The sequence below is a fragment of the Silene latifolia genome, chromosome 2 (genome assembly GCF_048544455.1).
Source record: "Silene latifolia isolate original U9 population chromosome 2, ASM4854445v1, whole genome shotgun sequence".
In the NCBI taxonomy this organism is placed as follows: Eukaryota; Viridiplantae; Streptophyta; class Magnoliopsida; order Caryophyllales; family Caryophyllaceae; genus Silene; species Silene latifolia.
In genome coordinates this window covers 13,983,345-14,055,433 of record NC_133527.1, presented here as the reverse complement: position 1 = coordinate 14,055,433, position 72,089 = coordinate 13,983,345, and the positions used below count along the sequence as shown (strand labels likewise).

Genomic DNA, 72,089 nt, shown 5'->3' with positions numbered 1-72,089 from the left:
GGCTTAGAAAGGATAAAAACGTGAAAACAGATGATTAGGACGGAGGGAGTAGTACTGATTTGTTAGGGTTAGGGTTTTTGTAAAGGAGTTGGTGGATTGATTGATTGTTGTTTGATTTATAGGGTTCAATTTACGGAATATGTTCAGAAGAATGTGGCATTGTATCAATTCAAGAATGGTATTCCTTTGACTACTGCTGCTACTGCTAATTTTACTCGTGGCGAATTAGCCACTGCTCTTCGGAAGGTGATTTTCGATTTCTTTGATTGTATTCAGGTGTTTTGCTTTTGGTTATTTTCTGGAGTAATGCTGAATGTCTGTGAGTGATTCATGTGTAATTTTGTTAATGATTGATTATTCAGAAAGTTCTGAGTTTTATAAGTTACCTTCTTCGTTAGGCCAATTCGCTACATTTCCGAGGATGTGTGAGGGAAAAAATTAATTATGTAGTGATTGGCTTGGTCGGAGGGAGTAGTGATTTGTGTGCTTCCGTTTGTGTGATGCATACATACATGGATTGAAGCTTCAAAGGGTTTTGAGATCACAAGTCCTATTTTTTGTTCTTTCTTAAGGATAGTAGGAAGTATAGGGTAGATAATTATGCAGTCGTATTTTGTTTTCAGTATTTGATGGCGATAGTAGGAATCCTTCAAATTAAATAGAAGATATTGTATTTGTGGATTCTATTGCGAAATTTGAAGCTTAGGTTCTCTAGTTTGAAGGCGTAATTTGTTTTGTATGATGAGATACACTGAGTGTTTGAAGGATATGAGAGAGCAACATGATGCTAGGTTGCCATTGTTTCAAGTTTTTCAGTGTATGTAGTGATGTAGTCAGCGAAATCCTTAGCTCCAAAATTTACATATTGTTTTTAGGTGGAAATGTGAATATATTGATAATCAAATAAGGGATTATGTCACCATACGACCAAGCTAATTCATCAAAACCTCAAACTTAGCAAACTAGTGTTATTCCTAGAATCCTAGCTGCCAAACCCTGTTCTCATCAGCCCTATGCTTCACTTTCCATACCCTATGCTCCATCCGAACTAATAAGCATTCCTTGATCTGCTTTAGCACCCCCTTAGGATGGATAAGAATCCCTTCCATTCTACATTTGTTCCTTGATACCCATATAGAGTAAATTAAGGCAGTGATTCCAGCAAGCACACACTGTTTTGTATGACACCAAACCAGTTTTGCACAAGTCCCAGGCAATTTCTACTGAAACTGCAATCAAAGAAGATATGAGCTGAAGTTTCAGTGGCACATCCACAAATTTGCAATTTTGCATATTTTTGATTTTTTCTCACATGTGTTCCTGCACTCTTTTCTATCTCGAGAAATTAGATGACGATTGACGTGTATAAATATCGATTAAGTTGGTGCTCTTGATTACATGTAGTGATAAGTCAAAAAACTTAAAAACCTATCAATAATTGCCCTTACAGAGCTCTTTGCCGCTCTTATGTATTAGTTGATGTAGCTGCAAAATTGTTTTTGGATAGATGGTTCTTTTAGTTGTTATGATTTTGATGTAACTATGAGGTGTCAATTCTTAATCTTTCACATAGATTCCCTCATGCAGTCTTCTATGTTATCATGTTAGTATGCCTGTTAAGTTGTTAGTAGATTTGGATTGACCTGCTGAAACTTTCTCTTTCATTAGTGATTCCTTCTTTCTAGCCCAATAATCATTATTGGTCTAACCATTGGGTTTTTCTTACTGTCTAAGGAGCTGGGTTTGTGGATATGCACTCTTAGTTCGTGTGATGTTCATGCTTTTTATTGTAGTGTTGCTTTAGCGGCTATATCATCACTACGCCATCAGTCACAAACTCACAATTGGTTGCATCATGTAAAAGAAACTTTGTACTTATCAGTTATCATTGTTTTACTTGTCGTCTAGTGCTCTTACTTGTGGTTTCAAATGTCAGTTTCAGTCTTGATCCCAGAACTAGTACACACATTCTAATCTCTATGATTTTACAAGTCTCAAGTAACATAGATTGCAGGGGCTTCCCATCATCCAAGTGTCAGGCTTGGGTATTTTATGAAAAGTTTACATCTTGGCTTAATACAATTTGTGTGTCATTCCTGTGTCCAAATGTCATGCACGAGGTAGTGTAAAGAGTTGAAGTACCATGCCCTGCAGTTGCTGCCATTAATGAAGCTTTTTAATGTATTCTCGATGCTTAAGCACCAGCCCATTCACATGACACACTATTTTGTCAAAATCCTTCTTTTTAGATGTACATGTTTTGACACCATGGTGTCTTGGGGTGAAACCAACTTCATGGACTACTTGTAGCTAAAACGTGTGACTATTTTACAAATGCTATGGCAAATATCGTATTTTATAAAATTTATGCTACGGTAACTACACTACAGAGAACAAATTTTATACCTCAATCAAAGTATAGAGAAAATAATTGATTATGAACAATTATATCAATATCCAATTCAAAATATTCAAAATATGGTGTCTTGGGGTGAAACCAACTCCACACGAACACGACACGAAATTAACGGGTTTGGGCTGAAGCTTAATGACCCATTTATGTAAGTGAGTTGACACAAACACGACACGAGATTTAATTGGGTCGGGTTTGGGTTGACCTCTCTAAACAAGAACTTGACACGAATGACCTGTTTACTAAATTAATCATATTTTTTTAGATCTTTTATTACATAAAAATATATATAAACTTTCCATGTATGGACATGACACGAAAACACAACACGAACTCGCCACGAAATTAACGGGTTTGGGTTGAGGCTTGAGGCCCCATTTATATAAGTGGGTCAACACGAACACGACACGAAATTTAACTGGGTCGGATTTGGGTTGAAGGGTTCGTGACCGGTTTACATGTGACACGAACACGAACCCGACACGACCTGATGTGTTTGCTAGGTCTACTTGAGTGAGGTGGAAGTCGGCCATCAGAGCAGTTGGAGTTGTGTATGTCTTGAGCTCGTGACTATTGTGCATTACTGGGTTTAGGAACTGAACAGAAAAAAAAGAAAGGGGAAGGAGAAGAGGCTTTACGAAGGTGAAAATTTTTTCTAAAAAAGGGTTCTATAGAGCCTCGAACCGGTGCCTTCCCATCTAGTCATTAATTTTATCCGCTAGACCATGCCTGTTTTGTTTACTCTTACTGTACAAATAATATACATATCTGCTTTTCGACTTTTTTCTATAAAACAAATTTCAGCAGCTGAAAGTGCGCGCACTTGGGGGGCTGTGTGCACCCCAAGGTCTGCCTCTGGTTAAACAGCCGTACCCGAGTCTTGGACTCTGAGTAGCATAGTTCATATTTCATTGCTTTGACATCTCCATCTTTGAAGAATTTTGTGGTTTCTCTACTTCTCTTTCACTTCCTTCTCTTACGCATGAGCACACCTACACACGCTAGAGTACTTTTCATTTCTGAAAAATTAGAATGTCCCATGCCTGTTTGTACATACCCATGTCTGTTTTGTTCGACGTACCTCATACCTATTTCAGCACGTGTTTCTGTTGTGGATGAGAAGAGTGTCCACATCTGGATGATCAATTTTTCTTCTTTTCTGGATGCGGGTTCTTACTCGCATTTTGCGGGAGCCATTGTGGCATTGGGGGGTGATGTTGTTGGTGACTTGGTGTTGGAGGTGGTTTTTATCCACACTTCGTGTTGATCTTTCCCGATAAAATCACTCTTTTTTTGTGTTATCTATTTGCTATATCTTCTGTTACACATGTCCGGTACCTCTTATTTTGGTGGTCGGTTTTTCACCATTTGATTATGGGAAAAAAAGAGAGAAATCTGAGTAAATAGACGACGGGGATCTTATTGCGGATTATGAGGAAGTATAATTTTGGCTTGTTTGGTTGGTGAAAACTGAGAGCTGATCTTATTTTCAGACTAGTCTTTAAAAATTTTTAGAGAAGTTCTTGAAATTTTTCAAAAAGCTCCTACAAAATTATTCTCGACATATAAGGTAAATCAGGAAAACAATTCAGCACAATGGTGGGAAACGATTCATATGGATGATGGTGTTTGATTTTTACTTGCATAATAGTATTTGTGGTTTTTTTTAGTATCTAGTATCTACTGTTATTTAAACTACTTATCCTTTCATTTAATTTTTGTAAAAATTGTGTACTTTTGAGATTTATCAAACGTTTTACCCAAAAACTTCTTGTACAATCTGCTTTGTTTACTTTTTAAGATTTTTTAAACATTAATTTTCACCTCTATTTTCAAAAAATATTGTTGTTAATCTGTATTTTATATCTAAAATCAAAATTTTATAAAAGAAAACTGAGTTTTTGGTTAAGCTTGGCTTTTGTATAATGTTCTTCCACTTCTGATTTGCTTTTCACTTTTCTCTTTCTATCTCTTTGCTTTTTGAGGTGTGCGATCACTCAGGGACAGTTCTAAAGAATGATTCATGTGAGCCGACCCCAAATCATTTTGGGATTAAGGCTCTGATGATGTTGTTGTTGTTGTTGTTGTTGTTGTTGTTGTTGTTGTTGTTGTTGAAGTCTTTAAAAACCTCTGACCACAGGACCTAGCTCTTTGCGGAATAATTGTTGGTAAAACTTATCAATACTTTAGCATTTTGTTTCCCAGTTAGACTGAGTCTACTTGATGTAAAATTTCATGATTGTGAAGTTGCCAACTTGCCATGTCCAAGTTTCTTATTCTCATTGTGTTTCCCTTTTTGTGCCTGATTTGCTAGTATTATTATTGAGTATAGACTATAGAGTAACATTTACTTCTCTAGTCAATCTGACTTTTTATCCCATCGATTTGCCTTTTAGTTTTAATTCAACTTTTTGCTTTTTTTTCTTGTAATTCTCATCCTGTCTAATTTTCGCTGGTGTTCAGTTTAAATGTATGATGAGAGCATTATATCATGATGTTTTTATTCATTTTATGCAGAACCCGTACTCAGTGAACATACTTCTGGCCGGCTTTGACAAAGAAACAGGGCCATCTCTGTATTTTATAGACTACATCGCAACACTCCACAAGGTAGACAAAGCAGCATTTGGGTATGGTGCCTACTTCTCCCTCGCCATGATGGATAGGCACTACCACAGCGGCATGTCAGTGGAAGAAGCTGCCGATTTGGTCAACAAGTGCATCCTGGAGATCAGGTCTCGGCTTGTTGTGGCCCCACCAAATTTCGTCATCAAAATTGTTGACAAGGACGGAGCAAGGGAATATGCTTGGTGCGAGTCAATTAAAGATCAAAGTGCCGTCTCTGCATCAGACTCGTAAATTCGTTGGCAAAGGACTAGTATGCTCCCTGATTCTAGCATTGCCATGTTTTTTTTCCTGTATTATTACTTTGGTGGATTCCCTCTGTGGTGGAATGTTGTGTTAAATCTTTCAAGGGATTATGTTGCTTTTAAATTATACTTGAATGGTGGTTAGTTTTCGGTTTATTGATGTAGCAAGTGTATGGTATTTGGTATGGAAACACCTTGTCTGAGAAATGCGACTGCTGCTGTGCGGATGCACCCTTTAGCCTGCATCATATACAATTTTATTTAAGTACGATATAAGAACGTATTATTATCACACTAGTAATTCGCTAGACTAATCAAGGAAGCGCCTAAGGAAGATACAGAGTACAGTAGTACTCTGCGATCCTTTATTTTGAATGCTTTTCCATGATCTTCCATCAGGAAGCTAGATGCTTTATTGATCATTAGGTTGTATACTCTTCAATGCAGTACATTTTTTTTTTTTTTTTTTTTTTTTTTTTTTTTTTTTTTTAATCTGTTCCATGTTACTTGCCATATGGGAGTTAAACTCACATGAATTCACCTAATTTTGGGTAACTAAACGGAATCGATTTTCTCAATTTATGGGAATTTACAACTCCGTGTGTTTAAAGAGCCAACCAAACGAGCACTTAGTTGAAAATTGATTGAAACTTCAATATTGCCCACTTCTTACATACAATAACATTGTTCTATTCCCTAAAAAAATAACATTGTTCCCGTTTTCTTTATTGACATCGTGCTGGGTCAATATCACTTCAAGTTAGTTTTGAGTCATAATTTTCTTGGGTTAGGGGAAATGGGTGTAATGTTCCTTTTTCTTTTTTAATTTGAGTGTAATAATTTAATGTACAATTAATAAAATCAATGACATAACTCCTAAAGTGGAAGTATTTTTATGAGAACATAGAGTATTAATTTAGGTAAATCGATTAGTTATACTGGTTCAGAAGTATTCGGGTTCGGATATTATTATATAGAATTCATTTCAAATTCTGAATCGGGTTTCGGGTACTATTTAGGAAATTTATTTCGATTTCTCTATCTATTTTTGATCGGTTTTTCGGATTTGGGTTTATTTTATCAGGTCAGGAGGGACAAGGCCAGTAGGGCTGAGCAAAAAATCCGATTACCCAAACCGATCCATATCTGATCCGAATTTTTTGGATATCCAAAAGTTAAGTTCGGATCGGATATCCGATCCGAAATCTTTGGTTTTTGTTTGGATATGGATATTACAATTAAAATATTTGGATTTCCGATCCGAAAGTTAAATTTGGATCGGAAATCCGTTCCGAAATCTTTGGTTTGGATATGGATATTAGAATTAAAATATTTGGATATCCGATCCGATCCGAAACAATAATTTTCTAGTATAATTTCGTGAAAATACAATTTTATCTCATACAACAACTTAATTAAAGTTTAAAATATTAGAGAAATATATAAGTGATACTTAAATTTTATGTCTATAACATTGGAGTGACAATACTAAAGAAAATCATAATGTGAGACGATGAATATGATCGTGTTTCAAACTTAATTTTAAAGTAAATTCCAAAATATGGATATCCGAAACATTTGATTTGAATATGGATATCTAACTTTAGGAATTTCTAATATAGATATCCGATCCAAACTCATACTTTAAATCAGATATGTGATTCGTGCTCTGCCCTAGACAAGGGGGAATGACTTTAGGATAAAGTTGCAGAGGTGGACTTGGCCACTTTGTTAGCCTCACCAAACTTTACTCATTAAAAACAAACATAATAAATAAGCAATAAAAAAAATGGATTAGTACAAATGCACAATGATACAAAATGATGAAGTCCATATTTTCGTGCCAAAATCTGTAAGGTTGTCCATTGCTTTTCAAGACTGTTGGGACACCCTGCGCCAAAAGTTAAAGGCAAAGCAAACACACAACACAAGCAGTAGACTTTGTTTTGGATAATCAAAATGTTTTTAAGAAATGATTAGCAAGCAAAGGGGACATAATAAATCAAACCCTTCAAATCACTAATAATAAATCAACAACATGCCTAATCAAATCTCTAACTATAAAGGGTACACTCTAAATCATGTCTTGGATCTCAAAATTGACCATTCAATATAAATTCGGCTCATACCGGCTCAAAACGGGGTCGCAACGGCCGCTCATATTCGGAATCATGACCCGGCCTCCAAAAAAAATCTACTCTAATACAAAATTATGAATATGCAAGTCACCAAAATTTGTACTTGTAAAAAATCTTCTGATTGTCAGCATTGTCCAGTTGAATATTGATCGGATTGCTGATGTACAGTTTGAGTCGAGTTAAGATCGTTGCGTTAGAGGGTCAGCGACTAAATTACATAATTTACACCTGATAAGAAAGATGGGCATTAGGAAAAGTTAAAGGGATGGACATATCTGATGTTAACAGGTACTAAAGCAAAATAAGAGAAGTATAGGACTGACTAACCTTTTTCGATATGCGAGCTATGAAATGTCTGAATCATTCTATGGGAAAAAACTGGGATTGTTTAAAGCTCTTCCCGCCTGTAAATGGGGACCGGAATAAAGTTGTTAACGGAAATGCGGTTAAAACTGTCATATCACTGATCAACGTCCTAATCTCGTTCGCTTAGTCAGATAAATTCAGTCACCGTAGTTTTAAAAATCTATACAAAGCGATTGGAATGCGGTTTTACAGTCAATGCTCTAAGTTGGTTAAAAAAAGGAAAACGGATAAAAAAAAAGAGGTAGAATGGGAATGGCCGAAACATGCTTCAGAAATAATGTGAAATATGAAGTCTACAAAACAAATAGTACTAACATGGAACAAATGATTACAAGGAATCTTACCAGTAGAGCACACTGAACGGTGTCGGAGAAGTGCCTGAGTTGATCATTCTGTGTTAAGAGTAAACTAATCCACAGTTAATAAACTAATGGAAACAAATCAGCATGTATCTTCTTGTATCTTAAGGAATGCACATGCACATGCACATGCACATGCACATGAAAACTTCAAAGAGGAAGAGAGAGTACTTGAAGATGTAATCCCACGATCCGGTTTTCAGAAAAAGCAGAGTTCAGTGTAACCCTGTGAGTAGGGCAAGAGATCAGCGACTTCAATCTTAGCACTAGAGCAGCTCATACTTCTCCTAAACCGGACAGGGATGGACTCCACCTCTGCCCAAAATATACTGTACACCGGCCTGTGATCGGAAAATCTCGACTCAGCTCGGACATACGACAACTGGTGGAGTCCTCTACCGTGCCACAAAATCCTGTCACACCTGCATAAGCATTCAACAAAAAATCAGAATGTTACATCACATCTGAAACATGTTCCTCCATGTATTTATATTGTCCCGATTTGTCTTTGCTTGTCAAACGGAGTCGATTTTGACTGTTATTTTCTCCCATAAAATAGTTGTTTTAATTAATCACACAGTTTTTAACATTGTATCTCCACATATATTTGGAGATTTGGAGAAATTACTTGTCAAAAATGATATTGGTTCACCACCAAAATCATATTAGAAATAGACGAGAATTTCATCTCATTTATGTTGCTTGTCAAGCACTTGCTAGCATTAGATTTTGTTTCTAACATCTTTTTATCTCCATGTTGCATTCAATTGTACACATTGTTCCCTAAATGGCAAAATAGGTAAACAAATATCCCAAACATTTTGTTGACCTGAACTTACCACGCAGGAGTCCTTCGTTTTTCCTTCGGATGCATATCATCCCCGGAATATCTGTCCGAGTTGTGAGAATACTTATAAGTTGGTGGGAAGTATATGTTTCCCTCGTTCCAACCAGAAAATACATGTCCTTTTCTCTGTTCACTCCGAAGCTACAAACGAAAACAAAACAAAACAAAAATTAACATAGGGGAAAAAAACTCAGACTCCAACTGTGATGACAACCTGAAAAACAACAGATTAAGATCAGACTACAGTGTACATAGAAGAGTTCTTTTGGGAAGCTACAAACCTGATCCTTCTCCAACAAAGCCCGCCAATTTTGCATCTCAACGAGTGCTCTAACTGAGCGATAAGGGATAGTCATGCGGTAGTTCAGATCTCCCAGCCAAATGACTCGACTGTGGCAAAATTATAAATGTTTCAAGATTAATACGGAGTATTACTGAATTAGACTCCTTGCTATTAGGAAGGGGTGCATTAAAAATGTCAAAACAATTATCTACGCTTGATAAAAGATCTTACTCATGCTCAACGATTGTTTCAGGGGATTTCTCGTCGCCTGTGTTACTGATACGTGGAAATCTTGTCTTCTTAAGGATCTCCATTACATCAGCATTTCTACGCAGCTCATCACCCTCTTTTTGCCCGGAAGTTAAATGGGTACATACAAAACAAAAGCTGGTCTGATGTAATAACATGCTGACTGCAATAGAACCCTACAGAATAAAGATCAAATCATCACTTCACTTGCCACAATTCTCATGTTTCACAATCAAAAGATACTCATATCTCGGTTTATTGACTGAAATATAGGGCCTACATATTAAAACACAAAGGTAATCAATCACCGTTCGAGCAGGCTGTCACAAGAATTAGTACCTTATTTCCAAGGTATCCCATAAGTCCTCTACCAACACAAGAGACTTTCACATTGCGTACATGCTCCCTCAAATCTTTTCTAACCCATACAGTGAGATATACCCCTACCATTTGCTTACTCACGATTAAGCAGTATCTTGATTGCTTTGGCTGTTTGTGACAAATGTCGCTCTGAGTGGACCCACTACACGACATTGGCGAAAATAGCATTGTACTAGGTGACTCATCTGGATAGAAATCTTCTTCCGATGAACCCCATCTGGAAAAGTCACTCGGTCTATAATCACTCGGCCTATAATCACTCGCCCGACAATCACTGCGCCTGTAGTCACTGGGCCGACAATCACTGCGCCTGTAGTCACTGGGCCGACAATCACTGGGCCTGTAGTCACTGGGCCGACAATCACTGGGCCTGCAGTCACTGGGCCTGTAGTTACTGGGCCTATTACCAAATATAACCCGGTCACACACGCTGTAACGTCTATCAAGTTGTGGGTGTGGGGACAAAGGTTCATTAACCATTTGACCACTACCCGTGACCTGAAAAGACTTTCGATGAAAGAATGATGCATCCTTGTATCGGTTAGACCCTTCAAAATCAGCATTCATTTCCACAATTGGTTTAGGGGCAGATGATGGGGTATGATTGCCACTACTTGCACAAATGCCAGGGCGATTGTTTAATGTCTTTCTTATCAGAGATATCCATTTCTTAGCGGGACCATTATCCTCCGACCCTAATATATTACTTGGATTCAAGGGCACAATTTCCTGAAATCTGAGATAACAACCAGGATTCAGGCTATCTTGCTACAGTTGACATTCAGCTATCATATTAATAAATGTTGCAATCACCCTTAAAAACAAGAAAGCTTACCCAAGCACATAAATATCGGTAGCCGGTGAAGCATGAAGCCAATCATCAAGGTTCATGTTACTTGGTGGACATTTTCCACCCACATTCCATGTTGCTACAAACACACTACATTCAATTGAATAAACATAAGAATTAAAAACAAGATATCATTACAATTCAAGTACAAATCTAACAAAAAGCAGCTAACTTTACCTATGATTTTGGACATCTATAATTCTTGGGTGCTCAAGATATTCTCCGCCTTGCCGTAACCCATCATTGTTGATGTGAAAACTCTCTTTATGATCAAGAACATCAGGAATTTTAAATTTTGTGAGCAAAGAAGCATCTCTTTGATAATTTACTACTCCATACGTCATAATCATTCGTTTAACTTTGATTAAAATACCCCTCATAGGTAATTAAAAATAAATAAATGATTGAGACGGTGTGAGTATCGGAAGATTCAAAAAACTTGTGTAATACGATTAACATTGCACCTGTTTTGCTTTTCTTGATATTACTTGGCTCTCTCTCAGAGAATCTACTCCTCCATTCAACTTCCCCTAATTAAATTAGCATAATACAATTTTTAAACACTTAAATAACACATTTAAGAGTATACCCAACAGAAATAACAACCAAAAACAGCCAAAAAAACAGGATTTGGGCAAATAAGACAAAATTCAAGGAATTTAATTTGCAACAATTAATGATTTTCTTGGTGATTTAGCACTAAATTAGAGGCTAATTTGCAATTAAATGAAATGGGTACATGAAAAAGTTAAATTACAATAAAAGCAAAGGCACACATACCTCCAAAAGCAAGCTCATTAGCATGATAATCCTCAGCTTCACTCTTACTTTTTGCATTAAACCATTTTCTGATCAATGATTTTGACCATGAAAGCTTCACAAACACACAAGTAAAATAAAAATTAAAGAATTGTTAGTCATTTCCTCATTAATCATCAATTCCTACGCGGAGTCAGGATTTGCACTTAGGGAGCGATTGAGCGAACAAATAATAGCATAATGTAAACTCGAAAAATATTCAAAAGTTTTATTGTTATCCGAACAAGCGCCCCTACTAACCCTCTAACTCCACGGAGTATGAATTTGCAAAAATATGAAAGGGGAATAATATTGCTAATAGTAATTCATAAAAAAACATACCTTGTTTTTCTTGGGTTCTTCATATCTCATTGTTGATTGTTTCACCACCCCTTCATACAGTTTAATGTGCAATTGCGACCACCCGACTCTTTCGCAAAATACCCGTTGTCGAAAAAGCGATATTACAAAATTTGGCACGCTCGGTGAGACGTAGTAAATGAAATATGACAAATGTATATAAACTGTGGCACGCTTAGTGGGACGTGAAAGCACTTAAGAATGGGGCATAAATCATGAGATTCTATATTATTCTATCATTCATAAATGTGAAGAAGTCACAATTCACAAGGCAAAAAATCAATGATTCCACTATGGAATAATATTGCACAAATGTTTAGGGTATTTTATTTTGAGCAAAAATGAGAGGGAGATTATTAAGGCTTAAATGAAGAGAAACAAAAAAGGGGAAACAAATGGTATTTGACTATTTGTATTGGAGATATAAAGCAAAAGAAAGAGGGAGAAAAAAAAAGGGATTGTTTTTAACAACAAAGCATTTTGAATAGAATAAAGTGTATTAGAGGAGGACAGATTTGTGTGGGTTTTTTTGTTACAATTAAACATGTTTTTATGGAAATGATTCTTAAACTCGATTTTAGGGAAAAAGCAATTCCCTATCTAGTAAGGGGTCATTTGATTCATTACTTAGGAATGGAATGGATTGGAATGAGAAATCATAAGAGTATGGGGTTCCAATTCCATACCTTCCAAAACATGTTTGGTTCATTAAAAAAATAAACATGAAGGAATGAAGTTTGAATCCATGGGAAGGAGGTGCGTATGAGATTCCAAGGGGTTGGGGTAGAATGAGAATCCATCAAGATTCTAACTCCATTCCAAAATACACCAACCAAACATTAGAATGACTAGAATTCATTCTATTCCATTCCAAACCTCCCAACCAAACACCCCCTAAAAGAAATAAGCATTTTGACTCCTCTACAATAATTGGGTAGCATTACAACTCAAAAGAAATAAGCATTTTGAAAATGGTTTTTTCTAAAATGTGCCCTAAAGGCACGTGATAAGATAATTTAAATGAAAAGCTTGACAATAAATATCATGGGAAATTGAAATATTTACAAACTTTTTTAAATTCCAGTATTTACACAATTGTCAAACTTTCCATTTAAATTATCTTATCATGTGCCCTTAGGGCACATTTTAGAAAAACTCGATTGAAAAAATTCCAGGCAAAGTGTACCGACACAAATATGGGAATAAATGTTTCTTTCATTAAACAAATATTTTCCTTAAAATAATAGTTTTTTTTTATCAAACTATAATAGCTTCAATAAATTCTAAATTATACTCTTTTAATTAAATTAAAATAAAGGGAAATTCTCACTTGTACCCCTTTGGTATGAGCTAATCTCACTTGTACCCTACTTTTCAGAAAAGCTCATTTGTACCAATTCATGGACTATACAACCAATTGTATATGTTGTACGGTGTAGAACCTGAGCTTTGTGTCAAAGTATCCGAGCTTTATATTAAAGAATATGAACTTTCTTAGAAAGCATTGAGTTCATTCATTTCACATTAAAAACATAAAATTTAAATTAGCTCAGAAAGAATACACGTAAGCTCGGATTCTTATACTTGGTTGTACCATGTTTATGGTACAACTGGATGTATAATCCTATTTATGCATTTGTATCCCCCAACTTCCTAGTTATTCTCACATATTCCCTTAAGTATAGTAAATAATGAATATTGAAGATGAAGTGTGGTAACTGGTAAAGGGGTAAAAGATGAATGTTGAAGATAAAGCAAAGTCGTATAAAAATGAATTTGGAGGGAAAAATGATGTTTGTTGGAGAGAAAACAAATATTTCAATTAAAGTATCATATTGTTTACGTAGCCCTTGACATCTTACGTAAGGATATATACTTAACACTTCTTTCCCGCTTCATAATGACAAGCGAGAATTCACTTAACGTCTTAGTTGTTGGTGCTTAGTATTATGATGTTGGAGTGTGGACTTTCCTTAAAAGTAAGGGTACAAGTGAGACTAGTCTATACTTGAGGAGTATAAGTGAGAATAACTAGTAAATTGAAGGATATAAGTGGGGTTTCTTAAAAAGTAGGAGTACAAGTGAGATTAGCTCATAGCAGAGGGGTACAAGTGAAAATTTCCCTAAAATAAAATAGGTATCAAATTATAAACTACAAATACCTAAATCTTTCATTTGTCTATCAACAAAAGAATGATTTGATGCATACATACTTTACAAAACTAAAAACTAAAAACGGTTATTACTAATTTTGCGACAAAAAAGGAATTCGTTATAATAATTTGATATAAAATGAATTCATTCACTTTGAGGTATAAAAGTAACACATTAAAATTTAAAATTTTATATGTACCACGCTTTATTGCAGCGGGATCTAAACTAGTTAATAGATTATACCACGAGTTGTATGATTTAGAATCCGAGCTCTATACTAAGTTTTTTTAGTTTTGTTTTAAAGAATCTGATTCATACTGTAAAGCTTCTGAATTCACACACTTAAACATAAAAAAAAAAAAAAAAAAAAAAAAAAAAAAACTTTTGTAAAGCTCGGAAAAATTATACATAAGCTCGAATAAGTGAGAAAAAGGATTACGCATCTGAGGTAGTACCTCAGACCTTATAGTTTTTGAGCATATACACATTTTTTTTAGCTTATTACCATTTATAAATATAGTTTTTGAGCAATATTATATTTTTTTAGTGTAATGTTTTAGTAAATGTGTTCAAAAATTTTATACTAAAGCAGAACTCAAAAATTTTAAAATAAAACTCAGAAAATAAACAATAAGAGGTACTACCTCAAATATATAGTCTATGAACTGCGAATAAGTGTATAGTAGTTATACGATACTTAGTATACAACTGGAGGTATGGTAATATTTGTGGAAAAGGGCGAGGATGTCACCATAGGCGTAGTCAGAAATGTTTAAGCGTGGGATCAGTTTTAAGTTAATTTTTATTCGTTTCTATTATTATGGGGTCTTGCAGACATAAAATTTTCAAATCACACGAATTTTAACGATGAAAAACGTCAATTGTCGGAAAGTTTTCGGAAAGTATGTGGCTACGCCACTGGGTGTCATCGTCCGGTACTTTTAGCCGGTACATGAAGCGTACTATTGCGTTACCTTTTTTAGGTTTAAATGAGCACCTATATCGCTGATAAGAATCGAACCCTTATGCTTACAATTGGAGTAAAAAACACGCATAGCATTTGAGCCAACTCATATTTTGTACTATTGCGTTATGTGAGTATGTGAGTTTAAGGGTCAAATGTTAGTTATGTCACAACCCCCGCGGTTATACAATCATATAAACACGTAAATGCAGCAAAAAAATGTGTAGATTTACAACTTTTATTGAACCAAAAGCTGCAGAGTTCCATTAAAAAAGAAAACTTGACAAAGAATAGTTTGATGAAATCAAAAAGTTAGAACGAGTTTAAACCAAGTAGCCAAACATAACCAAGAGACGAGTTTTATACACAAGGGATCCCAATCTCTCAAAATACCCCCATAGCAAGTCCAAAATACGAGCTAGAGGTGATTAAATATGAGCTTGAGTCAGATATGGGTCGGGTTCACGTTAAATTTTTGGCCCACAGACAAGTGGGATATCTGGTTTGGGACATGTTAGTGGACGGGATCTTTGTATTTTTTCTAAAGGACCTTGTCCGTATCCGCTTATTTAGCTGGTGGGATGGGTCGGGTTCAATGAACGGGACGACTCATGAACAGCTCTAATACGAGCTAAGCTACATCATGTAAGGCAACACTCGTTAGCTGTAACACCCCCGCCCAAACGTTAGACTGGAAGCGGTTATTCACAGTAGCTTGTCACTAGCTTACAGAACAACAAGAGCCTTTTTCAGCGCCTTTTAGCCTCACTCCTGTGCATTCTAGGAATCTTTCAAGGAGGTCACACATTCTAAGATTACTCTCTAGCAAACAGGCTTAACTGAAAGTTCTTATCATGGCCTTCAAGAAAAGAAAGTGCACTTTTTTTATATGGATAATACGATACTTTCAATCCCTTAAAACATTAGTCATTTAATCTTATCAATAAATCTCTTCAATATGATACCTCACGTGAAGATCCTTTTCAGCTAACATGGGTATTACAAGATATTTGTCGTCTAGAGTCATAGGTATTACGGTATATAAAATAAAGATTATTTGATAAAAGTAAGAAACTCGGAACTCCATTAATGGAGGTTGGAGCTTAGCTCTCAAACACACAACAAAATAAAAGAGATTTTTATTCACTGATAATTAATGTCAGATATTTACATTGCTATTTATATACAAAGTAGTTAGCTATACAAGGTAGTTTGTTAGCTGTACATTAGCTGGACATGAGCTGGCATGAGCTGTCATGTAACTAATTCAGTTATGCTGATGTCATATCCTCAACATCCCCTCCTCAAGTGGGACTTGGGGAAGACTCTATAAGTCCCAACTTGGATACCAAATGGAAATGTTGCTGCTCTCCCAAGGCCTTGGTAAAAATATCAGCAGTTTGTGAATGAGTAGAAATATGTGCAATCTGAATGAGCCCCTCCTATATCCTCTCACGAATGTAATGGCAGTCAAGTTTGAGATGTTTGGTTCTCTCGTGGAAGACAGGGTTAGCTGCTATATGCTGGGCAGCTTTGTTATCACAATGAAGTGTGATAGGCAAGGGGATTGAAACATGTAGTTCCTGAAGTAATTCATTGATCCAGACCAATTCACTTGAAGTTTGGCTCATACTGCGATATTCTGATTCAGCTGATGACTTGCTCACGGTGGCCTGTTTCTTGGTCTTCCAAGAGATGAGAGATGACCCTAAGAAGACACAATAACCTGTCAAAGATCGTCCCGTGAAAGCACAGGTGCCCCAGTCAGCATCACAGTATCCCGTGACTGTGAGATCAGCAGAAGAAGGATAGAACAGGCTCAAATTGATCGTCCCTTTTAGGTATCTGACTAGGTGTAATGCTGCTTGTAGATGGGGTAGTCTGGGTTGAGCTAGAAATTGACTTAATTGCTGTACACTGTATGAAATATCTGGACGTGTAAGATTAAGGTACAGCAAGCAGCCAATAATCCTTCTGTAGACATCAGCATGTTGGAGGGTATCCCCTTCATCAGTAGTTAGCCTTAAGCCTCGTGGTAATGGAAATTTAGCTGGGAGACAGCCCTCCATCTGACTATCCCTGAGAATATCCAATATGTATTTACGTTGGTTAAGTAAAATCCCAGTAGAAGATCTGGCAACCTCAATTCCAAGAAAATATCTCAGCTCCCCTAAATCTTTGATGGTGTAGGCTTTGTGAAGCTGTTGTTTGATAATGGATATGTGTTGCTCATTATTACCTGTCACCAATAAATCATCAACATACACTATAATGACAGTAAAATTCCCAAGATCATCACTCTTTGTGAAGAGAGAATAGTCTGACTTGGCTTGTTGAAATCCACGTTGAATGAGAAACTTGGACAACTCCACATTCCATTGACGTGAAGCTTGCTTGAGGCCATATAATGACCTCTTCAGAAGGCAGACATAATCTTTGTTACCAGCTTCATAACCCTATGGTTTAGTCATATAAACTTCCTCCTCTAAGAATCCATGGAGAAAGGCGTTATTAATGTCCAATTGATGCAGATGTCAACCCCGTATTGCTGCCAATGCAATAAGGACCCTCACAGTGGTCAACTTAGCCACGTGACTGAATGTGTGCTTGTAGTCATTGCCCTCGATTTGATTGTATCCTTTAGCCACAAGCTTGGCTTTGTAACGTTCTACAGTGCCATTTGGATTGAATTTAATCTTAAAGACCCATTTGACCCCAATGGCTTTCTTTCCTGGAGGCAAAGATGTAAGTACCCATGTTTCATTCTGCTCCAGAGCCAACAACTCTTTATGCATAGCTGCTTGCCAGTTAGGATCAGTTTGTGCCTGAGTATAAGTTGATGGTTCATATAAAGACAGTGTGTTCTGGAGAGATTGCTGGAAGTCAGCTGAATAGCCAGCCAAGTCAATGGCTGCAGCAATGAGGTTGCTATTAAGACTGATGTTATCAGTGGCAGCATTTGTCATGTGGGTTTGCAGAATAGAAAGGGGGTATGCCTTTGCAAATGTAACCCTGCAATTTGCTGGATATCTGTCTGGATCTTTGAGATTTTTTGGAGACAACATTGTTAGGGAGAATTTGATGATCCATATTATCATGTGTGACTACATTAGAATTCTGGACAATATTTGTTGTACTATTTGATGTTATAGTAGGAGTAGTATTAGAAATATTGGGAGAAGTCAGTTGTATATGTGAAGTATTATTTGTAGATATAGTAGTAGTTGGAGATGGATCAATATGTGGAGAAAAAATTTCATCATCTGATGATATATCAGTAGTCTGATGCAAGTGCTGCAAAGACTGATGTTTCTTAGTGAATTCAGGTGAAATAGAATGTTTATAACCAGGAGCATATGGGAAAATTGTTTCCTTGAAGACAACATCTCGACTAAGAATAATCTTGTGATGATCTATATCATATAATCTGTATCCTTTTTGTCCAAAAGGATACCCTAATAAAATGCATCTAAAAGCTCGAGGTTCGAATTTATCTGGACCCTTATGAGCTGCATAACACAAACATCCAATAGTCTTTAGATGTGTGTAATCTGGGACCTCGCCAAATAACTTTTCATGTGGGGTCTTCCATTGTAGTACAGCAGTAGGCATGAGATTTATCAGGTGAGTGGCTGCCAAGATTAGTTCTCCCCAAAATCTTTTAGGTAGAGACCCTTGGATCCTTAAAGCCCTCGTTGTTTTTAATAAATGACGATGTTTTGGCTCAACCTTTCCATTATGTTGAGGATTACCAGGGATAGACCTCTGATGCACTATGCCATTGGCAGAGAACAGTTGATTGCATTCATGTTGTAGTATCTCACTACCATTATCACTCCTTATGTGCTTAATGGTTGTGTCAAACTGATTCTTAACATATGCCATGAAATGGACCAAGGTTCAAGAAAGTGCTACCCTGTCCTTAAGTAAAATGGTCCAAGTTATTCTAGTGAAGTCATCAACTATAGTGAAAAAATAAGAATGACCTCTCAAAGATTTCTGCCTATATGGTCCCCATAAGTCCATGTGCAACAACTGAAAAGGAAATTGAGTGACAGAAGTGCTAACAGGGAAGGGAACTTTATGATGCTTGGCAAGTAAACATGTGTCACAATGAAAACTTCCTTTATTTGTGATAGTACTAGGTATTACATGCTGTAAAACATTCAAAGAGGAATGACCTAGTCTACTATGCAACAACAATACATCATCACAGTGCACAACAGCAGACAAAAGTGCATTAGTACATTTATTTGAGACTACACTATGGTGTCTTGTACTTGCATTTAACTGATAGATTCCAGCATTTCTCCAGCCAGTACAGATCACCTCCTCAGTGGAAGGGTCCTGTATATGACAACCAGCAGAAGTGAAATTAGCATGGAATCCATTGTGTGATAAAAGTCTCCCTAATGAGAGGAGATTGTGTCTAAAATCAGGAAGATAGAACACATCATAAATCCGGAGTTTTTCTGTCAGTTGAATTTCTCCTACATATTTGACCATTTTGACCTGACCATCGGGTAAGGTAATAACCACAGGTTTGTTTAGTTGTCTGTGTGTCAAAAATTGACTAAAATCATAAGTCATATGATTAGAAGCACCAGAATCCATAATCTAGATATGCTCATAAATGGGAGGATCATGCAGTACAGTAGATGTTAGGGATATACCTGCGAAATTGGCTACAGGTTGATCATTAGCATTCTGAGTCTGCAGTCTAAAAACTGCTTTAGCGACAGCCTGAACAAACAACGGGTCAGGAGTACCAACAGTGGAATTCTGGTAATCAGTGGGAGTCTCACATGGAGTATCGTCTTCATAAGGAATCTCCTCAACATTTGCAGCATATCCTCTACCAGCAGAAGACATGTGAGAAGGACCAGATGACCTTCCCCTGCCCTTTCCTCTCCCTTGAGTGCCAAACCAACAGTAAGCAAGAGTATGACCATGTTTCTGGCAACGTTCACAAAAGTAGATAATCTTTGGTTTCTTTCCATCTCTCTTCCAAGTATTTGCAGCATCATGACCTCCAATATTCTGAGAACTGCTTGGATGAAAACCGCTTGAAGAAGAAGTATCAACTGGAGACCGAGCTTGTGTAGCAGCCATGGCTACTCCATCCAAATCCACCTTAACATCAATAGCAGTGATCTGCTTCTGCACTTCAGTCTGATGAACCTTTGCAAAGGCCTGATTAACAGTAGGCAGAGGATCTAAAGCAAGGATATGACCTCGAATTTGATCATACTTATTATCAAGGCCCATAAGAAAGTCAATTAAATTGTTCCTATTATCTCTTTCAACAATACGCTTCAACAATTGACAGGAACACGCAGCAATTGCATTACATGTACAATTAGGCAATGGATCAATTAACCTATGCTCTTCCCAAACAGACTTCAATCGAGCATAATATTCAGCAACGGTATCGTTACCTTGAGAGATTTGAGTCATTTCCTTGCGAAGCTTATACAAATGAGGAGCGTTTGATTGATTATACCTTTCGTTCAATTCCTCCCAAAGTTGCTTCGAAGAAGTGACGTAATTGAAAGAACGCGCAATTTTCTCATCTAAAGAGAATTGAATCCACCGCAAAACCGTATAATCAGTCCGAATCCAGTCTCCATGAGTAGCTGCTGTTTCGGCCGGCTAGGACAACCGCCATTAACAAAACCAAGTTTATTTTTGGAAATAAGTGCAATTCGCATGTTTTGGGACCAGTGTAAGAAATTCGACCATCAAAAACATGCGGAATGATCTGTAGGATAGATTGATCTCCATTTGTAAGATGAAGAGGATTCTTGTAAACAGAAGTTGATTCAGACATTTTGTAAAAATGAATCGAAATAGCACAGCGGAAAGAAAAAACGTTTGAATTTGAGGAAAATTTAAGGAAAAAAATTGTAAGAATTTGTGATTTTGATCGGAAACCTAGAAAATTATATGTGTTTCGTTTGAGAATTGAAGGAAGAAATGAAGGATTATATCAATTGAGAAGAAAAAATCGATGAAGAATTAGTAAGAATTCGCAGGATCAAAGAATCGAGCGAGTGATACCATGATAAAAGTAAGAAACTCAGAACTCCATTAATGGAGGTTGGAGCTTAGCTCTCAAACACACAACAAAATAAAAGAGATTTTTATTCACTGATAATTAATGTCAGATATTTACATTGCTATTTATATACAAAGTAGTTAGCTATACAAGGTAGTTTGTTAGCTGTACATAGCTGGCATGAGCTGGCATGTAACTAATTCAGTTATGCTGATGTCATATCCTCAACATTATTAGAGGAAATTAACTCTCCATTACTTCTACGAAATGGAGAGAATCTTTATGCCTCCGATAAATACCCAGAGCCTTCTTTTTTGTGGCCCACAAACAAAGAAGGGCTTAGCAGAATTGGATGCGAATTGGGCTTAAATAAAGGCTCGAGACGGATGCAAATGGGCTCATAATTATATATTTTGTAGCCCACAAACAAAGGGGATAGCAGATCCTGGCTGCTAAAGGTCGTCGACAAATTACTAAATATCGTCGACAATTTTAATGAACTTCCAATTTTGCCCCTCCCTCACACTCCCCCTTATATTTTCCTTTTTATTCAATAACTACCTTTCATATTCCAAATTTTGAAAAAAAAAAACCCGACTCAAATTTCAACAAAAAAACGTATCGACCGCATAATTTCCGTCACGAATTCAAACATTAACCAAGGTATGTGATTAGTATTAAAAAATTTTTGTATTATTTTGCTTAGTTTGTAAATTTGTGACGGAATTAGGATAGATGCCAAAGTTGTGACGGAATTAGGATAGATGCTTTGATTTCAATCGGATTTAGTCGTGTTTCGCGAAAATCAAACGGAATAATCGAAAAAAAAAAAAAAAAATGAAAACACACGAACCGGGCCCAGACGAGGAACTTCTTCGTCCAAGTCCAGGCCCAGACGAAAGAATTCCTCGTCTAATATGGGCTCTGGACGAAGAATTCTTTCGTCTGGGCCTGGAGTTGGACGAAGAAGTTCCTCGTCTGGCCTTTTGTCTTGTTTTTTTTTTTTTTTTTTTTTTTTCTTTTTTCTTTATGTTTTAGAATTTGTCGATACTTTTTTTTTTTTTTTTTTTAAATATTTTTTTTTCCGTCTTGTTTTGTTATCGTTATAAACTAATAAATTATTAATAATAGTTATCGTCCGTGGCGAAGTCGTTGTAAATTTATATTTTTTCCGTCTCGTTTTGTCGACGTAAAGTATTAATTAATTATTACTAATAAACCCCTTTTGGGGATATTTTGTTTTTTTATTTATTTTTTAATTTACTTAAACTTATATTTATAAATTCTTTGTTTTATAAATTTAAGTAATCAAGTTGTTGTAAAATAATTTTTGTTGCGTCTCGTTTAGTTTACGTAAAATATTAATTAATTATTATTAATAAACCCCGTTCCGGGTTATTTTGTTTTTTTTTTAATTTTTAATTTACTTAAACTTATATTTATAAATTCTTTGTTTTATTTTTTGAATAGATGGCCGGTGGAGGAAATGACCGTCAAGTTCGAGCTCGAAAGGGGCTCCAGTTTGAGTCTGAGGTTGGAGATGGTAGTACCGATTCGTGGACTGATGAGCGGGTGGAGGAGGAGCTGGTTCGGTCAGGTGATGTGATAGGTGAGGAGGAGGCGGGTATTGAGCGAGTGCGTAGGGTGCCACGTAGACGGACTGAGGAGGGGCGTTTCCAGCGGAGGTCGGATGGTAGTTCTAGTAGTGTGGTGGCTCCGAAGAAGAAGTCGGGTAAGGATGTCTCTTGGTTGATCGATCATCGTGTTCCTGGTGGTCCTGACTTTCCCCACGTGATTCCTAGCTTCGGGGGCCACATTGCCAACACCATATGGTCGACTCCTAATGAGGTCGGTCGACCGGTTTGACGGTTACCACCGGTTTGGTAAGACGAGGTTGTTGAGTTGTTGGCAACTCCTCCTACCGTTAAGACTATTTATGACTTGTGCTCGGTCTTTCTCACCTATTAGATTCCATGACCGAGTATTATAACATGCCCCTTATTTCTGCCTTTGTTGAGAGATGGCAACCCGACACCAACAGTTTTCACATGCCTTTTGGGGAGATGTCCATACTCCTTCACGATGTTGCGCAGATCTTAGGCGTTCGGGTTCTTGTAATCGTTGTAAGGTGGAGAGTAATGACGGGACGTTGGCGGATCCCCTTATGTATGTATGTGGCTTCTTTGGGATTTCATCGGAGCGATTGAGGTTGCCGTTAAACTCTACTAAGAAGGTCCCTATTTACAAGAGTGGGGGTATATTGGTAGATGCAGTTTGTGAAACGGCGAGAGCTAATTGTGATGTTGTTTTTGCTCGGGGTTTTTGGTCATGGTGTTGGGGTCGACACTTTTTGTCGACAAATCGGGTGATAGGTTACGTCCTCGCTTGTTTCCTTTAGTGTATGATACTGATGAAGTACACCACTACGCTTGGGGAGCCGGTGTACTTGCCTTCATGTACCGACAGTTGGGGGTAGCTTCACGTGCTGGTGTGAAGACTATTGGTGGTTGCTTGACCTTGTTGCAATCGTGGATCTATGAGTATTTTCCTATGTTCGAGACCGGTCCACCTTCGGCAATTGACCCTACTCACCTCGGCTCTGTCGTGTTCTTGGAGATCCGTTGGTCCTTTCGCTCAAAATGCGGAGAAATTGTTGGAGTATCGGAGGTTGTTGGATGGGCTTACTTGTGCTTCCATTAGGTGGGATCCGTACGGGCGCGTCGGGAGGAGTATCATCCTCGTACTTTGTATACCGGTTGTATTCGTTTCATGGACATAGCGGAGCCGTACCAGCCTGATCGGTGTTTACGACAGTTTGGGTATGTGCAGATCATACCCAATCCCATTATGAGATTGACAGCGCGTCGTCCTGCTTCGGGTTTCGGGTACGAGGTTAGTGTTGGGGTTGGGAGACCGATCATCTTTGGGATTGCTTTGGCGGATCACGTGGTTCGACTTTCTCGTAAATCGAGACCGCTTAGCTTCCCAGTGAGACGGAGCTGTATGAGGCTTGGTTTAATGGGAATTCTCACCCGTTCATCATTGATCCCGACCACCATGATGCCCCCGCCACATGAGGATTTTGATATTCCTGCTGAGGTAATAATATTACTTACAGTTGTTGTAATAATCGATATAATTTTCTTACTGTTCCTCGATAATGTTTATAATGTTTTAGTTGTTCTTGTCAATTTGCAGACTGCACGTGCTGTAATGTTTCAGTTTTACGAGGCGAAAAAAATTAAGGATGACAAGAAACAGCTTGCCTTCCTCCGCAAGATGATGAAGAACGTCGACCCATTGATTGAGAGGGCTGGGGATATCATACGTCAACGAGACCTCGTCAAACACCCTATGATGTTGTTCAACAGAGAGCAGATGGTGTTTATACTGATAGCGAGGAAGAGGATAATCAGTAGTGGGAGACTAATTTGTGTTTGTTTTCATTTATTTTGTACGTTTTTGAAGACATTATTTATGTTGGATGATTATGGTAGTTTACTATTATTTCAAAAAAATTGACGGTTTTAAATTCTGAAATTTCTTAAATTTCTTAAATTTCTTGAATACATAGCAACTGATGCAAATTCATACATTTCTGAAAATAGTAACTACTTCATGACAATGGCCAACATAATGAAAACAAACAAATACAAGATACACTTGAAATAAAACTTCATCATCCTTGTCATTTCCGAAATCTCCTTTTTTATACCTATCACTTGCTCTTTCATGACATTTCCACTTGATGCATCATCACCTTCATCTTGACATGCTATATTCAACTTTTTTGTTATTGTTAAATGATCTTCAGTCAACCACGACACAAAACGATTGCAAGGTACGCACTTAAAAAAAACTTTTTTGTTATTGTTAAATGATCTTCAGTCAACCTCTACTTGAATGATTTATTGACTCAATATGTGTCTACCCAACCTGAAGAAATTGAGATTCAAGATCATGAAGAAGATGAGGAATCGTCATCTTCATCATCGGAAGATAATTAAGTTCGGTAGTTATTTAATTATGTTATGTTTTAAGTTGGGGTTTAGGGTTTGGGGTTTGGGGTTTGGGGTTTAGGGTTTAGGGTTTGGGGTTTAGGGTTTAGGGTTTAGGGTTTGGGGTTTGGGGTTTAGGGTTTGGGGTTTAGGGTTTGGGGTTTGGGGTTCAATTATGTTTTAAGGAATGTTTTTATTTAAATATGTCAAATTATGTTTTAAGGATTGTTTTAATTAAATTACGTTTTAAGTCAATTAATCGGATGCAGAGGATAATAAACTACAATAATCGGAAAATTAAATAAAAAAAAAATATAAGGTACAATATTCAGATATATAAAATAGAAGGTACAATAATCGGACAAATAAAAGCTAAGATGAACTCGCAAATTCGCGCCACATACGAAACTGATGTCGATACAGGCTATTATAATGATCTACGCTTGCATCATGTACCCAACAAGGGGCTAATGGAGGCATAGGTGACAAGGGGCGTACCCGGAGCCGCAAATAGTGGTTTCCCGCATGTAATACCCATAAGACACCATATGGGGTACGTACTCCGGGGGGGCTCGTAAAGGCAAATAAGTAAAACAACCATTCCAATGTCGCTGACCTTCTCGATCGTCAAATGCAGAAATACAACATATCACCCAATTGTACATCGTAGCATAACCATATAGATCGAAACCGTCCATCCAATTACCCGAGCCACACGGTGTCTGATCCATAAATGTAATTCTAGCTACCTCCGTATCAAATCTCCCTGGGCCATAGATATGATCACGGTAATCGGGACTACGAATTTCCCTAAGTAAATCTGTTCTAGCCATCGTGAAATGAGATTGGTCACCCCGAACAAAGATGTGAGATAACTCGAAAACCACAATGACCGTCTCCGTAAGGATTAAACCATGCTTCTACATACTCGTGAAAAAATGAAGGCAGGAAGTCACGATAAGGAAAATACCTCAAATCACCAATGGTGTAGTCGACCTCAAGAGGTGCGCAATACGTTGTGCCGAAACTCCTCGTAGTCGTGGTAGCAGTGGTAGACGGTGTACCGGGGCCCGTTTGAGTGGACCGGGGGGTTCGATACGGAGTAAAACGAACCGACGGAGTAGAACGGGGAGTAGACGACGGAGTAACAGGAATCGTCGGAGTAGAACGGGGGGTACTAGACGGAGTACGTTGGGAAGACGGAGTACCTACTCGAACACGAACCCGTGCATGCTCAACGGCGGACGGATCTCTACGAGTTCCCCTACTCGGACGTCCTCTAGGGTTCTCGTTGACCCGAGGCTCGTTTACATCCTCCTGATCCGGATGTATCTGAGAGTAAAGGGCATCGAACATGGATGATCTCATACTCGGATCTGCATTCCGAATTTCATCGAATAACTCCTCCAACCGATCATCATCACAAGTCGGCATTGCCTCCGAACCATCGTACTCCAACTTCCTCCAAAATGCATGTAACACATCAACAGGGACCCGAGATCCGTTTCTAGAAATGCGGTGAAGTGAACAAGCACATAACAAACCAAGTGTAGTAGCCTTTACACAACCGCAATCGATCGTCAAGGCATCTTCCGTCATCTTGGCACCTCTTTCGAATTCTTTACGCAATTCAATGATGGCATTCTTTGATATTTTGCAAGAAAGTCTGGAAAATAATCGCTGAATCCCCGTCAACCGCCTCGATCTAGATAACTCCAACGAGTGTCGGATCTCAACATGTTGCGTTTCCATCAAAGAATGAAACCGACTCCAGATGCTATCAATCGCGATTTCGCTATTCACCATCTCTTCAAATTCGCATGAGCCGACTCAACCCGGGATGTAGAAGTATTGCCAAAATGAGTTATGTTGTTCGTTCTATACTTGGCCCATTTTTCCAAGTGCGGGAACCATTGCCTCTCAATATAAGCCGCCACTCCCGCCCATTCCCTTGCCAATTTGCCCCACGCAACATTAAACTTATCTTCGGTCTCCGCCTCGACAACCGCAGTAAACAAGTTAAAAGTTACATGCTTAGCCCAATTATCTTGACCCGTGATATCAAGTGCTTTCGTCTCCACGTTAGAATATATATGCCAAAGACATAGCAAGTGAGACGAATCCGGAAAAACAATAGGAATCGCGTTCAACAAACCTTTCTCGCAATCGAACAATAGCATTAGGTTGAACGGCATCATTGAAAGCGGGGCCTTCGATTTCCGTAGGACCCACAGATATTTCTCCTCCGACTCATGCGTCACAAGAGCATACGCGATGACAAAGCTCTTCCCGACGGGTGTGACTCCAACCATCTCAACAAGCGGAAGACGGTAGTCATTTGTCTTGTACGTGGAATCGATCTGTACCACATAATAGTATGATCGAAACATCTTAACCGCTTCTGGATGAGCCATGAACACGTGGGTTAGCTCATCGGTCTCTTGATCAGTGACCCAATAATGAACGTACTTATCTTTGAACCGCAAGTGCTAACATCTCATTGTCTTGGGTTTCTCCCATCTCTTTCCTCGACCCTTACTTTCTGAGAACGGTTGTAGATTTGTCGCCGATTAGGTCTTGACTTTTCCGGATTCCGCCGATGTAAACCCGCACTAATAATTGCTTGGTCTAACGTGAGCTCTAACTTGGGCATCGATAAAAGCCAACTCCTCGTCATCAAACTTTGCAAAGTATCTGTCGCCGTCACAATACAACGTTAAACCATGATTATGAAACCCGGATCTCATCACAAGCTGCCACTTATTCTCTTCTAATTCAACAACTTTCATTGAAAATTTGCAATTGCACCACGCGGTAGCGGTGTTACCCCTCATTAAAGAATCGACATCCTTATTTACGGGACCCATCCGACAAACAAAATAACGTTGTCTCAAATTCGTGTTACGACCAACTTTCTTGTTGCTTGATTTTTTTATACCAAACCCGAGTCGGAGCCCGATCTCATATGCCCAATTAAACGCTTCAGTACTAGATGCAAAAAATCTGGTTGGCGTAAAATGATCTGAGTAATCAACACCGTCTCCATCGTTAATCACCTGCGCACGCATTTCAACAAGTTAGTTATTAATTCAATTATTTGCTACGGGACTAGTCGAAGTAAATATAAAATAATATAAAATTAATACAAACACGGTAATAAGTTATTTTTTACAAAACGAGTCGGAAATGTTAAAGATAAAAATTTCATATAAAGACGGTAATTAATTAATTCAATTGTTTTATAATACAAAAACGGCATTTAATTATTTTGTACACAACGAGTCGGAAATAACGGAAATTAATTATAATTATTTGAATTGTCGGAAACTATAAAAAATAAAAAATTTTAATACATATACGGAAATTAATTATTTTATACAAAACGAGTCGAAACAAAAAAAAAAAAAAAAACAAAGAAAAAAAAAAAAAAAAAGTAACGAGAAACTCTAAAACAAAAAAAAAAAAAAAAAAAAAAAAAAACAAACAACAATGGGCCGACGAAAAACCTTCGTCCAACACTGCCCTGCATTTAAGATTCCTTCGTCCAAGCCCAATATAAGACGACCCATTTCTTCGTCCTGACTGGCTCGAGACGAAGAACCCCACGTCTCAAACCCAGCCCGTTTCTTTCTTTTTTTTTTTTTTTTTTTTTTTCAATTGCTTTTTCATATAAATCCGTCACAAATTCTATCATAATTCCGTCTACATTCATGGCATCTATCCTAATTCGGGATTCAAACGATAATAAAACATAAATTTTTAACAAAACTAAATCGTAAACTAACCTCGTTACTATCTTCATTGTTGAAATCGTTGTTAAAATCGTTCCTGTTCATGTTGTTAATTACAAAACCCGACTTTTTTTTTTTTTTTTTTTTGGTTTGAAATATTTTAGTGAGACGGTGACTTGTGTTTTAGTGAGACGGTAATTTCATTTCTGTTTTGAGACGGAAATTGCATTTTGGTGAGACCAATATGGAGTCATGATATGGAGGGCAAACTTGGAATTTTACGTTAATTGTCGACGATATTTAGTAATTTGTCGACGACGTATAGCAGGACCCTAGCAGATTTGGATTACTTTACCAATTGAGGCTTGTCTAACCGTACCCGTTTATTTTGCAGGCCGAATGGGACGGGTCGAGAACAATATTAACCGAAAGTTTAATACTCAGTTTGATACTGCTCCAAAATCTACAGATGTTACATGGAAGTATGGGGAACAAGTCCAATACTCCATCCTTTAGGGAGTACATAATTACATATTTAACCAAACAAACCACACGTTACAAGTCTAAAGTTACAATAAAATCCAAGGATGGGTGTTTCTTTTTTATGTAAATCGTGTCGAAAACAGATGGAAAGACGTCAATTAGGTTGAGGAGTTTTCTGTGAAAGAGTTTGAGCTATAGCTCTTATAGTATTTGGAGTAGTCCTGCAGCATCCTCCAACCAGTGATGCACCCGCCTCGTGCCACTTCTTAACATACGACACAAAATCTTCGTCTGTTTCCCCTGTCGTCTTCTGCAACCAACAAATCTATTTTCGTTATCACTTATGCAAGCGATCTGTAAGGAGAAGAAGGGAAAGAATGAAATGTGATAGTTGCTTACCATCCATTGTTTCTTAATGCCATCATATGTCTCGCCACTGTTCGGATAAATGACTACTGGTTTATTAGTTGCCTGTCATGAAAACATTGTCAATTTCTTGGCTTCATTATTGTTAAACTAAATAATAGTCGTGTAGGCAGTCGAGCCAGTTAAATAACAGACCTTCCTGATGTTCAAAATGAGGTCATGTATGAATCTCGGAGGAGTGCAATTGACTCCGACAGCTGCTACATTCTTGCACGAGTCTGCAATCGCTGCACATTCTAAAATAGAATCACCACTGGCCACATTAGTCCCGTTTTTACAAGAAAATGAGAACCAAGCCGGAATCTTGATGTCTTCTTCCTGAAGAAGCTCAACATAGGCCTGCAACATGTCCAAAGCACTCTCAGACAACTAATGAATCGTTAAACTCCATTCATCTCGATTATATTGTCTCAATTTGCTTTTAATAGTAGAATGTTAATTTTGAAATTAAAAGAAACTGATACCTTGGCTTCTAATTTGTTCGGAATTGTTTCAAAAGCAATTAAATCAGCTCCCGAATCAGCCAAAATTTGAACCCTTTTCCTGTGGAAATCTTTCAGAGTTTCTACGCTCACTGATTCGCCATAGTCTCCACTGTCGACAAATTAAAGAGTAAGATTTGACTACAATAATTTATCATAAGTTGACACAGTAAGCAAAGGGTGTTACCTATACTCGGAACCATCGGCCAAGTAAGCTCCATAGCTGCCAACAGAAGCCGCAACTAAGATTTGTCTTGTTTGTACATTTTCATCGACATCCCAAGACCCTTTTGTGCATCTATCGTTATAGATATCACGTGCCTCTCGAGCGATTTCAACACTTCTTCTTAGCAACCCTTCACTTTCTGCTGTAGATAATCCCTTGTCTTCAAAACCTTGAATAGTAGCCTGCAGGTAATTTACAGTCCCCCAAAAATTAATCGAAAGAAGTCAACTAACTGAAAATGTCAACATTATCTTCATACAACGATGTTACACAAGACTATATGGTCGAGAGGATACCTGATAAGATGCTGATATTATAATGTTTGCACCAGCGTCCAGGTAATCTAGGTGTACCTGTCATATAAAGCACGTAACATCTTTATTGTCATAGCTACGAAAATTAGATCGGATTTCTCAAAATTTATTGTCATAGCTACAAATTAGCTAACATAAATCGTCATGTTTTAAATTTAAATTAGATGAACCTATCATATGAAATTCACAAAAGCCGATTATTATGCTTTGCAGTAAGACTCTTGAGAGATTGTCTCTCATTAAATGGTCTCTCATTATCATGCTTAGACAAGAAAAAATGTGAAAAAGTTATTTGAACTGTATGGTCTCTTTTATTACGTGAAAATTGAGTTATTTAATATTCTCTCGTAGTCAACTTGATAAAATCATTGATCGTACATTCGTACATTTGTACCAATTTAAGGCTCTGTTTGGCACGACATTTCAGATAGCTTATTTGACTAAAGTAACTTATTTGACCTAAATTTCAGCTACCTGATTTTTCTGCAAGTGTTTGGCAAGTAGCTTATTTGGTCAAATAAGCTACCTGAAATGAAATGCTACCTAGAGTAGCATTTGAGATTTCGGGTACCTGAAATAAATTAGGGATATTCTCTCGTGTACCCCTCAACTTTTTCATTTTCTATGATATACCCTTCTTTTCATGCAAAAAAAATTTGACCGTCAATAACTCATGGCTACAAGTTCAGAATACGATAAACTTTTTTTCCAAATTGACTGTCTTTAAGAGATCTTCCGTTTGAAAAAAAATTCACCGACGTCTCAACTTGTAGTCGGGAATTATGATCGGTCAAAGTTTATTCGTTAAAAAATGTTTGACCAACCATAACTACCGGCTACGAGTTCAAAAAGCGGTGAATTATTTTTCAAATTGAAGGCCTTGACGAGATAATTGGTTTGAAAAAAAAAAATTACCGTTTTCTGAACTCGTAACATAGAATTATTGTCAGTCAAAGTTTTTTTGCAAAAAACGAGTGACACCATGTAAAAAACGAAAAGTTCGAGAGTCTGTGAGAAATATCCCAATAAATTATTTTCCATTTATTACCCTTTGAATTTATAATATTAAATAATTATCATATCCTTTTACGTCATTTTATCAAGAATCAAATTTCCTTTTTGAAATTTTTTCTGCAAAACATATTTTTTTATAATTAGTTGCCTTATCACCTCCTAATTTTCGATTCCATTTTTCAGGTTTTTTGCAATTTTTCGTGTTTTGAATTTTTTCAATTAATTCTTGAAACAGAAATAAATTTTTCGCTGAGCCGCTAAGGCTCAATCAGTGGTTTTATATCTTTACGTAAGGTTTGGATTAGATTGTTAGAATTCTGTTATTGATGATAAGTAGTGCCAACATGATTTTTTTTTTTCCTTATCGTGATTATCATTTTATTAGCCTTAATTTCCATGAATTGACAACCTTAGTGGGTAATGTGTAAGCCCACTTTGTTCAAATTCAGAAAATCAATCAAAAATGTCTATTTCAAAATAAAAGGGATATTAAAAAGAAGAGAATAATGCCAAAATAGTTAAGCACATACTCTATAATTCATTAAAGTTCAACAGGTTTGGCCAAAAGTTTGGAATCCTCAACAATAATGTAACAATAATTTAGTAGACTTTGTTCATCTAACGTTGTACTGTATGAGATTTCAATTATTCCTTGCAAGTCAAATATTTTTTTTTTGTCTTAAAAAAGGCATAAAGACAATTTTGATGCTGACGGGATTTGAACCCAAATCTACCAATTATGCTAACGGACATCTGCTTGTAAGTCAAATTAAACCGAGAACATGTGAATGACAAAGACATAACTTTGGGCTAGGTCAAATAACAGTTTCATAATATAGTGAAATCAATTCTCTCATAGTCTCAATGATTCTTGAATCCTCGTGAATGGTTTATTGCCATTTATTTATTTGTTATTTTTTTTCCCCCGCAGTGATATCACCTATTTTTGCCTCATCATTAGTGATGGGATATTCGCACCACCGACTGCTCAACATATTGAGCGAAGTCGAGGATATCCACAAAGAAAGTCAACGACTTAGACAGACTAGCCGATGCAACCCATCTACCACATCCGGGTCTCGACACAGTAACCACCAAATGACACATATCCGCGTACTCATATCCAAGACCCTCACCGGCTGCCATGGGTCCATCTACCGAGGGTAGAACTGCCTTTCCACCGCTAGCCACTTGGCCACTGCCACCACGTGACAAAAGGTGAAAGCCTCATAAATACTCCTCAACCTTCATGAGAAAGGATCCACATTCTAACCTAAAAATTACTATTCATCCGGTAATATCGCCCTTATCTCTCTACAATACGCATTTAGCCAAGTAACAACTTATCCCTCTAAGTTTACTGACTTGAGCGTCGGAGTGAGTACGCTTGGCACAAAGCCAAGCCCTCAGTTCGTTCATTGTTGCAGGAGAGGCCGTGAGGAACGATAGGGACGAGGGATCCAACTCAAGACATCATTCTACAAGCCACGGGTGGTAATAATACCTGCTCTGGAATTACGCCCGGAACAATTGGCGCCGTCTGTGGGGAGAAGACACTAGAAACTAGTCACATTCATTCCCAAACAAAAAAAAAACCCACCCCAAAAGCTAAGAAGATGTCGAAACAACCAGAGAAGGTGTTGGTGGAAAACAAATTCTACCAAGACGACACATTCCACAACTCAGAAATCGGGCGGTCCACCTACGTATCACGGATACGACGAACGGGACGCCAAAGGAGCAAGATACACCGCTGCCCACCGACCAGGTCACCATCATGGGACATGTGGTTGATGTAGCAAAACTGAAGATGCTCCTGGACCTAATTGGGAGTACGTCGGCTCACACTGTCACGCCGACAAGAGCGGCGGAAACCGTCCAGGAGGCCAGGGCCCAAAACGTGACCCCAAGAAACTTGAACGGAGCATTAGGAGAAGCTGACCCTGTCAAGACACCGGGGAAGCCCAAAGTGGTCGTGGTGGACCTAAGTCCTTCTCACACTCGTGAGAAGACTGCGTCGCCGCGGCACGAACGAGGCACACCCTGGAGGAGCGAAAGAAGCCCAACTCGCCAGAGTCGGAGAAGAAGTCCATCTCGCTACGAGGAAAGAAGCCGGATTAGGAATACGAGGAGCCGATCGCCGCGTGTCGTTCGACATATGGTCAGACAGCCCCTCAGTGCCTATGTCCTTGAAATCACCGTGCCAACCAAGCTGAAGCTGCCGGCGCTCACATACAAAGGAGATAGTGATCCAACCGACCACGCCGAGGCTTTCGAGTCTTACATGTCGGTATGGGAGCAGCCCGATGAGGTCTGGTGCCGAGTTTTCCCAACAACTTTGCACGGGATGGCTCAAAGTTGGTACAAGGGGCTTCCCGACGGCTCGGTATACTATTACGTCGACCTAAGGGACGCCTTTTTAACCCAGTACTCTTGCAATAAGAGGAAGGCCGTAGAGACATCGGATCTCCTGACTATCAGACAGGAGGGCGGCGAGCCTCTGCGAAGCTACGTGAAGAGGTTTGACGCCAAGGTTCAACAGATTCGGGAGATTAATCCCGAATTAGCGACCTTCGATCGATGAAAAGGCCTCCCAAGGGGAGCCTTAAAAAACGAGCTCATCAAGTGCGGCGGCCTAACCCTGGACGCCGCCAGAAAGTTGGCTGATCAGGCCATTAAGGTGGAGGACTACCACAACACCTGGGTAGGCCCCAGCGAGGCCAAACACTCAGAAAAGAAGAGCCGCCGGGAGGACAACCCGGATGAAAGACGCCGTGACAATAATAGGTCACGGTCTGACCAATCTGCCAGGAAACAGAACTCGGCGGGCACCGGGGGGAGTTCAGCACCGTACTACCGAAAGCAGTACAAAAATCACACCCCCCCTGGTAGTACCTGCCGCCGAGGTTTTCGCCCTGAGCAAAAGCGAAGGACAAAAGTGGGAAAGGCCCCCTAGGGCGAGGAGTGAGGGTGACACGAGCCAGTACTGCAAGTACCACGGCCACACCGGCCACTTAACAAATGACTGCCGGCATTTGAAAAATGCCATTGAAGATCTGATCCGAACGGGGAGTCTCGGCAAATACGTAGCCGAGGGCCAAAAAACTGATGCCGGCGGGTCAAATAAGAACGTTTTTGAACGGGTAGTAGTCAATGTCGTCATCGGGGACAACGAGAACGGTGGGTCCGCTCATGGGCACAAACGGCATCTGAATGAACTATATCAGGCCATCAACTTTATGCCCAACACAGCAACCCCCGCTTCCAACATCCCCGACATTACCATTGGGAAGAAAGACTACGAGGGAGTCATCGCTCCTCACAACGACCCCCTTGTGGTCCACCTAAACGTAGCCAACCACTTGGTGAAGAGATGCCTGATTGATACGGGCGCCTACACAAACATTATGTACAGAGAATGCTTGTGTAGCCTCGATCTGAAGGTTGAAGATTTGAGCCCCTACACCAAACCGTTGTACAGTTTTTCTGGGGCCGGCCTGGTACCCCTGGGATCAGTCAAGCTGCCAGTAATGTTCGGCGAAGGAAGTGCAGCCAAGAATGTTATGTCCGAGTTCGTGGTTATAGACGGCTCGTCCGCTTACAACGTTCTCATTGGCCGGGCCACTTTGAGCGAAGCCGACGCTGTGATGTCCATCCGGGCCCTCACATTGATGTATGTCTCGGTCCGGAGGGAAGCGCATAAGCTCGCCACGAAGAACGAGGAGGATCCCGGCGTGTGGGAGGTTTACACCAACGGCCCTTCCACGACGGATAGCTTGAGGGCCAGCATTGTTATTATTAGCCCAAACAGAGACGTGTTTGAACACGCCTTGAAGCTTACCTCCTTGGCTTCAAACAACGAATCCAAGTATGAGGCAGTGATAATCGGAGTCGAGCTAGCTAAAGCCGCAGGGGCGGAGCATGTCATGGTAAAAACAGATTCGCTCTTAGTGACCAACCAGATCAAGGGAGAGTACGAGGCTCGGGACTATAGGACGATAAGGTATCTAGAGAGGTTGAAAGCCAGCGCTTCAAAATTAAAATCCTTCCAGATACAGCACATTCCCAGGTCCGAGAACGACCGAACCATCAGCATGGTTGAAGGAGCCGAGACCGAGGAAGTGGAGATTGATCCAGGCCGCACCGTAACTGTCGGTGTCAACCTGGAACCAAAATTCAGGGCCGACCTCCTGGACCTGCTGAGGAAAAATAAAGATGTTTTCGCCTACTCAGCGGCCGAGATGCCAGGTGTGAGCCGGGAGGTGATTGTTCACAAGCTGAACGTACTCTCCACCGCTCGCCCGGTCAAGCGAGAAATGAGGAACTACTCGGTAGAAGGATGAGGCCATCAAGACCGAAGTAGATAAATTACTAGCGGCGGGCTTCATCATGCCTTGCACTTATCCTGAGTGGTTAGCTAATGTTGTAATGGTGAAGAAGTCATCGGGGCATGGAGGATGTGTGTAGACTTTACCAACCTTAATAAAGCATGCCCCAAAGATTGTTATCCCTTGCCTCGAATAGATAGTTTAATTGACGCCACGGCAGCTACACCATGCGAGCTGCTGGACGCCTTCTCGGGGTATCACCAGGTATTCATGGCCGAGGAAGACATGCCTAAATGCGCATTTATCACTGCTAACGACACATACATGTACAAAATGATGCCGTTTGGTTTGAAGAACGCCGGAGCAACGTACACAAGGCTGGTGGACAAAGTGTTCCAAAATAAAAAAGGACGGAACATTGAGGCTTACGTCGACGATGCTATTGTAAAAAGCAAGTCTGACAGCGAACACTTGGCCGATTTACACGAGACATTTTGTTCACTAAGGAAATACAAGATGAAGCTCAACCCAATGAAATGCAACTTCGGCGTCCGGGCAGGTAAATTCCTAGGTGTACTTGTCAGTGTCAGAGGCATAGACGCCAATCCAGACAAATTCCGAGCAATCCTAGACCTGCCGGAACCAAGGAATCGAAAAGAGGTTATGACGCTGACCGGTAGAATGGCGGCTCTCGCCCGTTTCATCTCTCGGTCAGCCGACAAAAGCACCTCATTCTTCAAAGTGTTGAAGGGGAATAAAGACTTCAGCTGGGGGGAGGAATAGAGCACAGCTTTCAAGCAACTGAAAGCTCATCTTCAAACTCTCCCAACTCGTCCCGCACAGGTCTTTGGGAGACGCTATACCTATATATAGCGATTACCTCGGCCACGGTCGATCTTTGTGATCATCGGGAAGAGGACAAACAAAAGACCCAATCTACTTTGTCGACCATACGCTTTGTTGCGCCGAGAGAAATTACCCACTAATTGAAAAAGCGACTTTCACCGTCGTCGTTGCCGCGAGGAAGTTAAAACCCTACTTCGACGCACACCCCGTGATGATCCCTAACCGATCGACCATTGGAGAAAGCTTTGGAAAAATTCGAACGATCCGGAGGCTCATCAAATGGGCGGTGGAACTCTCTGCCTTCGGCATTCAGTACAAACCAAGGCCTTCGATAAAAGGGCAAGCACTTGCGGATTTCCTGACCGAATGCACATATCAAGAAGAGCCCAACCCAGATGTATGGGAGGTTTACACCGACGGCTCCTCTACGACGAACAGCTCAGGAGCCGGCATCCTTATCATCAGCCCAAACGGGGACGAGTTTGAGTATGCCTTGAAATTCACCTTCTCGGCCTCGAACAACGAATCCGAATACGAGGCGGTGATAACCGGAGTCGAGCTAGCTAGGGCTGCTGGAGCAGAACACATAGTGTTGAAGACAGACTCACTGTTAGTTACTAACCAAATCAGAGGGGAATTTGAGGCTCGGGACGACGGAATGGTGAGGTACCTAGAAAGGGTAAAAGCCGACATAGCGAAGTTGAAATCTTTCCAAATCCAATGCGTTCCCGGATCCGAGAACAACCGGCCGACGCTCTCTCAAAACTTACCAGTTCAACCATCAAGAATATCACCAACCGTGCTAGTGGATATCGGGACGACTAAAAGCATCACCGACGCACTCTGCACGGTGGGTAACATCGAGGCCGTGACAACGTGGATGACTCCCATAATGAAATACAAGCTTACAAATGAGTTGCTTGAGGACCGCAATCTCTCGGCCAAGATAAAGAGGATCGCGCCAGTACTTGTTGTTTGAAGGAGAATTATACGAAGGTCCGTAATAAGACCACTTTTGAAATCGTCGTCGGCCAGTACCGACGCAAAGCTAATTTTGACAGAAATTCACGAAGGCATCTGTGGTCATCACATGGGGGCAAGAACGCTGGCCCACAAAGCTCTCCGAGCCGGCTACTTCTGGCCAACCATGCTTGCGGATTCCAAGGCTAAAACCAAGAAGTGCACGAATTGTCAGATGCATGCTCCGGTGATACACGCTCCTTCCCGGGACCTACAACCGGTGCTTAATCCCCTCCCTTTCGCACAGTGGGGGATGGATATGCTAGGGCCATTTCCAATGGCCTCCGGAGGAAGGAAGTTTTTGATCGTCGCCGTTGACTACTTCACCAAATGGGTCGAAGTCGAAGCGATCTGGCGAAAACCACAAATGCGTCGAAAGGTAATCTGGGAAAATGTTATAACTCGTTTCAGATTACCCCAAATTATGGTATTTGACCACGGCCGAGAGTTTTGGAGTGACCTGATAATGAACTGGTTAGAAGAGTTGGGCATCAAGTTTGCATATTCCTCCGTCTGCCACCCACAGAGCAACGGGCAGGCGGAGGCAGCCAACAAAACAATCCTCAACGGTTTGAAGAAGACAGTTAAAGACCTTAAGGGAAGGTGGGCCGACGAACTACCCGGTGTCCTGTGGTCCGAAGGGACCACTGAGAAAGAAGCAACGGGGTACACCCCCTTCCACTTAGTCTACGGTTCCGAAGCAGTCCTGCCAATTGAAGCGACGGTGCCAACATTCAGAACGGCTACCTTTCACCCAGTTGAAAACGAGGAAGGCCTGAGAGCCTCCCTAGACCTGGTCGAAGAAAGCCGAGATACGGCACGCCTCAACTTGGCAGTATACCAAAACCGGATGAAAAGAGCCTACAACCGAAGAGTCCACAAAAGGGACTTAAAAATAGGAGATCTAGTCCTAAGAAAGTCGGCCGCCACCAACAAAGTAAATATTCATGGTAAATTAACGGCCAACTGGGAGGGACCCTACAAAGTAGTTGAAGAGATGAGGCCGGGTACATACCGGCTGACAGACATGGGGGGCGTGGCCTTGATGAGCCACTGGAACACTGACAACCTAAGAAAATACTTTGTATAAGCGGCGGAGGTGTCCAAAACCATTGTCGGCACCCCGGCGCCTGTTTATATCTAGTAAAGAAATTTATCCCCTCCGTGGTTGAGACGCTAGAAGAAACGTATACTCAGTGCAGTTGAGACGCAAATCTAGCGATCAGTATGCCTACACAGTTACGAACGCTGTCGAACCGCAACCCCGATTACCTCGGTCAAAGCCGAGAGCAACGGGGATACGCCGGTCGATACGCTAGAAGAAACGTATACTCAGTGCAGTTGAGACGCAAATCTAGCGATCAATATGCCTACACAGTTACGAACGCTGTCGAACCGCAACCCCGATTACCTCGGTCAAAGCCGAGAGCGACGGGGATACGCCGGTCGATACGCTAGAAGAAACGTATACTCAGTGCAGTTGAGACGCAAATCTAGCGATCAATATGCCTACACATTCTGAACGTCAAAACCGCAACCCCGATTACCTCGGTCAAAGCCGAGAGCGACGGGGATACGTCGGTCGATACGCTAGAAGAAACGTATACTCAGTGCAGTTGAGACGCAAATCTAGCGATCAATATGCCTACACAGTTACGAACGCTGTCGAGCCGCAACCCCGATTACCTTGGCCAAAGCCGAGAGCGACGGGGACACGCCGGTCGACGCGCTAAAGACGTTAAACACAGTTGGGACATGCATTCAAACTGCCTCGGTCATACCGAAGGTAAAAACGAAGGCACTCAATTAATAACGCAAAAAGACAAGTGATTGTGATCAATTTGCACCGGCCAAGCCAAAGGCCAATAAGACGAACTTTATTGAAAACAATTACAAAGAGAGTACAGATGACGGCCGTCCCCATAGGGATAAGCCTAAACACAACCTACCAAGAGTTTTACTAACAAAACACGGGAAAGAAAAGCAAAAGATTACAAACATATCATTTGAAGCGCCAAAAATGGCAGGGAATAAAGGCTCAATAGTTGGCCCCGAACAATGCTAAAGCTATCCGAAATGCCGGGTGAGTCCGGTGACGACCGCCCGTCTCCCTATGCTCGCTGCCGCCTTCCATCGATGGCAAAGATCTTCTTCGTGGCCGGCTCAGAAGAGGGCTCGACATTTTCAAGTGCCTTTAGCCTCTCGCCCTCCTTCACCTTTGCATCGTAGGCCGCCTTGGCCTCAACTATCTGAGCTACCTTCGCCGCCTCTGCCTTTTTTTCGCAGCTGCGCTTCCGCAAAGATCGGCCATCTCATCCGTGTCGGGTCAAATTCATCCCACGGGAAGGAGCCGTCAGGGATGAGCTTTTTGATTGCCTCCCTGGTCGCCTCCTCGGCCTGGTCCCGGAATTGGGCGCACATTTTTGGGAAGAGATCATCTTGAAGCATTTCAATATCCTTCTCTTTTTGAGCAAGGGAGGCCTGCGTGTCCCCGAGCGCCTCACCGGTTATGGAATGATCCTTCCACTCGTCCCTCTTGCAACCACGGCGTCATAAGCGCCCTTATACCCGTCCCGCTCCTCCATCATCTTGGCAGTGGCGGCATCAGCATCCTCAACTTTGGTCCTCTCGGCCACCAGCAGCTTCTCAACTTCCCCCACACGCCTCTTGGCAGCGAAGAGGTCCAGCTTAGCCTTCCCGGCTTCACCCCTTGCAGCGGAGAGATCAAGCTTAAGCTTTGCGATCAGCGGCGCAGATTGGGCCACGACTTTCTCCTGCTCCATGATGTGGGAGCCGGCTATACGGGTCCACTTCGCCAGCCTCTTATATATTCTCTCACCCTCCGCCACGAGCTCGTCGGAAGAAATCTTCTGAACCGAGGAGTCAACGGTGACATTTCTATCACCCGTCTTCTCAGGCTGCTTCTCGAGCTGCCGCTCGCTGAGAACGGCACCGCCGACGCGGATCTACAAAAAATTTACACAGAGCATCCATGTCACCATGCATCGACACATCAGAAAGTCTGTCGTCAGGGATGTCCAACGAACCAGCTAAATCCGAACCACAAGTTAGATCCGTACCAGTCTTGACCCTCTTAAAGGGAGGGTCGGCTGAGCCCGTCTTCTCCTCGGCAACGGTGGAAGCAGACGGCGGATCCTTTCTCTTCTTCAGAGGAGAAGGGTCCTTAGCAACGGTAACCACCCCCTCAGTGATATTGACGACCTCCACATGCACGGGCTCCTTCTGAACCACTGGGGTCGAAGAGGGAGTTGGCCCAGACGCCGTCGCCAACCTGGTGCCTGCTTTCTTTGTTCTCTTCGGCACGCCTCCGAGAACACGTACTTGGGCCGCCGCCTGGTCCAGTGACTTCAGCTGATTCTCCATGAGCTCGTTAGGAGCCGGTCTACGATCACGCAAGTCAGCCGTAGGATGCCGTTGAACGACCCTCCTGTCCTTATCAAGCCATAACCTCTCCAAGGTCCTCTCGGCGCCTTCCCGGCCAAACCGGTCTGCAAGAAATCAAACAAGGGTCATATATAAAGAAGTAAAACAAAGCTCTGAAACAGGAGCATAACAGGCAAAGATGGGCCTCACACCGACCCCACTCACCCTGGCTGAGGGCCGGTATGAGGCCGACGCGGCAAAGCGGCTCATCCACGAAGAATAATCTGAGTCGGGGGCAGCCAACCCTTCTCAGCATCAAACAGCTGCATCGCCCGCCTCTCATCCGCAGTAAGAGGGACCAGCGAAGCGTCCATCTTAGCTTTACCCCGGGAGATACATTCCTCATACTCTTCCCGGTTCTCACACCGCAAGTAAACAGGGCTCTGGAAAGACCGAGGCAATGGGTAGTCCTCCGACTGAACATACACCCACCGCCGTGCGGTCCTTGCAGGAAGTAAGTTTGGACACGGAGACGAAGCCTGGCTCCGTCTGCACGCTGTACCACCCCACTTTACCGGCGATAGACAGCCGTAGATGATGAAGGCGGCGGAATAGATTAACTGTTGGGACCTCCCCTCTAAAGAGACAGAGCCACACAAAGCCGACTATCGTCCTCATGGCCAACGGATGCAATTGGGCCACTGCGACGTTCATAGCTTTGATAATGGCCACGACGTATTCATTCAAAGGAAACCGGAGCCCATACTCCAGGTGCCGGATATGCACGCCGATGTGACCCGGTGGAGGGCAACAGACCGCCTGACCCTCCTCGGGGATAACGATCTTGTACCCCTCACCGAAGGAGAAATGGCCTCCGAAAAAAGTAGCACCGGAACAGCTTGCGAATTTATTAGTCCAGACACGGTCAAGACCAGTTGTACAGGCCTCGCCATGATCCGGGATAAACGGCCTGACACCATCAGAAGGAGTCCTCTTGTCATCATCAGCATTATCACCCTCATCCTCCCCTTCCTCCAAAATTGGAGGATCAACTACGGAAGAAGGAGACCTAGGGCCCCCGAACCTTATTGGGATGGCATCTAGTATCCCCTCCCCGTCGAGACGCGACGGGGAACCCCCCGGCGCAGAAGTGCTAGCCCTAGCGTCAGCAGAAGACATGATAGCAATGATTATTTAACAAAATAAGAAGTGAGGAAGTTTGTTTGTTTACCTGAAAACACTCGCCGGAGTAACAACTCTAAAAATTAGAAGACAAAGAAGCCCTTGAAAGCTTAGAGAGAAGAAAATTTTGGAGAGAATGAAATTGATGGCCAATTTCACGGAATAACTGTCCTATTTATAGGGAAAAGCCCATGAAGAAGGACCAATCAGAGAACAGCTCATGGAGCACCAGCCAATCAGCAAATAGACACGTGTCAGACATGCAACTATGGAAAGTCAATCGTCGCAACAGTCAAACGTCAATCAATGCAACAGTGACCAAGCGTCTTCAACACGCCCCTTCATATCTCTCCGCCGGCTAAGTAGCACCGGCCGGGGGCAATCAAAAACAACCGGCACTCTCAACCCTGGTCTCGGCCAGCGTCACTTTCTCTTCCACATCGGATGCCCTTTATACATCCATGCGGAGGGGGGATATATATGGTACGGCCTAATAAGAACCAGGCCGAGATAGAAGAAGCCTATACAGAAAAGTTTCAGAAATTACTTGCGCAGAATATACGCTCAGCATACATCGGAGCCCATACCACGGCATAGACTACGCTGGGGGCAAATTGATGGGGCATATTCCCGCACCACGACCAAGTCAACATATTGAGCAAGGTTAAGGATATCCACAAAGAAAGTCAACGACTTAGACAGACTAGCCGTCAACCCATCTACTGTCACCTGGGTCTCGACACAGTAACCACCAATAGGGACACATATCCGCGTACTCATATCCAAGACCCTTGGCCGGCCTGCCATGGGTCCATCGGCCGAGGGTAGAACGGTCTTTCCACCTGCTAGCCACTTGGCCACTACGTGACAAAAGGTGAAAGCCTATAAATACTCCTCAACCTTCATTGAGGAAAGGATCCACATTCTAACCTAAGAATTACTATTCATCTGGTAATATCGCCCTTATCTCTCTACAATACGCATTTAGCCAAGTAACAACTTATCCCTCTAAGTTTACTGACTTGAGCGTCGGAGTGAGTACGCTTGGCACAAAGCCAAGCCCTCAGTTCGTTCATTGTTGCAGGAGAGGCCGTGAGGAACGATAGGGACGAGGGATCCAACTCAAGACATCATTCTACAAGCCAGGGGTGGTAATAATACCTGCTCTGGAATTACGCCCGGAACAATAAGCAAGGACCATTTATTTAAATAATATATTTCGTCGCGATAAATTAAGTTGTAAATTAACAAATTAAATACAGAATATCTTCTAAAATAATCCAGTTGTGCCATAAATTTGTTGACTCGGTTCATTATGCTAATAACGTGTACAATGGACGACGATCTTAGAAAGACGATGCATTAGGCCAGCATAACCCCTAATTTGCAAGAGGTTTTAACTTGCAATTTACGGGAGCCAAGCCTTCAGATACTAAGACAATATTGTTGTTGGTATACTTTATTTTGTTTCGGAATTTAAATCCGACACGTACATTCTAAGACAAGACCAGAATGCAATTTTGAGACATAAAGTCTTGAAATTCCTTATGCATAGAGGGTTTTCGATAAGTACGAGTAAGAGTGCGAGTCACGTAACCTTTAATTGAAGGGCTGAACTATCTCTGTTACGGAGAAAGAGGATAACTTGTGCGCCACATCGCATATCAACATCCACTAGCTTTTACGTAAACGGATGTTACGTTTCACATTATCTAGTGATAAATACGTCAATTTTATCGTTAACGTCATAATTCAGAACTTCTTTTTACTTGCGGCGGATTAATTTTTTATTTTTTTTTTGTCTAACGAGTACGCACTTGGTCGCATTACAATAGAGGAAAAGTGAAAATCAAACCGGAGACCTATTGTCCATAATACCTCCAGCTTAGCCACTAGACTAATATTAATAATGATATGAAAAACTTAATTCATGACCAATCGCAAATCTAAAATAACGTTATATGTCAGGGCCGTTATGAGATTTTACAAGGGCCGTTAGGTTAGTATCGACCAGATCCTTTTGAAGGCCTTGTTCTAATTATAAGGAGTATTTCTTCAAGGAAGGAGCAAATTAAAGTAAGATGAACAGTAACACAGTAACGATAATATTGAAACAGCTAGAAGTAGGAGGAACGTTAGTTTCTTTACTTTTTAATAACTTTAATGAGAGTTTGAGAAACCGTCTCTCACAAGTTTTGTGTGGTAATTCACATACTCTATAACTTCGAAGTTGGTGTGCATGGTCGTCGATCACTATATTCACGTGTAGTCTTCGTTCGATGCTGCTTTTTAATAGTTTCTTAACTTAACGACCTAAATAAAACTACGTTCCGAAATAGAGAAATATAAAAGAATTAAGAAACTCACCCGTCGAATAAGATGTGGAGAATGAATTAAACACTTAGCACTCCAAAGAGGATCATTAAGATCAGCACCATGTCGTTCCAGCTCGGTCGCTAGCCCTCCATCCAAAATCGCGTAATTACACCGCGATTTTTCGAGGAAATTAGTGATGAAATTCGTATGATTCAACGAATCACCCATAATATACTTGAAAAATTATAATAAATATTTTAAATTATATGATTAGTTATTTTTTTTGGTTGGATAAATGTGAAGAATAGCAAGGAGGTAAAGTTGACACTTATAGTTTCTTAGACGTTGCCAGCTGCAATGCTTAGTTTATAAAGGAACGGGAAAGCAAGACAGTGAGTTTTGTTTTTTTGTGTATTATTATTATTGCCGAACAGATGCGTGCATGTGTTATTTTACGTTATTTATTTGTTTTTGTTTTTTTTTATTATGCTAATATGCTGTTATTTATTCCATTTCAGTATCAATTTAGTAATTTACGTTATCATTTGCTCATTAATTTAGTACCTTTAGATGTGGATCGAACAGTCGTTGCCTCGTCTTTTTTTTCGAGTTTTGGGTAGAATCGATACTGTTCGGAAGAATAATCTAGTACCGTAATAATACACAAATTATACAAAGGAAATGATCCATTTCTCGGATGATTTCTGTTAGAAAAATTCCTATGTCCTCCGGAAGTACCGTACTCCTTATACTTCAAACTAATCTACCAAATTGAATATTATAATAACTTAGGTGTAAAGGGTATGGTACTCCCGGAGGACACAAGAATTTTTCTTTATGTTATGTGGAGTTATGTGGAAGTGTCGATACTTCTATGTTGGGTCTTTGTTGCGTGATGTTCACGGTCCATAGTAGTATCATATTGTCCGCTTTGAGCCAAGGACTCACGAATTTACTCTTGAAATTCTTTTCAAAAGGTCTCACATTATTATGTTTTGTGGACACTTATAATACCACCAATGTGAGATATGACAATTTAAGTATAAATTTAATTTAGATCTGGACGTGAATAGTACACGTCCAAACTTATGACTGGACGCGAGTCCTTCACGTCAAGGTCAATTTCCGTCTTTTTTGTAAAAAAAAAAAAGTCTTAGCATAATTTTGGGCATAGGGTTCGATCTACGCTAATCCGTTCCTCTCTAATCCATTCTAACAATGACGATTCTATTATAATCCTCCTAAATCTACGGAGTACTTACTACAAAAAAAAAAAAAATTAAAAAGAAAAAAGATTACGAGTTTAGATTACTTATGTGTCGTCGATTTAATTTTGGTGGCTGAATTGAAGCGTGGTGACGAAAATAACAAAGTTTGCAAAAGAGTAAATTAGATTTTACTCCCTTTTGAAACACGTTTTGCTAAAATTACTCCCATATCTTTACCTCAGGCAAGAAATTGCTCCCAAAACCCATCTCAGGCCTAATATTTCGTCTTTTTCTGAATTTATGACCAGTTTGCCCCTGAAATCATGTTATATTCTTTTCTCATCCTCACATCACCCGGCCACTACGCCGCTCGTCCTCACCCACCGAAAGGCTTGCTGTCACCCACCACGCACGCCGCTCAGCGTCACCTACCATCGTTGTCTAGTTAATGAACTACAGCGATTTCCCACTCTCAAAAAACGAAAGGCTGATGTTATTAATAGCAGTTCAGAAATGGAATGCCTCACAAATCTGAAATTTTCCGTCAAATTTGGGGACATTGTTGATGGGTTTTGCCCAAAAAATAAGTCTCTTAGGGTATGATTTTCAGAAATTGTTGATGGGTTTTGCCCAAAACATTGTTGATGGGGACATTTTCAGAAATTCAATGGAGGTATAATTGTAGCGGCCTTATCAAAAGTCAATAGAATGAGTGAGGAAGGAGGGAGGGTGACTGGCGGAAAAGAGGCGGCGGTTGGATTGTCCAAGGCACGGGGTGGATGACGGCTGTAAGGCGACACAACAACCACAGAGGCGTGTGCACAGGAAATCGATACATAAAGGTGAAGGGATTTCAGGGGCAAATTGGTCATTAAAATAGAGAAAAGGGGGAAAAATTCAAAAAAGGACTGAATATTGGGCCTGAGTTGGGTTTTGGGAGCAATTTCTTGCCTGAGGTGAAGTTATGGGAATAGTTTTAGCAAATTGTTTTAAAAGGGAGTAATTTTAGCAAAACGTGTTTCAAAAGGGAGTAAAATCTAATTTACTCTTTGCAAAACGATTATTTTGTTGTTTTGTGAGAGACTTTTAGTGAGAATAGGAAAATATTCAAATTGTGGGGTTTATATTGGGAGAAGAATGAGCGAGGGGCCTAATTGAAAGTTCATTAAAAAATGTCTTACGTTTTGAAGTAAATGAGTCGATGTCGAATAGCAATTGGGTTATTTTGAGGCCGAGCACTATGGCCAAAACAAAGTACTGAAATGGGCTTGAATTGTGAACTTAGTTGAAGTAGCCTATGTCAATCTTTTTCGTGCCTAAACTGTGCAGCGTCCTTATAAACTCAAACAAGACTGAACACGTTTCCTGATTTCCTCACGGGCCATATGAATAATGAAGCCCAATTACTTTGATGGTTTGATCAGAATGTCATACTCCCTCTCTGTCTCGTTCATTTGTTTACCTTTACTTTTTACACAAAAATTATAAAAAGGGAAGGTGATTATTTGAGGCTAGTGTTATTAGATGACAAGTGGACAATAATGAAATTAGATGATCAAATAACTCATTAGATGCACGCCTAATACAGAAAGGTAAACAAATAAATGAGACACTCAAAAATGGAAATGGTAAATAAATGACCGAGACGGAAGGAATATATCTTTAGTAGTTTAGGAGTACCAAAGTTTGGATCTCTTTAATTTTCTACGTGATTATTTGATTTTACGTAATGTTAATAAACTTTATATAAAGATTTATGAAACTATTTTACAAAATATCATTTCTCAATATTAGGTAGAAATTAGTTTAGGTGAGATTTTGGGATATTTTTGTGACAAAAATATAAAAGTTGTATTATTATTGTTTAAGTTAATAGGTTGGGTTATTTATGGAAGACATATCAAAGGTTGAGTTATTTTTGTTAAATTTGCCTAAAATAAATGGTCAAAAGAAAGTTTACATTAATTTTTAAATAACTTATACAAATATTTTACAAGTTAATGTTTTACAATAAGTTTTTAGACAAAAAGACCTTATGTAATTTGGGTTGAAATATAGAAATGGAGTTTATGTTGTCAAAGTAAAGGAGCTAATTATTACAATTAAAATATGAAGGTTTAATTTCGAATTTGGACAAACTTAAGGGAGAATCACCACTTTCGCAGATAGACAAACATTTCGAATTTGGACAAACTTAACCTCTACTACTAATAAGGTCATGTTTTTTTGGACTGAATTTCATCTTATTTCAACTTAGTTTAACTCTATTCAGTTCAATTTAGTTTAGCTTTATTCAATTTAGGTCAATCCATCTCTTCACAAATTAACTCTTAATCTAGTTCAATGCAGTTTACTTCAGCTCCATTAAGTTCAGTTCAGCTCTACTAAATCCAACTAAGTTCAGTTCAGCTCTTTTCAGCTGAAAAGAACATGGCCTAAGATCCTTTATCTTTTGGGTTGAATAATAGAACTGAGCTGAATTTATCGAAGTTAAATGGAGTTGATTCTATGCGTTACTTATTCTAACTTGCTTGTCTTTTCTCGTACATTTACACTTCTTGTAAATATTGTAACATCTATTTCGTCATTTTTTTTTATATAACCTCAACCACATCAAACAACGACTTGGTTTTACTATTCGATCTACTTAAAATAATAATATAATAATTGATGTTAATCGACTACACATTTTCAGTAGGAGTAGCATTTTGTAGTTATCCTCATAGCTTGGTTCCTCCAAATGACATAAAGCCAACTACTTCAATGCAAATGCAAGTTCATTCGTAACCTTTTCTTTTTGTTGTAGTGTATAATAATACGACTAAGGCATGTATCTAAAAGTCTACCGAAGCAGGTTAACAGTGGATACAAAGTCAATATAACTACTCTATTCTTTCCGAACCTCATCACCAAAAATCTAGAAAAGAGTGGTCAGAACTCAGAAGTAGTGATACTTTCATATTTGCTTTTACACTTTCTAGTTTTTAGCAAGGCGACAATACCTATACTCCACCTTATCAATTCTTTATAATTAACTTCTTGTTACTCTAAATGATGTTTAGAGCTTGATGATCTTACTAATCGAGGTTCAATGATAATTATCATGTCTATAATACGTATTAATAAGTAATCAAGTGAATTTGGTATGGTGATTAGTGATTACTCACTCTAAGGGTTGGATCCTTACTAATGAAAATAGAGTCAACTCTTTGGTCAATTGTTTATTACTTTTCAGGAGCACTCATGCACGGTATGGAGATTGCTCACTATTTGTAGATAGTGAACTCCTCGATTTACACCAAGAAAAAACCGTCATAAGTTGTATCCCCGTAATTAGCAAGGAACCAAAATAGGCCATAATTGAGTACATTAACCAAGAAGCACATACATTAAGCACTTGATCATTTTGGTGCAAAGTTGGTTGATTGGTAGTATCATTTAACTTGAATCCAAATAAGATGCATGAAACGGTTTAAGACAACTCATATACGATAAAAACGATGAACCTACAATCTGAACAACTCATATGTAATAAAAACAAAAACTAGAAAAAAATAAGACAACCCATCATATCCCTTAATTAGGGTATATCCTTCATGAAAATGTCAAATTATATATATACGCTAATTGACTTGTCTATCAACTTTAAATATACCTCTACATGTTTGATTTAGTTTATTAATGTGCACCCTTAGAACGAAAATACGTTAGAAAAACCGTTAATTTATTTACATAATATCACATGTAAGTTGATAATTACTGAATTATGAGAATCAGATTAGATCTTTGTAGTACTAAAATATCTACAAATCTAGGACAATTTAGGTATATACATATACGGAGTATATCACTAATTAACCCCCAACTTTACTGACATTCCTAAGTACATGCACGTAAATATAACACATACGATAGTATTTACTTTACATATAGATATTGTGTATATAATAAGTATATTATATATGTGTCAGTAATTAAAGCTTTAAAGAATCCACACAAAATATTTACGCATGAAGTCGACATTATCATCACATTCCCTTACTCTCTCTGCCATACATTTTATATCATCAAATGCTATTTTGTGCCCTAAGTTTTTGGATATCACGTGATTTACTACTACACTTTTATGTTTCAGCGTTATGGACCACCTACCCTTCATTTTTATTCTTTTCCGATCCGACATTATCTTTTTCTCTTTTTTTAACTCACTAAATTATTACGTAACACGATTTCACACTGTGCGATAGTCCCAATATAGAAAAACACTTATTTATTGCAATGACTTTCTTATGCAAAAGGATCATATTACATGTGAGACAGTCTTATTTTATAATTTGTGTTCTAACTTCTCTATTTTCCCTCCATTCTTTGTTTAATTAATATACATAATAATCCTTGTTATTTGGCCTTTTCTTGGAAAGAAACAATGATAGGTTATAATAATACTATTACACTAATAAAGAGTAAAGTGGTAAAGAGTAGAGTAAGTCTTAAGCATGGTACATTGGCACCCAATACGGATCTTATTTATCTCTTTTTTTATTTTTAGTTCTTCTTTTACTTTGATTATTCTTAGCAAACTTTTTTACTTTGTTAAGGGAATTTGTGAAGGGTGATCGATTCTATAGTCCTTTTGTACCCATTGTAGCATTGCATGATTCATAACAACGTCATTAAAAGGATGAATATGAAATTTGTAGACCATTTATTTAACTTTTACTCTAGTTACCATTTATTTCAGTTTAATTCAATTCAGCTCAATTTCATTATTCAGTTAAGTTTAACTTCATTTAGTTCAATTCAGTTCATTTAGACCGAGAAAAATACGGCCTAAAATTATTAATTTACACATATTACGATGTAAAACATGTTTAAGGCTATTTATTAAAGTATTCTTAATTCTTAGAGAAAAATACTTATTTATTCCATACGTATCATTTAATAAAAGTTACGGAGTATTTGAATAGAATTTCTTTGCTTTAGTATTGTCACAAATTCTCATTCAAAATGACATTATCCGTCTTAAACTTAAGATAGATCATATATTGTTTTTTCCTATGCATTCTCATATACACAAATGATATATACTTGATTCGTTTTAAATAATGTAATCTTAATTAAGGAGACTTACTTTAGTATTGTAATATAATAATGTGATTTGAGTCAAATCAAAATCACCAAAAGTTGACTTTGTACGGAAGATACTGCCATACACACAAGCCTCATAATTCCATTTACGATTTACTCTAAAACACACATAAATAGTGAGTGTAGTTTATGATTAGGTAATGAGGAAACCCATACACTGTCTCTTAGTTAAACGTTAGACGGAAAATGTTAGATAATTTGTCCCTTAGTTAATGCGTTTTTAGACTAACAAGAATGGAATTTCCTAATTGTATAGCTACGACAATTAGCTTATATACTTAATGTACGACAAACTTCAATTTTAGATGTTTACGACGTCAGACAAATAACATTAAACATTTTACAAGTACATTTGATGCCGTGAGACCAACGTTGTTTCACTTGTTTGTCTACTTGTGGGTTTTACAAATGGAATATGATAGAGCGTCCCGAGTGGTTCCGACACTAGGTACCACATACGTGCACCGTGCACGCACCTTGTCACAGTAGCGGAGCTAGGACTTATGGTTGAGTTTGTGAGTGGGGCAAAAAAATCCGACGGGGGAGAACAAGTATTATCATAAGAAGTTTGCAGAAATGCAGGAGTTGAGAGGTCCCGGGTTCGACTACCATCCGAGGGGGTGGCTTACATGGTTCATGTGGTGGTGCGGGAATGCATGAGCCCGGGGGATTCAACCTCCTCGTCATCAAAAAAAAAAAAATCAAAACTTACTAAAACTTGCGAGATTTTCATTTTCCAGAGGAGGCAAGCGTCCTTGCTAAGCTAGCCCCCTAAATCCGCCACTGTCTTGACACTTACTTTATTGCAGATTTGTGGAGCCTGATCGTTTTAGTGGATTTTTCATATTGTATCTAAAATGGTGGTATATTTCGACAGTCCGAGACTTAGTAGTACCTAGTGATGTCTTTTATGTAAAATTCTCTTACATAAGTGACAAGTGTTTGTATTTAGAGCGAGTCATGCATATATATATATATATATATATATATATAAAATAACATGATTTATAAATAATCCGCTCATATAAATTTGAGTCAGATCAAGCTGTTCTTAAATCGACCTCACAAAGCAAATAAACTAGTCACAATACAAATCTTTGTTAAAGGTCATTAGATTCAGATTAGGTTTGTCCAAATGAGTCAATATTATTTCTATTAGTACGTTATTAGAGGATTAAATGATTAATAGGAGCAATAATTGTGTTAAATGGTTAATTGTATACAACAACATTAGTATATTACGGCGGAAAATCAAGGGTGTTTTGTCTACATACGGGTTGGACTATAATAGCAAGTCAATGTGGGTGAAGATTCCTAGGTTTATAAACGTATCAGTCAACACAATGACTATGTATATCGCCTTTTATTCATCTTTACTTTAGTAGTTTAGTGAAGAAACTCCACGTCAAATGCATAAATAATTAGATAATGACTCGAGCTTACTTTTCGACCATGTCGCAATGGGAGGGAGACAGTGGGATGACAGTGTGTTCTTCATTTTCTTAGATTAGGTGACTTATTTAATCACTTGATAACGAATTTTGAATAAGACGGTGGATGTTATTATGATTTATGAGGTGCTTGGGAACTTTTAAACTAAAAATTGATTCGTAATTAAGTTATTTCAAGCGCTTGAGAAATATAAGAATTTGTTGGAGTTAGATTGGACTGTGTTAAGTTTTATTTCAATTCTGCCTAATCAAAATTGGTATTTCTATTACTACTTTATCTTCTATTGTAGACTTGTCAAATAGGTTAGAGTTGGGTGTGACATGAACTCATGGTGGGTATGACGGGGTTGGGTTAAAGAAAAAAACATGATATCTTGGGTAACATAAATGGAGTTATGCATGGCGAAAGAGGTTGTTATGATAACATTAGTAACACCCCAGCCAAAACATGGACTCAAGGTTGTTACTCATAGTAGCTTACCAAGTTGTGTACTTGGCTCATAACCTCATAGGTTAACACAAGTCTTTTCTAACGCATTTTGACCTTACTCATGTGTAACTTGAAAATTTTCCCATGAAGTCACCCAACCATCCTACGATTATTTTCCAGCTAGAATGCTCAACTTTAGAGTTCTTAACGTGAATTACTAGGAAAAAAAGGCACACTTTGTTAACATGACTAATATAATATTTGCAATACCTTTAGGCCAAGTCATTTTTGCTTATCGATGGATGAACCTCTTTAATAGGATACCCTACTTGTAGAACCTCTTCAGTTAACATGAGGGATTATATGTGATGGAACCACCCGCTTATTGTTTTAGAGGTGGTGGTTAGGTGGATAGTAAAGGCTGATCGATGGTGATTCGGTGGATGGGATATGTTTTAATAAGCGGGATCTTTCGCTACATAATGAGGGGTGTTTTTGGCATTAGTTGTTTTGGGTAAAAGTGAGCAAAAGCATACCCATCCTATCCAGATTTGAATACCTTATCAAAGATTCAGGTTTTAAAATCTCACTTTTTTTTTGAAGTGAACCCCGAAAGGGGATCAATGCATTAACATAGAATCACGCTCCGCGATACAAACGATATCCAAAGGGCTCGTATCAGTCCAACCCCGACGTCCCTCTTGCCATGGCACAAAGTGAGCCATCTTATGAGCTACCTTATTGTTTTTCCTACGCGTAAACTTAAAAAACACGCTATTAAAAGAATTACAAACTAAATAAACATCATCGTAAACCAGGTGCAAATCGCTTCGTCCCTTGGCACGCCTGTGCAAGTCTTCTACCACCCCTTCACAGTCGCTCTCGACGTCCACATCAGTTTGCCCATTCATCCTTGCTTCTTGAAGTCCCTTTAAAATTACCACCGCTTCCGCCATCGCTACACTCATATCGCCTTTTTGTTGCGTCACAGCACACCACAAAACCTTCCCATATTCATCCCGTCCTACGCTTCCCCATCCAACTCCTATACCTTCCAAAACCACCGTGTCAACGTTCACCTTGACCCTTCCCTGGCTCGGTTTAGTCCATCCCGTTTCCTCTTCACCACGCCCCTGCACTTCCCCCGTTGTACCCATCTTTAAACTCACACCCACCTGCATCTCCCACATAAGCTCTCTGACCCGTCTCATAACCCTGGCAGCACCCCCACTTTCTCCCTCAAAAACGAGTTTGCTTCGATCTTCCCAAATTGCCCAACAGCTCGTCATGAATTCCGCACATTCTCTCACTCCCATTCCCTTCATCATTTCTTCAATCCAATCTTTCGCTTTCCCAAACCCAACTCCCTCGATTCTCTCCACTCGCAATTCGTCCCAAATATCCCCCACCCTACCACAATCTCGCATCGTATGAAGACACGTCTCCACACAATAACGACATCGTGGACAAGTCTCATCCATCAATTCCATTCGGGCTGCAATATCACCTCTCGTGGGAATGGCATCCATGCATAGCTGCCAAAAGTAAACTTGTATTCGCGGCAGGACTGGAATGCTCCATATATTTTTCCACACCCATCGGGCTTGGCTGTGCTCGGACTGTCCAGCCGTATCATTGTCTTCACTTAGCAGAGCACGGTAAGCAAACCGGACCGAGTATTGACCATCTTTCTCGAGTTCCCAACACCATTCTGAAGGAAATGTAGATCTATATACATACATATTCATATATGTGATTTAATTTAATTTGTCATAAAATTAAATATGGATTTTATGCATGCAAACTAAAACAAAAGAAGATAAGAAAACATTTTCTTACCATATAAAATTCGGTCATATTGGGCACCAACAAGATCTCCTTCTTGTTAGTTCTTGAGCTTTCCAATAATGGATGAACATACAAAAATCCCAAAGTAGAGATTCTCCAATTAGTAGCACCCAAGACAATCCCTTAATCCCATAAATAAACATGTACTAGATGTTTGTATTGTAGTTTACCTTAAAATCTATTACTAATACTCATATACTACTTCTAGTAATCTTAGTAATTTATATGAACAATTTGAATCAAATACTCATCTTTTTAATGAATATTAAGGAGAGAGAAGAGAGAATATTCATGAACATTTTTTATGTTAATTGAATGGTAGTGTAAGAAAAAGAAAAGAACCAACTCACCTCCTTGTAGAGGGAGTGTCACGGTTTTTAGGTGCCTAAAATGGCATCATTTCTTTTTCTTTTACTCTTCTCAAAAACAGTAGGTGTGTAAGATGTGTAAGACTAGTAGTAGGTAGGCATCATTATGTTTATTTTATCAAATAAAATAAAACAACCAAAACCCACTAACACACCCTCCATTTTCGGTCCATATACTTAAAATGGACTACCATTTTATTTTGTCAATTTGTCATTTGTCACACAATATGTCACATGTAGTATGTTACATGTTATTAATTAATTTGATGCATATTTATCACATAAATATCATTTCATGAATTAATTAAATTTCATACAACAAATTGACTAGTGATACTTGATCACATAAATAAAATGGGTCATATAGTTATAATTCACAACTTCTTGTAATTATAATTAACCATTCATTCTTATCTTTATTGTTTCTCAAACAATAAATAATTTTAGCAACAAAGCATTTTATTACTAAAATAAATCTTATTTAATCCCATTACAATAAGATATCAATATTCTCTCTCACAAATCGAATTGTTCAATTTTAAGGAATTAATTAATCAGACGGTATACAACTAATTAACCTTTTTAATTAAGGGAATCGTCCTTTAGGTGTGACCTCGAGGATCAATGATCACCACCGTCGCACGCACTTGATAATGTCAAACTCTAGCCAACCAATCATTACCAATATGTGTGGACCAGTTGACTATATATATGTAATGTATCATCCCTTTCGTATTCTTGGCATGAGATTTAATAATGATATTTAAATCATGTGATCGCACTATTGTTGAGGACACATTTCCCAACAATCTCCCACTTGTCCTCGACAAGTGTGCGTCACCAATTCTCTTGTCCTATTACTATCTCCCACTCAATGCAAGGTGTCTTTCGGTCGTACTTGCAAGTGATCATATCGAGAGTGGTTACCTCGATCCGGAGAATAATCGATTGACCGGAATTTATCTACCATAGATACCTTCCGAGCGTGGCCACGTATTTCCGATTCATTACTCCTCGAGTGGCCCTGAGATATTGTTTTAACCCCGACAAGGGGGTGGACAATTCCTATCGCACTTATTCCCTTCGACTAGCCACACCATCATAACCCAAAATATGCCCATTTGACCCCATTTACGAAGGTCGTAGTAACACAAATCAAAGTTAATCTGAAACTGTGCCATCTTAGGCGAACAGTCTTTAGTCAAAAGAATTGACTCATTAGAATACTATAGTAGCTCTCGCCACGACCAGGCTTTATAAATTTGCCAGAACTCTATAAGCGGTCACTGCCCGACAAAGTGTTCCTAACAGTCTGCCTATGTGATCGACTAGTCATCTCACATGACTCTATGGCACTTGAACTTGCCATCAATCGCATCACACTCTAGTCACTTCGAGACATCACGTCATATAAGTGACTATGGACGAATACAATGCTAATCCGTGTTCACTTTAACGGGGTTCAATTGTCTCTACAACCCGTTTGGATGTAACAAAGTATAATAAAAGAGTTTTAAAGTAAAACTCGAACGACAAATGCGATTATCACATATGAATAGTCAATGCCTGATTACTATTTCATGTTCTATAATCTAATTTGATCTTGTACATAGTTGTTCATTTCAATTCAATTGAAATGACATGACTCATCATGTTTAGCCTTTGAGAAGGCTTTGGTTAGTAGGTTTTATCAATTTCTTGTACCTTACTCAACCTTACTACATACTCGTTTTCCTTTGTAATGTATACATTTGCATTACAAAACTTTCTGAGTACGTGTCGAGATCCAATCAAGACATAGACCCTCTAGCCTAAGAATAGCTCCCACTGTTTTCACTAGGGATGTCAACTTCACCCGCACCCGATCAAAAACCGATCCATCCGATTTTAAAACACGGATGAAAACCCGACTTAAATGGATGATGGATGGATGACGGATGGAACGGATGACGGATGACGGATGGGTTGGATGAAGAAATTTCACCCGTCATCCATCCATCACCCGATTTAATTACTTTTTATTTAATTTTTTTAACATCTAATACATTATTAAGATACAAAATATTCAAATATTCAAATTTTTCTACTCTAAAAATATATATTTTGTAAAACTACCCATTAGAAAGTTAAACTAAAATAATTATCTAACATTTTTTTTGTATAGAAATAAAAAATCATCACTTTTTGTAACTTAAAACCTATAAATACACAACATCCATTTATCACCCGATCCACCCGTTTCATCCATGGATGATGGATGGATGGATGACGGATGATAGGTTTCACGGATGACGGACGGGTTGGATGAGATTTTAAAAAGACGGATGGATGACGGATGAGGCTTCACCCGACCCGAACCCGATCCATTGACATCCCTAGTTTTCACAGTGTGCGGGATTCATCCTTCTTGCACATCTCATGATCGCAAGTGTACTCAATTTCCGTTATAAATATCTCTCATTGTTCTTTGTTGCCTAGAACGATTCTAGAAAATCTACTTCTTAATTAACATTGCCACAATGGTATCTTAACCATCCTAGTGTGTTTTGATTATGGTTTTGTCGGAAACCATGCGCAATCTCAATTGTCAATTGTCACTTGTGTAACACCCTTTCACAATATTGCATCATAAACACTTTGCTTTACTTCCTTAATACTTCTGCAAGCACTTAAGGGTAATTTTTATAGCTTACTTGGTAAAGATTACTTAAATTCGATTTTTTTTGAAAAACAATTCATCATACTCAAAGCATATGAAGTGTTATACATCATTTCTTTTTAATTGATTCGGCAGCGGAAGCAAATGAAATCAATCAAATATGTTCAATTTAATTGAACTAGTCATGAATCTTATCAACATAAGACTTCTTACTGACGCTAATATCATGTGGATTTATCTTCATAAATCCGGATATTCAAGATGTATTATAATACTCCAAAAGTCTTAAATCATTCGCAATGATCAATATGTCATCCACATATCGGACTAATTAAAATTTCCGTAACTCCCACTAAACTCCATGTATAAACACAACTTCTCGACTTATCGAGAAATGTTTTATCACATGATCAAAATGTTGATTCTAACTCATTGATGTCCTACTTAAGACCCTCTCTCAAGTTTCACATTATCTTAGGGTTGCAAGAATCTACTAAACTCAAGACATGTATTGAATACATTCCTTCTATTGAAGAAGTGGGTTTTAGATTCACTCGCTATGTATTTCATAACCTCATAATGAAACACAATCCCTAAGAAGATCCAAATAGACTTGATCATTTCAATTAGTACAAAACCCTTTGCAACCAATTTTGTTTTGAAATATCTCTTTATTAGTGCAAAACCCTTTGTCACTAATCAAGCCCTTTTGATTCGGATTTTTATGACTCTAAGCCTTGTATTGAGTTGTGACTTAAACACTCTTATGTAAGTCATATGTTCATTACTTTCTAGAAGTAATCAACTTGAATCAAACAATTTCTTTTGTAAGTTATAAGCTCTTTTCTTATTTAAAAGTAGCATGAATTCATCATTTTTAACAAGTGACGAATTTAACCTCCTAGGTTTTAAAGAAACAATATTTTACACAAAACGTCTCATGTAGCCAAGAAGTACCAGTTTCTTGCGACATAACATTCTTTGTGGCTCTTGAATAATTTTCTCCCACTCTGTCTTCTAGAAATAAACTTACATTTTAGAAAGACAGCTTCACGAGCCACAAACCCGGTGTACTCGTGATAATTGAAAAGGGAAAAATTTGAGCATTTGTTTCTTGTGAAAACTTACAAACATGGTACCCTTACCATTTCATATCTCATATGATTCGATTTAGTGGAAAAATAATTTAGACAAAAATGATAAAATCCCCAAAAGGATCAAGTAACTCAAAGTAACTTGATTGAAGTCCAAACCATATCGAATAGCGTTTGATTTCTTATCCAATCACACATTATTTCATAATGCGTGCTAAGGGAGATTAACTTGTGATATTAGATCACATTTCCATTGGCTTATATCAAAGTTTTCACTTTGATAATCCCATCACGACTAAATCGTGATTTCTTTAACTCTTTAAACTTCTTTAAATATTTTCTATTTACCTTATTAAGTTAACACATTAGCGTCAACTTAAATCGTTGGTAAAAGAGAATGATTAACTTATTATGGATCAATGATTTATAACCTCGATCTCCTTTTCAACCAAAAGGCACGAGACATCTTGCTTTGAATACAAGACACGCATATACCATTAACAATCTAGTGGTTTCAAGAGTACTCGATAACTCTTTGCGTTCATCATTCCAAAATTTTAAGGTTTAATCTTGGGTTACCAATTTTGAGTCTTGCATCATCTTCATGATATATTATTCTAGTTTGGTTTAGAATATAATCACTTTGATGATGGGCTAGCCATACATCAAATCATGGTGTATAGGGTCACAAAAGTGAAACCTCTTTTGTATCTTTAACAAATTGTATTCTTATTTAGAGTTTATGTACTTAATAGTCACAATTAAGTACAACTCCAAATCCGAAAACTAGATTTAGTACACAATGACTCTATCTCTTGACTTCATTGTTGCTAGTCGTCATATTCTAATCATCCTATGTATCAAACATAATGATGAAAACCACCACCGGTTTCTAATATTGACGAAGTAATACTAGCAAAATTATGTTTAATCAAATAAACATTTAACGAAGAAGGTCCCATTAGATGTCCCATAACTAACTTGTTGATTCTTCAATAATTTGGGGTAGTTTCCTTTCTTGTGTCCAACATTTAGGACAATGGAAACTTTATCGGTCGGGATTGATAGGTTTAGTATCGTCATTCTCAACAACTTTACCTTTAACATTACCTTGTATCAATTCCATTATAATCCTTACTTCTTGAACCTCGTCTTTATCTTAACGGTTTAAGAGAATGCTCCCACTTAATTCAATGAGTATTTGCTTTGAGAAGCAAAATTGAATTCATGAAGATTCACTCTTCATTTGTTCGTTTTAGTCTTAAAACTTTCATTGAAGTGGTTGCGTTATTTTGGTCAATTACGAATTCTTGACAAAACTAATTACCAAAACAATTTATCGCTTCAAGGTACTTAATTCATTTAAGTACATGAAAAATAATCCATTGTAAGTAGATGTGTTAGTCAAGAATCAAAAACCTGTTTGATAATGAATAACTTTAATCTATACTCTTTACAAGAGATCCTTAGCAATGGTTCATATGAGGTTTTAGAAGCAAATTCATATTTGTCTTTAGTTACGATGTTTTAAAGGAGTTTTGAATCAAAAACGAAATGATATCGTATATGAATTGTGGTAAAGAAATAGAACAATATAACAACGGAATAGTGGAAAAAACTTAACATTTATCGTTTTATTAATACTTGTAAACAACAAGTAAAGCATTTACATAGTGACCTCTACCCAACTATGATAAATGATTCCAAGACCCAAATTCATATCGACTTAGGCACGGTGGGGCCGATACATCCTTTATCAATATAACTCGGTGGATTAACGTTTAATCGATTCTACTTTTAGAACTCTTGGTTGATAATATTACATTAACAATTATCTTTAGCCCAAAACACATCCGACAAGGGCACGGTGGGGCCGATACATCCCTTATCAAAAACTTTTGTTGAGTTCAATCCAAATTTCGAATAAATGTGTCCATGATCCAAACCCACATTAACTTGGGCACGGTGTGGCCGATACATCCCTTATCAACATGAATTCGGTGGATTAACATTCATCACCCACTTCCCCTACGTAACAAGATTTGTACCCCGGTGGGGCCGAGCGCACTCCCTCGCGAAATAGGTTTTCATGGTTTCTACTATTTGGTAAGGCTATGTCTCAATTAATTGTTTTAGCGAGAGGTCATGTCAATTCATTATCTATCACGTTTTAAGTGAACTAAAGCGGTGAACTACGATAATTCTAATTGACACGGTCGATAAACTCGATAAAATGACAATGCATGTTTTAGTTATGGCGATTTAGCGATGCATGTGACATAAAATAAAATGCAAGCATAAAGATAAATATATCCTAGTATGGCCTTTCCTAAAAATAGAAAAACTATTTAACTATTACATATTCGGAAACCAACTCCATTGGTCCCTTTATCTTCGGTTGTGGCACGCATCTCGAGGTAACACCGTCTTTATGTATCGCCATTCTTGAAGAAATCCGTCTTCGGGAACTCCGGAATGAATAAAATTACATAATAAACTACATAATTTCCTATTATACATTTGTAACTAAAATAAAAATAAATCTATTAAATTACAAAACGGTGATACGAGATCACAATAAAATTACAACCGAATCGATATTCTCATACATTTCGGGAAATACCAATTAAAATCTAAGGCCATACTAAGTAAAATTACATAATTCAAAATTACATAAATTAAAATTATGACAATCATAAAGAAAATGCAGCATTATAATATGTATGAAAATGCTCAATTTTATGCTAAATCGCCTTTAAATAGCCAATATCGTATATTACTCGGTTTTTACGGATTTGCGTGATTTCAACATTTTATAATCACAAAAATACATAAACTCATATTTATGCATAAGTTAATTACCCTAACCTCTTAGGACTCAAAATTTAGTCTTCACTAATAATTTGACCATAATTAACCCATATTTTATAAAATTGTTCATAAATGGACCAAAAATTACAAAAATAAGCTATAAACTTCAAATAAATCACAAAATTTCAAATAAATTCAAAATTTGAAATTTAAACTCATGAACATTCTGGAAAAATACCATGACACTCATAATGTTCAAAATATTAGGTTAAAAATTTCGAAATTTTCCCCGAAAAACAATGTTGCGGTTTATCGATTTTAATAAAATAATCATAAAAACATGGAAAAAATTATATTCATAAACTTTTCAATTTTAGATCTGAAAAAGATAATAAAATGCAACATTAGACGTTTTTCCTAAGTCATAGATTATGTTTTTATTAATTTTTCACTAATAATGTCACTATTTATGCTATTTTTCTTCAAAAATCCATAAATCATGCAAAAAGACTTCTTTATAACCAATTATTTTACACACAATTTGTAAAATTGCATGTGACAACATATTAATTTTCTATGACCAGATTCGAAATTTAACTCATATTAACCTATTTTTCACCTAAATCCGAATTTAATAATGAAAAATCCATTTTTCGAGCATAAAAAGTCCAAAAATTATGAAAATTTACAGGTTATCTCAAAATAATATATGTGACAACATATCCAAAACCCAACTGAAAATTCGAAGTATAGCTAATTTTAGACCAAAAATGACATTTTTACTCATAAAATCATATTTAAATGCCATTATTGTATAATATGAACAATAAAAATCCGTAAAATTAACCAAAATATCCTAAAACATTTTAGGACCATAAATATTAACATGCATGAATTAATTTCGTGATATATCATAATAACACAAATTTTACAAGTTTTATATGTTATTCTTATAACTCGGAAAAACTTTTAACCGATTTGCATGCAAACAACCGTGGCTCTGATACCAATTGAAGGAAATGTAGATCTATATACATACATATTCATATATGTGATTTAATTTAATTTGTCATAAAATTAAATATGGATTTTATGCATGCAAACTAAAACAAAAGAAGATAAGAAAACATTTTCTTACCATATGAAATTCGGTCATATTGGGCACCAACAAGATCTCCTTCTTGTTAGTTCTTGAGCTTTCCAATAATGGATGAACATACAAAAATCCCAAAGTAGAGATTCTCCAATTAGTAGCACCCAAGACAATCCCTTAATCCCACAAATAAACATGTACTAGATGTTTGTATTGTAGTTTACCTTAAAATCTATTACTAATACTCATATACTACTTCTAGTAATCTTAGTAATTTATATGAACAATTTGAATCAAATACTCATCTTTTTAATGAATATTAAGGAGAGAGAAGAGAGAATATTCATGAACATTTTTTATGTTAATTGAATGGTAGTGTAAGAAAAAGAAAAGAACCAACTCACCTCCTTGTAGAGGGAGTGTCACGGTTTTTAGGAGCCTAAAATGGCATCATTTCTTTTTCTTTTACTCTTCTCAAAAATAGTAGGTGTGTAAGATGTGTATGACTAGTAGTAGGTAGGCATCATTATGTTTATTTTATCAAATAAAATAAAACAACCAAAACCCACTAACACACCCTCCATTTTCGGTTCATATACTTAAAATGGACTACCATTTTATTTTGTCAATTTGTCATTTGTCACACAATATGTCACATGTAGTATGTTACATGTTATTAATTAATTTGATGCATATTTATCACATAAATATCATTTCATGAATTAATTAAATTTCATACAACAAATTGACTAGTGATACTTGATCACATAAATAAAATGGGTCATATAGTTATAATTCACAACTTCTTGTAATTATAATTAACCATTCATTCTTATCTTTATTGTTTCTCAAACAATAAATAATTTTAGCAACAAAGCATTTTATTACTAAAATAAATCTTATTTAATCCCATTACAATAAGATATCAATATTCTCTCTCACAAATCGAATTGTTCAATTTTAAGGAATTAATTAATCTGTATCGGTATACAACTAATTAACCTTTTCAATTAAGGGAATCGTCCTTTAGGTGTGACCTCAATGGATCAACTGATCACCACCGTCGCACGACAGTAATGTCAAACTCTAGCCAGCCAATCATTACCGATATGTGTGGACCAGTTGACTATATATATGTAATGTATCATCCCTTTCGTATTCTTGGCATGAGATTTAATAATGATATTTAAATCATGTGATCGCACTATTGTTGATGACACATTTCCCAACACATTCATCCGGAGGTTTCGAATCGCTTATTCTCATTTGTTGTATCCGGTCGCACTCAAACGGTAAAAATAGAGTAGCCAGTTTCTCCTCGTTCCAAGACACCCCATCCTCATTAAAAAGCTCACATACCATAAAATCGTGCACCTGTTCACCTCTCGGCGAGATAATCCATTTTGACTGGCTATTTGGTATCCACGGATCCGCCCAAACCCATATCGACTTACCATCTCCAACCCGTTTTCTCGCCCCCAACAGCACTGCCTTTCTCGCACTCCAAATCCCTCTCCATGTATAGCTTGGTGTGATGCTTAGCTCCGATTCCATGAACTCCTTGTTCGGAAAATACTTCCCTTTCAAAACTCTGCCATAAGATAGTCCGGGTTAGCTATTATCCCCCATGCTTGCTTTCCTAGGAGAGCCTCATTAAATTTCTCGAAATCCCGGAACCCAAGCCCTCCTTCTCCCTTAGGTCAACACATCTTTTTCCACGCAACCCAAGGTATCTTTCTTTTACCCCTCTCCGATCCCCACCAGAAACCCGACACTAGTGACCGTAACTCATTGCAAAACGACGATGGCAATTGGAAAACACTCATTGTGTAAGAAGGAATTGTTTGGCCTATAGCCTTTATCAATGTCTCCTTCCCCGCCTTGCTAAGTGTCAAACCCCAACATCCCTGAAGCTTCTTGCTAATTCTGTCCCATACTACACTAGTTAGGTTTCTCTTCGACCTCCCAACTGTTGTGGGTAACCCCAAGTAACGGTCCTGCTCTTCCACCATTCTCACTCGAAATATCTCATTTACTCTTTGTTTTCTCGCTGGCCGTGTCCCTTTGATGAATGAAATAGTTTTTTTGTCGAGGTTAATTAGCTGTCCCGAACCTTTCTCATATAAGTTTAGAATATTACGTACCTGGGCAGCTTCTCGTTCATTTGCACGCGCAAAAATTAGGCTATCGTCCGCGAATAAGAGGTGTGAGATGGCCGGGGCAGTTGGTGCAACACGGACTCCCTGTATCGCTCCTTGTTCAAACCGCTTTGCGAATAAGGCTAGAAAGGACTTCGACACATAAAATGAACAAATATGGTGACAATGGGTCACCTTGTCTTAAGCCCCGTTCAGGCCGCACCACACGCGAATTCTCGCCATTAACCCCAATCGTATAAGTCACTGTCTTCACACACACATCATCACCCTTCCTACCCACCTTTGATCGAACCCCATTCTCGTAAGCACCTCCTCTAAAAAAGCCCATTCGATGCGATCATAAGCCTTAGACATATCGAGCTTAAGAGCCATATGGCCCCCACCGCTCATGTTATATTCTTCATATGATGGAACACCTCGAACGCTACCAGGACATTGTCGGTGATAAGCCTCCCCGGCGTGAACGCACTTTGATTTTCTGACACCACCTTATCCAGGAACAATTTAAGCCTATTAGCTAGTACCTTCGAGATAATCTTATAAAGAACATTGCATAGGCTAATAGGTCGAAAATCCGCTAGTTTGTCCGGAGCTTTATTTTTTTGGTATGAGAACAATTTTTGTGTGATTTAGACCCTCCGGAAAATCAACTCCATTGAGGATATTAAGAGCCATATGCACCACAGAGCGTCCCACGATGTGCCAATACGTTTGGTAGAATAAAGCGTTCATACCATCCAATCTGGGGGCCTTCAAAGGGTGCATTTGTTGTAGGGCTTCCAACACTTCTTCCCCTCTATAAGTTTCCGTAAGCAACTCATTCATCTCGTTTGTTACTCTGCCTTCCACACCCTCCATCATACCGTTGAAATCATTTGGTCTCGACGAGGTAAAAAAAAATCTCAAAAAAACTAGCTGCACAGTTCGCAATATCCAGCGTCCGCTCATACACTCGACCGTTTTCATCAATAATTCTGGGTATGTGGTTCTTCTCTTTTATTTGCGTTGCTTTGCGGTGAAATAAAGTTGTATTTTTGTCCCCATCCCGGAGCCAAAGTGCCCTCGACCTCTGCCGCCAAAAAGTTTCTTCTTGTCTAATCAAATTGGCAATATCCTTGACCATTTTTCTCCTCTCCTGAACATCTCTCTCCCTTCTCCCCCCTTCATTGAGTCTCTTGAGTCTTTCCCTTTTCTTCTTAAGATCTCGAACCACTTTACCTATGTTAACGCCCTTCCATTCCTTTAGCTCCGCTGCACAGCGCTCTATTGTTGGCATAATATCATCGTCTCCTCCAAGCCACACTCTTTGGACTGCTTCTTCACATCCGTCCTCCCCCACCCATACATGCTCAAACCTAAAAGGCTTCACTGTCATCTTCGTTTCGCACCCTAGCTATGTGAACACAAATAAGAGAGTAGTCGGACCATTCTCTATCGAGGTGAAACAATTTTGAATACGGGAATAAATCTAACCACAGTCCTGTTACCATAGCTCTATCAAGTCGGCATTGTCTATTGTCATCTCCAACCTCTCCATTATCAAAAGTATAAGCGTACCCCTCATATGGGATATCCCTTAACCCGCATTCATCAACCGCGTCCCTGAAATTGTTCATCTGCCATTGCTGCCTCTCACCCCCTAGCATCTCACTTGCATACAACACTTCATTAAAGTCGCCAATACGAATCCATGGGTCTGGACCCTCCTCAGCCAAAATCCGTAGCTGCTGCCCTGACAGCCATCTGTCTTGTATGGTGGGCCATCCGTAGAAGTCCGTCATCCGCCAACTCAAATCCTCGCTGCTAATGGTCACGTCTATATAATGGTTTGTCATCGACCTAAGTGTACAGTTCACTGTTTCCTTCCATAACAAAGCCAAGCCCCCTGTCCTTCCAATGTTGTCAACTTCTATTCCATTATACCCATCTATTCTACTTCTAATTTTTCGCATCTCCTCTCCACTTAATTTTGTCTCACACAAGAAAATGATACTTGGTGCCTCTCTTCGGACAAGATTTTTTAGACCGCCTACTGCATCGGGGTTGCCCAGCCCTCTGCAGTTAAGGCTCAAAAGTTTCATTGGTCCTGGCGGGATTGAGTCGTCTCAACCTCCGCCTCAGGTATAAAGCCCCCGGCCTGCAATGTAACTTTCTTGTAGCTGGTTCCTCAACAGTCTGACTCATATCTCCTCTCCTCTTCAAAGGGGTAAGACTTCCCTCTATCCCACCATTCGTACCCACCTGATGTTGTCCCTCCTGCCGAATTCGCCCCAACCTTCTCCACTTAGCCGCTTCTCTCATCCCTATTCTTCCCTCTCCCTCATTCTCCCTTTCACTGCCTATGTCTTCAGATTGCCCCTCTTTTGTCATTACCATCACAAAGTCCCCCTCCTTCTCGATCTCATAATGACAAACAGTCTCCTTACTTAATCCAGTTTCCACCTCCTCCCTTCCCCCTCCCAGCTCAGTTTCTGCCTCCCTCATCATCTCCACCCTCCCCGATTTACGCTGCTTATCAGTTCCCCCTCTACTGCCTCGATGTTTAATTGATATCTCCTGCAGCTTCGTGATCATGTCCATCACCATGTCCTCTTCTTTCTTCCTCATCTCCTCTTCAAACTCCCCACTCAAAGATCTAGCACTCCTAGCCTTCGGTTCAACAACAGTTTTAATAACCTTCCATGGAGACGCCCTCAAACTATCATCATACCTCAGTTCATCCTCCTCATAGGGTCCCTCATCGCAGTCCTTCTCCCCATGCCCTAGAATACCACACCCATAAAAAAATGTTGGTAGTCTCTCGTACTTAACCTTAAACTCCACCAGTCCCCCCGAAGGCATACCTACGCTTACCATGCGCTTCAGAGGTTGTCTCACGTCATAAATAACCCTAATCCGTATTGCTCTTTCCATCTCAGGAAATGGTGCTTCATCCACCGTTACAAACCTCCCTAGTTGCTGCCCCAACCGTCTAATATTTTCTTTATTCGACCGCCCTTTTATTGGAAGATCATATACCCTTGCCCACACAGGTAACAGAAAAAGAGGTGTTTCAGTTAATTTACCTTCGTCATTCGGTTCGTTAAAGCACCATATAAACTTATCGAAGTGCCATAACTGGCCTTCCACCACCTTTTCTTTGTCTCTTCCCTCTGTAAATTTGAATAGGAACAATTTTTCTTTAACATCTACTATTAAATTGCCAACAATCGTACCTTTTGGGATGCCACAATTTGATCATTGATTTGATCGCAGCTTTCGCGTTAATGGCTTTTGCAGACCAGATTTTCCCTATCAGCAGTAATTCGGCCTTCACATCCTCCTTCGAACACCCTCCTACATCCCAAACAAACGTCTCCTGGTCCTGCTCCTCCAGTACCCCTTCTCCCCGCTGAGTAGAAGTATTTTTTTGCAAGCAACTCATATTACCAGAGCCCCTCTCGTGAGAATCCATTTAGTGCCAAAACAAAAGAAGATTAAAATCTCACTTTTTAATATTCTTATTCGATATATATTTCTAATATATTCAGTTTTCGTATTTCTTATTTTTGCCGATATATGATATTCGATTCTCACTTTCAATTTCGAATTATATTATCACTGGACTACTTACTCTTAGTAACCACTAACTACACCTCCTTGCCACCACCACTGCGCACAGACTATTTTCAGCCTGGTCATATCTGGTGGTTTTCGAAAGGTGAATATACTGGATATCTACAGCCCAAAACTGGAGACCCGAGTGATTTGAGCTTACCAAAGAATCGAAATATACATTTTTAACACTCCAAAATATTCACAACTTATTCATGACCACTTTGATCAACGACTATTGGCTTGTTCTAACTTAACCACATGACTCATATTGGGTCTTAGGCACTACCTCCGATGTACTTCTTTTTTCTCCAAGTTTTAGGTTCAATCCCTGAAAATGCAACAATGTTAAAGCCCACTCTACTATCTTAATAATTCTACCCGACCCAAATCCGGACTAAATCGAAATCGAATGTTAATAAAAGCCAATATTTACAACTTATAAAACAAGCTATAAACCAAAACGCCTAACCACTTACTAACTTATCTCCTACAAAATACCCAAAAATCCATAGTCAAACAAAAACTTATGTTGAAAAAGTCTTATCCTTCCACATCAATCCAAAGAATAAACTCATTAATCCCACAATAATTACAAAAATTATACACAAAATCAACCAATAAATACCAAATATACAAACATTATAACTTTATACAATAAATATACATACGTTACAAACTTACAAGTTTTACCAAATCTTTTTATTTTCATTACCATTAGGTTAAATAGTAGGTTAAAACAAAAGGATAGATTCATAGATAGGTCTTATCGTCTTCTTACTCAATACCGAGTATATCCGTCTTAACTTATAACGGGTCAAATAAGCATATGAAATGTTACTTACGGTGGGTGGTGGAATAAGTAGGGTCAAGTTATTTTAAGAGCACGAGAAAATCTCACTATACTCTAGTCTTCCATCCATCTTTCCCGCTTCTTCATCCCTTCAAAATCTCTACTCTTTTTTCTTCTCTTTCTTCACTTTACTCCACTCACATTATCCCCGAGACAACATCACCCAACATTTTTAGCAATTATTGCTCTTAGATTTTTCCCTTATTTGTCTGTATAAATTTACTTTGTTCATCTTCTATATATCATATCAATTTTTTATTATATAATATATGGTTTTTTTATATCGAAATATATAGAAAAAAGTTGGGGTTTTTTTGGTTGATTAATCATGGATACTCCTGAGAGGAATCAGATCGGTACCCCACTTAATAAAATCGAGGTGGGTTTTTTGTTTGATTGATTTTAATGGAGTTTTTTTGGGGTTTTTTTTATTGTGTTTTTGACTTGATTTGGGTGAAAAATTGAGTCTTTTTTTAATTTGCATGTTGGTGATTTGTTCAATGTTGTGAAAATAGAAATGGGTTTTGTTTAATTTGTGAAAATAGAAATGGGTTTTGTTTAATTTGTGAAAATAGTTTGTGGGTTTTGTATATGGATCACTTATTGAAGCTAATTTGACTTCAATAAGTGACTGAATTTGTGTTTTAGAAGTAAGTAGTACTCTTTCCGTCTCAGTCAATTGTTTACCTTTTATTAAAATACGAGTACTCCTTGGAATGAATCAAAAAGGTAAACAAATGATCGAGATGGAGATGTTTTTGTAGTTTTGATACTTATTGAGAGTAAATTGGAAATCTGTATGAACGCATATGGTTGAATTTTTTTTATACTGTGAAGCTACTAATTGAGTTTCTAAATTTGGAGCTTTGTATGAGATGTATTTGGCCAATTGTTTTGGTTTATTAGAGTTTATGATTTCACAGTTGTAATGTAGTCGAAAATCAAACTGTATAAACCCTGATTTATTAGACCCATTTATAATTTGGACTTTTGGAGTATGATTTCTGCTGTCAATCACATTGCTGTTATATTTTGATGATGGTTTGACTAGATTTGACGCAAATTGGAGATCCGGGTCTTTGTAATTTTACTTCATAGCACGCTGAAAATAAAGAGCGCTCACTAAACTGGTTGCGCTTCTTTTTATCGTGAAGTATCAGTCATTTGATGCAGTTCTCGGCCCAATTTTTATCTTGTGTCACGGAAGCAGTCTCTTCGTGCTTTTAGCACAAGGGTCAGGCAGTGTATATCCGACACCCTTAAACTGCAATTTGCGGGAGCCTTTGAGGCATTGGGATAATGTCGTATAGTTTCTAGCACGCTGAAAAGCACTCTTTGGAATGTTTGGTTTTGTTTTACTTTTAGCTTTGTGAATTTCTTCAAAGTACATGTCTGAACTTGTATTTGTATGCAGGAGTCTCCATTTTCAAACTTTGCTAATAGTCTTTCTCCAATAAATGCTGTGAAGACGATACATGTGTCTCAGACATTCAGCTCGCTTAGTTTTACATCGCCTCCATCTGTTTTCACATCACCGCATGTGAGCCTGCAGAAGGAGTCTAGGTTCTTAAGAAGGTATTATGACAATGTTACTATGGTTTTCATTTTTCAATATCTCGATTTCTTGATCTGTGTTCCACCACCACACAGTATTTTCTCGCAAAACTATCTGACATTTTGGCCGGAGTAATGGCTTAGGTAGTGTTCAGAAAAGGGAAACGAAATGCTAGGTATTATTGGACGGCAGTATCTGACAGAAAACCTGTTTTATCTTTTTCAGGCACCAGACATTAGATACAGTAAAAGCACAGTGTTCAAATGATGAAGGAAACAAACCATCCGAAGCTGAACGGGAAACCAGTCCTGATCAGCAGCCTAACAATTCAACAAGTGCAGAAGCTGTGGGTGAAGGCGTTCCGTGTAATGAAAGTTCTACAGAGCCACTCTGTGGTCTTTCAGACCCACGGCCTCTTACTTACGATTGTGGAAGTCCTGATTATAGGAAAGCAGGTTCTTCCATTATGACATCATCAATGGCCCTTGTACCATTTGTTCCAGGCCCTTCTACTAGGGGATCATTTGGTGCTGAAATAAAGTCGCCGGAGGTGAATCATGACAACGAAGAGACAGGATGTGATTGGGAGAGTTTAATCTCTTGCAGTACTAATCTTTTTGTTTTTGATTCACCTAATGACACGGAAACTAGAAAAGGACCATTCCGAAAGTCATTAGAAGAAGAAACCAATGTTTATGCCTCTCTCTTATCGCGCTTCCAATCTGATGACGCCAATGGCGTTCAAGCTTCATGTCAAGCCACTTCAGCTAGTTATAATGAAGTTCACGAAACAATGGGTCTATCAACTCAACCCACAGAGAATGAGTTGCAGCAGTTTGACCAGCCACCTGAAGATTTGGTAATTACAAATGTGAACGAGTATTTTGCTGGTGAAACTGGTGAAAAACCAGGAAATAAGGTGAGAAATCCTTACACATTTACGCATTAAATTTTACTTCATTATTTCCTGCACTGTCA

General features: G+C 38.8%; 4 protein-coding genes across 7 annotated transcripts in view; 2 read left to right on the top strand and 2 right to left on the bottom strand.

The window, feature by feature from the left end:
- LOC141642319 (proteasome subunit beta type-2-A-like) overlaps window positions 1–5,490 on the top strand; it is a 5,925-nt gene extending 435 nt beyond the window's left edge. Inside the window, exons 2-3 of the mRNA XM_074451097.1 lie at window positions 123–246; window positions 4,931–5,490. Of these exons, the coding sequence (XP_074307198.1) occupies window positions 123–246; window positions 4,931–5,272 (466 nt within the window). The 3' untranslated portion in view covers window positions 5,273–5,490. The remainder of the gene's footprint in view (window positions 1–122; window positions 247–4,930) is intronic.
- A 1,733-nt stretch (window positions 5,491–7,223) lies between these two features.
- On the bottom strand, window positions 7,224–12,460 carry LOC141642318 (type IV inositol polyphosphate 5-phosphatase 7-like). Of its 3 annotated transcripts, none has more exons than XM_074451094.1 (13): window positions 11,897–12,460; window positions 11,537–11,630; window positions 11,221–11,286; window positions 10,934–11,018; window positions 10,742–10,846; window positions 9,865–10,642; window positions 9,508–9,701; window positions 9,275–9,383; window positions 8,986–9,134; window positions 8,318–8,568; window positions 8,132–8,179; window positions 7,749–7,825; window positions 7,224–7,649 (listed from the first exon to the last, which is right to left on the bottom strand). In XM_074451094.1, exons 1-10 carry the CDS (start codon window positions 11,924–11,926, stop codon window positions 8,346–8,348), a joined length of 1,833 nt encoding a protein of 610 aa, XP_074307195.1. In that variant the 5' UTR covers window positions 11,927–12,460; the 3' UTR covers window positions 7,224–7,649; window positions 7,749–7,825; window positions 8,132–8,179; window positions 8,318–8,345. The 3 variants fall into 3 exon arrangements, with proteins under 3 accessions (XP_074307195.1, XP_074307196.1, XP_074307197.1); XM_074451095.1 differs by having other exon boundaries at window positions 8,132–8,195; window positions 11,897–12,450; XM_074451096.1 differs by lacking the exons at window positions 7,224–7,649; window positions 7,749–7,825; window positions 8,132–8,179 and having other exon boundaries at window positions 8,433–8,568; window positions 8,986–9,036; window positions 11,897–12,450.
- A 16,780-nt stretch (window positions 12,461–29,240) lies between these two features.
- Window positions 29,241–45,180, bottom strand: LOC141642316 (homocysteine S-methyltransferase 3-like). Of its 2 annotated transcripts, none has more exons than XM_074451091.1 (7): window positions 44,892–45,180; window positions 30,733–30,789; window positions 30,398–30,618; window positions 30,193–30,322; window positions 29,864–30,067; window positions 29,702–29,773; window positions 29,241–29,627 (listed from the first exon to the last, which is right to left on the bottom strand). In XM_074451091.1, exons 1-7 carry the CDS (start codon window positions 45,066–45,068, stop codon window positions 29,457–29,459), a joined length of 1,032 nt encoding a protein of 343 aa, XP_074307192.1. In that variant the 5' UTR covers window positions 45,069–45,180; the 3' UTR covers window positions 29,241–29,456. The 2 variants fall into 2 exon arrangements, with proteins under 2 accessions (XP_074307192.1, XP_074307193.1); XM_074451092.1 differs by having other exon boundaries at window positions 29,241–29,612.
- Window positions 45,181–69,591: 24,411 nt separating this feature from the next.
- The window catches only part of LOC141642315 (protein tesmin/TSO1-like CXC 2), a 5,734-nt gene continuing 3,236 nt past the window's right edge, over window positions 69,592–72,089 (top strand). Inside the window, exons 1-3 of the mRNA XM_074451090.1 lie at window positions 69,592–69,935; window positions 70,971–71,131; window positions 71,337–72,030. Coding sequence (XP_074307191.1) covers window positions 69,885–69,935; window positions 70,971–71,131; window positions 71,337–72,030 — 906 coding nt within the window. The 5' untranslated portion in view covers window positions 69,592–69,884. The remainder of the gene's footprint in view (window positions 69,936–70,970; window positions 71,132–71,336; window positions 72,031–72,089) is intronic.

Coding starts and splice junctions, on each gene's coding strand:
- LOC141642318 (XM_074451094.1), bottom strand. CDS start 11,926: ATGAGATATGAAGAACCCAAGAAAAACAAG. Junction 11,019..11,220: donor TATCAAGAAAAGCAAAACAG/GTGCAATGTTAA, acceptor TTGATCATAAAG/AGAGTTTTCACATCAACAAT. Junction 10,847..10,933: donor ATAGATGTCCAAAATCATAG/GTAAAGTTAGCT, acceptor AATTGAATGTAG/TGTGTTTGTAGCAACATGGA.
- LOC141642316 (XM_074451091.1), bottom strand. CDS start 45,068: ATGGGTGATTCGTTGAATCATACGAATTTCATCACTAATTTCCTCGAA. Junction 30,619..30,732: donor TAATATCAGCATCTTATCAG/GTATCCTCTCGA, acceptor AATTACCTGCAG/GCTACTATTCAAGGTTTTGA. Junction 29,628..29,701: donor GCATTAAGAAACAATGGATG/GTAAGCAACTAT, acceptor TAACGAAAATAG/ATTTGTTGGTTGCAGAAGAC.